The 60,948-nt window shown below is 45.0% G+C and overlaps 2 protein-coding genes across 2 annotated transcripts; one reads left to right on the top strand and one right to left on the bottom strand.

Moving 5' to 3' along the window:
• Positions 1–420: 420 nt before the first annotated feature.
• On the bottom strand, positions 421–3,163 carry LOC124040993 (growth arrest and DNA damage-inducible protein GADD45 alpha-like). The gene is made up of 4 exons (XM_046358142.1): positions 2,998–3,163; positions 2,215–2,316; positions 1,689–1,905; positions 421–1,304 (listed from the first exon to the last, which is right to left on the bottom strand). Exons 1-4 carry the CDS (start codon positions 3,045–3,047, stop codon positions 1,191–1,193), a joined length of 483 nt encoding a protein of 160 aa, XP_046214098.1. The 5' UTR covers positions 3,048–3,163; the 3' UTR covers positions 421–1,190.
• Positions 3,164–19,489: 16,326 nt separating this feature from the next.
• Positions 19,490–31,606, top strand: LOC124040683 (extensin-1-like). The gene is made up of 2 exons (XM_046357759.1): positions 19,490–19,568; positions 30,516–31,606. The coding sequence occupies exons 1-2, from the start codon at positions 19,490–19,492 to the stop codon at positions 31,604–31,606; spliced, it is 1,170 nt and encodes a 389-aa protein (XP_046213715.1).
• The last annotated feature ends 29,342 nt before the right edge of the window (positions 31,607–60,948 follow it).

Raw genomic sequence — 60,948 nt, 5'->3', positions numbered from 1 at the left:
CTGCATGCAAGTAGACAATCAACGCGTGTGTGTACTACGCAGAAACCTGGATTGTCAAATGTGCACGTGAGCATTGTGGGTGCACTTTGCACACGTGCAGTACTTTTCCTAGCGAGGCAGCAGGTAGGTGTGAGGCATTCAAAGAGGTATGCAGGAAGGGCTCTCAGCTTACCCGTGGGCTGAATTCAGGACGATGAAAAGGGGAAGGCATACGGATGAATGAGCACGATCATGCTGACAAAGCGTGGTGGGGGTGGGGCTATTGTCACCTGGCAAGAGGATGTCACTGAGTGCATAGAGCCCAGTGTGACCTCCATGATCGCATGTGATTCCCTATACAAATGTTGTGGGGTCAAAGTTCAACTAGCTTTGTTACATTTCCAGAAATTTTGAAAAAAATGAATGAGAAGGACCATCGAGTTCTAGCTCCAAAAATGTTTTATTTACCACAATAATACATTTGTGCTTTTGCAGAGAATTTCATATAGATAATGGTAAAAAAATTGCTAATATAAATACATTTAAATATCATAAGAAATAACTTAACTGTAAAAAAAAGAACTTTTCACTTGAGTAAAAAACATTTGGCTTTGGAAACACTGACTGAATGCATAGTATCTTGAATATTCATTAGATATTTAGCCCTTCCCTTTTTAAATAATTACAAAACAAAAGTAACGACAACATCAACAGTGTGAATAAAAAATGAAATTGCAAAAGTCCAGTGTTTCTACAAGTGCTCTGTTTCTGCAGAGAGATGCCAAGGCCATGGTCCTCTTAACAACAGTGCCTATTTTTGTTGCTATTCCCTCTTTAAAGTCCCCACAAGGTGAAGTGCTCTGCCATACAGGCTTTTATCCTTCTGTACAGTGTGTCCATCTTCTGTTAAAAAGCACATACGTCGGTTTCGGTCTCGTGACCGAACATAAACTGTGCCTCATCTCGCCTCGACTGCCATAGCCGAGAGTTTAACTCCACCAGCCGAGTGGAAACCATCCTCTTTTGTATCCCATCTAGATGGCAGGGTCTGATCTTTTTTTTCTTCTCGAAATGCCTTATTTTTTGGTCGTTTATCTTCTTTTTCCTCCATCAGGAATTTCCCCAGGGTAGTGTGTCCATCAGGGATTACACTACTCCTGTTCAGAGAGAGTACTTCGCAGGCCTTGCTGTTGGGGGGTGGGGGGGACCCTTCAGCGCTCTGGGAGGTTGATGATGGGCACCCACTGGTCCATGCAGCGGCTCTCCCTGCAGAAGCGGTTCACTTTGCTCAGGGCTGGGTCTTTCCAGGACGAGGAGTGTGGGCTCTGCACAGACAAGAGAAAAAGAGAGAATGAGTCAATAGTGGCACAAGGATCCAAATGCCTGTTTTATGACATGTAGGCCTAACATGACAATGGCATAGATAGAAACCTGGGGGTTTCAAGACTATGAGCAATTAAGTTATTTGCCTAAATGAAAATCCCACAAGCGGCAAGTCTAGATATCAAGACTGAGTGGTGCGCTACAGGACTCAAGGAGTGAGTAATTACTGGGTGTGTTCTGACAAGTTCAGAGCATGAGTGTCTCAAGTGCATCAGTAAAATAAAATAAACGTTGGAGACATTTTTAGCACCCTGGTCTGTTTGAAAGTCACTTTGAAGTCTACATTTAACATATGTTAATGTATATTAGTGGAAATTGATACTTACAGTGACCAGGACACAGTGCAGGTCCATGGGCTCTCCCCCTTGTTTCCCTCCCCCTCCAAGGATCTCTGCCAGACGCCTGGTGTTGTTCACTCGCAGGATGTTGATGTCATTCTCACAGCAGAATGCCTGGATCAGGGTGAAGTGGATCTGAAGGGCCACGTCCTTTACATCCTCGTCATCTGTAGCCAGGATGCACAGAACCACATTATCTGGATCTCTGTTGAAGAAAGTAACAGACAAATGTTTAGTAACGCAGTAATAGCGCATGAATTTAAAACATTTTTTTAACTAGGCAAGTCAGTTAAGAACAAATTCTTATTTACAATGATGGCCTACCGGGGCAGAATGGCATATTTTTACCTTGTCAGCTCAGGGATTCAATCCAGCAACCTTTTGGTTACTGGCCCAATGCTCTAACCACTAGACTACCTGCCCCCAAATTGCAGACATTCTAAAACAGGCATGCATAGACAAAAACTACATCATTGCAACTTTAATTGATTTTAATGAAGCGAAGCCTACTTACACATTCAATGATTTAGCTGCTTCATAGACCCCTACTGTTATGCATCCTTGGGGTAATGCTGATGAGAGAACCTCTTCCAAGGCTTTTGTCACTGTATCCATCCTACAACAGCGAAAGGAACGAATTGTTAGAACTAACATCACATTCACGTCAACTTTCACATATTCATGGCCAAAACTCAACTTCTTGAAAAGGAGGCCATGCCAGGGCTAATCTATCTGCCTAGTAAATTACAGCCAAAAGCAGGCGCCGGCTTTGGTATACTAGTATTAGCTAGGTAGCTACTGTAGGTAGCGAGTAAAAATGACTGATTTGCAAGTTGAAACTCTGAAATCGCGTTTGATTTTCGGTGCATGTCACTCCATAATTGACTTAATATTATTGTATGATGAGTACATTGATAGTCGAATACACTGAAGCTTTTAGTTCATGTCAAAAGTGTGCTACCCTAAAGTGACCTGACACCGGCATTTACAGTAGGCTAAACTGTAAGTGAGCTGAACAGAAAAGCTGGCGTTAGCTAGCTACATATTCAAATATTGCATAAACCTCAACCAAGCCAAGCTACTGTTACCTAGCTAGTTAACAAAGTAAACAATATCAGTTTAGGTCAAGTTAACTGTAGTTCAATATCTGAATAAAATTACATTGAAGTTTTGCGCATTCTTTTTCGTAAATTGAATGCATGCATGGCTTGATGGCCAAGTTAAGTGACAGAACAGTCACTCACAAATTGTACTGACAACATTGGCAAATGCAAAAGCGCTTAAAAGTATAGTTTACCTTTCTGTAGAATATTCCCCACTTAGTTCCTCAAATGTCATCTTGCACATAAAATCCAAATAGAAACAAAGATATTGCTTGCTGATATATCCCTTTTTGTGCTAGCGATTTTTTGTCACTATACACCGTTTATCGTTCGCTGTTGAAAATGAAGCAACTCATCTGCTGTACACGCAGATATTATTGGCGATTTGGGGTCATGTCGAACATTTGCATACTTTAAGATCATTGGCCACATGCTAATTTCCCAAGACCGTTCTAAATAGGGAATGGCTGTAAAATGAGTAGCAACCACCGGTAGCAACAGTAATGAGATATTCTGATTGGAACACGATTTTAGAGAGGCGTGGTCTGCCTCAGCAGTTGCATGACCTGTATCTGAGGTGGTGTAAGCATGTTATGAAGCCAGTCAAAATGTGAAGGGTTATTTAGTTATTCAAGATAAACGAAAGAGGTCTTGAAAACGTTAGCTTGATGCAAATGCTTTATTGCATTCCTAACTGTCCGTGTTTATTTGTGCATTTGGAAACAGAACACAAGACAGCATGTAGCAGCCTACTTGTGCCATATCTGGTCTGTGAACATTTGCTTCAGTAACCTACAGATGGTATGCCCACACACACAAACACGTATAGTAAGTATTATCCAAAGGGTGTGAAGAACATGACACACGATGAAAAGTAAAAGAGTAGTATCAAGAGGTATGTTAAATATCATCGGAGGACGTGTGTTATGAAGTCAAGTTCATCAACCAGAAGAAACAAACATTTTAGAGCAATTGTGTTATTGAAAATTGAAATGGTCTACATGCGAGGATATGTTGGCCTGTATTTTGCTAGAAAAATTCTGCAAACTCACCTATCATGAGAAAGAGACGGGTGTGAAGATATAGTAACGAGACGCAAACCGTTTCTGATTGGACATTCGGCAGAGCTTGCGAAACCGCGACATCTGGAGGAGAGAGTAGCCTACAAAACATTTGCGAGAGACGGGTGAGAATCGCCTGAGGTATATGCTGCTACTACAATGCATGTAATCTATTATTCCAATTTGATCTGTTTCAAACCCCTTCTTCTATATAGTCATCTTTACACATTTTATATTTTTGTCATCTGAATTTGACAGCCTATTTGATGTCAATGCATACCTGGGTGAATGAGTTCAGGTGGTATCAAATTTCATGTCATTGCCCCCAAGGAAGCTTCAATGGTTGAACATCACTTGAGGCCAGGAGAGTTAAACCTTTCATGGTTTTCTATGGGACTTTAGTATCAACTGGTGTAGAAAAGTAATATAATGAAAACAGGGCTGCCAAAGTTTGAAGAAAGCTTGGAGGGAGATTTGCTATGTTTAAAAGCTAATTTATTGCAATTCGAGTTATTTTGAAATGACTTCAAAATTCAACAACTTACCATTAGATTTTTGGGTGGTTTGACACTTTATTCAAACAGTAGTGAAATGAGATATGGCAAATGACAGAAACAGTGGAAAGGTTGGAAGCAGGGATGAAGCCCTGTTCTCAGGTGGAAAGTTGTATGCAGCACATGCAGGCGAGGGTTACCACTACAACAAGGCCATTTTTAGATTAATGCTTGATGGCAGTGGGCAATCAAATCATAGATTGCAGTCTGCTTGTTCATAGACTGCTTTCAAGGTAATGACACAAACATTTTGTCATTTGGGTGAACTCTCTCTTTAAAATAGGGCTGAAAGAAAATCCTGCTTGTACTCCAGGAAGGTTGACCGCCCCTGATCTATGTTTCCCAAGTGCTGGGTGTTTGAAAATGTTCTTGTTGTTATAACAATACATTTCTCATAATCACCAGAACATCAAGAAAAATAGAATGAATATCAATATTCAGGTGGTTTATGCCTACTAGTTGAAGATCCTTGCCATCATTTTACACTACATAGACAAAATATGACGTGTTTATGAGCTGTGAGTCCCCCTACCATCTCTGCCTAGCATGTGCACAATACTAAAATGTCAACAATTATATTTGATTCCTGGAGCATTTAATATCCAATGCTTATTTGTATGGCTTATTCAAAACTGTCCATGAATGGCTGCAAAAATACATAACCTCAAATAATGCATTTCCGGACACAGGTAGGCATATCAGATTTCAAATATGCAGATTACACCGGCAAAATTGGGATGAAGTGGAATAATACAAGAAGTGTGGGGAATATCAGTAGTGTTCTTGCTGACGAGCACCGTAATCACCCTATATTTTAATCCATTGTTACAAATAAGAATTGTTCCACTGATCAGACTAAGTCAAGTAAATAGATTATAAAATGTCCCGTCAACAAGATGACAGAAATCTGCTCGTACACCCTAACCAAATGATTTATATAGTTATTGTCCCCCATCTAGATTCAAATGTACACTTTTGGGTTCACAATCTGTTTGACAAAATTATTGTCATAGTTACAAATCAGATCACCCTACCTAACTTCCTTGCTAAAACATAATGTAGGTCTTTCTGCCTGCTGCCTTTGCGTTGTCACAACCTAAATGACAATCAACAAACGGTCTAAATGCTAAATGTGGATTAAATCGACTTCAAAGGGCTACATTCTGCAATAGGGACAGGAGTAACAGCAACCCCATTTTGTTGACAACATTGTGCATGAAACAGCACTACGGGGCTGCTCTTCTTACATGCTGACCACACCACTCGTTGCTGCTCTTCTTACATGCTGACCACACCACTCGCGTTGCTGCTCTTCTTACATGCTGACCACACCGCTCTCGTTGCTGCTCTTCTTACATGCTGACCACACCGCTCTCGTTGCTGCTCTTCTTACATGCTGACCACACCGCTCGCGTTGCTGCTCTTCTTACATGCTGACCACACCGCTCACGTTGCTGCTCTTCTTACATGCTGACCACACCGCTCACGTTGCTGCTCTTCTTACATGCTGACCACACCGCTCACGTTGCTGCTCTTCTTACATGCTGACCACACCGCTCGCGTTGCTGCTCTTCTTACATGCTGACCACACCGCTCGTTGCTGCTCTTCTTACATGCTGACCACACCGCTCGCGTTGCTGCTCTTCTTACATGCTGACCACACCGCTCTCGTTGCTGCTCTTCTTACATGCTGACCACACCGCTCCCGTTGCTGCTCTTCTTACATGCTGACCACACCGCTCGTTGCTGCTCTTCTTACATGCTGACCACACCGCTCCCGTTGCTGCTCTTCTTACATGCTGACCACACCGCTCCCGTTGCTGCTCTTCTTACATGCTGACCACACCGCTCACGTTGCTGCTCTTCTTACATGCTGACCACACCGCTCGCGTTGCGCGCAAAATAAATGTACACATAGATGTTATTCAATCATTTCATCTGAACTGCCAGAGCGGGTCAACGAGAGTCTGCGTAGCTAGGAGCTCAAATAGAACTTGATTCTATTTTTGATGCTTGATGCACTGCAAGTCCCATCTCTTCATTGGTTTTTAGGAGCATATACCCACATGGGTGATTGAAAGATGAACTGAGGTCCACACTCCAGTCCAGTCGGTGGTGGTAATGCACCTTAAAGTTGGTTGCCAATCACCATGTCAAATCCACAAAAGACTTCTACCTTTTTAAAACTATGCAAATCAGTTAAGAACACATTGTTGTTGTTTTTCACAACAACATCCTACTGGTGAACAGTGGGTTAACTGCCTTGTTCAGGGGCAGAATTACAGATTTTTACTTTGTCAGCTCAGGGATTTGATCCAGCAACCTTTCAGTTACCAGCCCAACACTAGGCTGCTGCTGGCAGCTTCTGGCTGCTAAAGGAGAAATAAAATAGGGTTCCCCTTTTATCTGTGGATTAAATGTCAGAGTAGAGAACACACGATTTTGTGTGACTCAAAATGGGTCAAAATTCTACAAAGATTTAGAAAAAACGGACCTTGTGCATTTCAGGTAAAATAACATCCCAATGTTTGTATCTCAGGACAAATTAGCTAGCAACGTGTCCATGAATGTTTCATGTGTTTCTATCTGTCCCCAAATTAATATAGTTTGTTCAGAGTTCGTTTTGATATTTCAACCTGCTGTCTTGGATCGCCTGGTGTGGATGGACAAAATCAACATGCGCGCAATGGCGCACGAGGACGGACCCGGGCTAGACAGCAGATTACTAAACTCCAGAGAACGTTTTCTATTCACCTCCACTCTAGTCTTGAGGGGCGTTTCTTTAAAACACGCATCCAATCCCCTTGATCCTTTACATAACTAGACCAATTATATGCTTTAATGTGCCACGGTTCACAGTGCTGTGGCAATACAGGACAATGATGGAGGTTCGTGATGTTCAATATCAGGCGAAAATGCTCCGATTTCAAAACTATTTGGAGCACAGTTGAAAAGTTAACGCGCTGACTATACAATGGACTAATTAGAAAATCAAAAGCAGTACTTTTCAATGTGGGAGGTATAAGACGTGTTCCTTGAGAGCGTGAGAAGTGGGCGAAAAGCGTGTGTCTCACGGACAATGCATGAGTTGGCAGCTCTGATAGTTTGAGTTTTTTATTTAGTATTTAAATGTCTTGTCTTGTAGCGTCCTTTTTTATACACTAGAGGAAGCTAGAGCTTCATTGACCAGAGAGCAGCAGCATTAACTCAGTCCCTGAAAACAACGTTGATCAAATCCAATTGTATTTTGAACATGTGCCGAATACAACAGGTGTAGGTAGACCTTACAGCGAAATGCTTACTTTACAACCCATAACCAACAATGCAGTAAGAAAAAAGAATAAGAATAAGAAATAAAATTAACACATTTTTGAAGAGCAGCAGTAAAAAAGCAATCGCGAGGCTATATACAGGGTATACCGGTACAGAGTCAATGTGCGTTAGTCGAGGTAATTCAGGTAATATGCAGGTGTATATTGTAGGTAGAATTATTAAAGTTTCTTGGACCTAGGCTTTGGGGCTCTGGTACAGCTTGCGATGCGGTAGCAGAGAGAACAGTCTATTTTATTTATTTTTATTTTTTATTTCACCTTTATTTAACCAGGTAGGCTAGTTGAGAACAAGTTCTCATTTGCAACTGCGACCTGGCCAAGATAAAGCATAGCAGTGTGAACAGACAACACAGAGTTACACATGGAATAAACAATTAACAAGTCAATAACACAGTAGAAAAAAATGGGCAGTCTATATACAATGTGTGCAAAAGGCATGAGGAGGTAGGCGAATAATACAGTTTTGCAGATTAACACTGGAGTGATAAATGATCAGATGGTCATGTACAGGTAGAGATATTGGTGTGCAAAAGAGCAGAAAAATAAATAAATAAAAACAGTATGGGAATGAGGTAGGTGAAAATGGGTGGGCTATTTTCCTATAGACTATGTACAGCTGCAGCGATCGGTTAGCTGCTCGGATAGCTGATGTTTGAAGTTGGTGAGGGAGATAAAAGTCTCCAACTTCAGCGATTTTTGCAATTCGTTCCAGTCACAGGCAGCAGAGTACTGGAACGAAAGGAGGCCAAATGATGTGTTGGCTTTAGGATGATCAGTGAGATACACCTGCTGCAGCGCGTGCTACGGATGGGTGTTGCCATCGTGACCAGTGAACTGAGATAAGGCGGAGCTTTACCTAGCATGGACTTGTAGATGACCTGGAGCCAGTGGGTCTGGCGACGAATATGTAGTGAGGGCCAGCCGACTAGAGCATACAAGTCGCAGTGGTGGGTGGTATAAGGTGCTTTAGTGACAAAACGGATGGCACTGTGATAGACTGCATCCAGTTTGCTGAGTAGAGTGTTGGAAGCCATTTTGTAGATGACATCGCCGAAGTCGAGGATCGGTAGGATAGTCAGTTTTACTAGGGTAAGCTTGGCAGCGTGAGTGAAGGAGGCTTTGTTGCGGAATAGAAAGCCGACTCTTGATTTGATTTTCGATTGGAGATGTTTGATGTGGGTCTGGAAGGAGAGTTTGCAGTCTAGCCAGACACCTAGGTACTTATAGATGTCCACATATTCAAGGTCGGAACCATCCAGGGTGGTGATGCTAGTCGGGCATGCGGGTGCAGGCAGCGATCGGTTGAAAAGCATGCATTTGGTTTTACTCGCGTTTAAGAGCAGTTGGAAGCCACGGAAGGAGTGCTGTATGGCATTGAAGCTCGTTTGGAGGTTAGATAGCACAGTGTCCAATGACGGACCGAAAGTATATAGAATGGTGTCGTCTGCGTAGAGGTGGATCAGGGAATCGCCCGCAGCAAGAGCAACATCATTGATATACACAGAGAAAAGAGTCGGCCCGAGAATTGAACCCTGTGGCACCCCCATAGAGACTGCCAGAGGACCGGACAGCATGCCCTCCGATTTGACACACTGAACTCTGTCTGCAAAGTAATTGGTGAACCAGGCAAGGCAGTCATCCGAAAAACCGAGGCTGTTGAGTCTGCCGATAAGATTATGGTGATTGACAGAGTCGAAAGCCTTGGCGAGGTCGATGAAGACGGCTTCACAGTACTGTCTTTTATCGATGGCGGTTATGATATCGTTTAGTACCTTGAGTGTGGCTGAGGTGCACCCGTGACCGGCTCGGAAACCAGATTGCACAGCGGAGAAGGTACGGTGGGATTCGAGATGGTCAGTGACCTGTTTGTTGACTTGGCTTTCGAAGACCTTAGATAGGCAGGGCAGGATGGATATAGGTCTGTAACAGTTTGGGTCCAGGGTGTCTCCCCCTTTGAAGAGGGGGATGACTGCGGCAGCTTTCCAATCCTTGGGGATCTCAGACGATATGAAAGAGAGGTTGAACAGGCTGGTAATAGGGGTTGCGACAATGGCGGCAGATAGTTTCAGAAATAGCGGGTCCAGATTGTCAAGCCCAGCTGATTTGTACGGGTCCAGGTTTTGCAGCTCTTTCAGAACATCTGCTATCTGGATTTGGGTAAAGGAGAACCTGGAGAGGCTTGGGTGAGGAGCTACGGGGGGCGGAGCTGTTGGCCGAGGTTGGAGTAGCCAGGCGGAAGGCATGGCCAGCCGTTGAGAAGTGCTTATTGAAGTTTTCGATAATCATGGATTTATCGGTGGAGACCGTGTTTCCTAGCCTCAGTGCAGTGGGCAGCTGGGAGGAGGTGCTCTTGTTCTCCATGGACTTCACAGTGTCCCAGAACTTTTTGGAGTTGGAGCTACAGGATGCAAACTTCTGCCTGAAGAAGCTGGCCTTAGCTTTCCTGACTGACTGCGTGTATTGGTTACTGACTTCCCTGAACAGTTGCATATCACGGGGGCTATTCGATGCTATTGCAGTCCGCCACAGGATGTTTTTGTGCTGGTCGAGGGCAGTCAGGTCTGGAGTGAACCAAGGGCTGTATCTGTTCTTGGTTCTGCATTTTTTGAACGGAGCATGCTTATCTAGAATGGTGAGGAAGTTACTTTTAAAGAATGACCATGCATCCTCAACTGACGGGATGAGGTCAGTGTCCTTCCAGGATACCCGGGCCAGGTCGATTAGAAAGGCCTGCTCACAGAAGTGTTTTAGGGAGCGTTTGACAGTGATGAGGGGTGGTCGTTTGACTGCGGCTCCGTGGCGGATACAGGCGATGAGGCAGTGATCGCTGAGATCCTGGTTGAAGACAGCAGAGGTATATTTGGAGGGCCAGTTGGTCAGGATGACGTCTATGAGGGTGCCCTTGTTTACAGAGTTAGGGTTGTACCTGGTGGGTTCCTTGATGATTTGAGTGAGATTGAGGGCATCTAGCTTAGATTGTAGGACTGCCGGGGTGTTAAGCATATCCCAGTTTAGGTCACCTAACAGAACGAACTCTGAAGCTAGATGGGGGCGATCAATTCACAAATGGTGTCCAGGGCACAGCTGGGAGCTGAGGGGGTCGGTAGCAGGCGGCAACAGTGAGAGACTTGTTTCTGGAGAGAGTAATTTTCAAAATTAGTAGTTCAAACTGTTTGGGTATGGACCTGGAAAGTATGACATTACTTTGCAGGCTATCTCTGCAGTAGACTGCGACTCCGCCCCTTTGGCAGTTCTATCTTGACGGAAGATGTTATAGTTGGGTATGGAAATCTCTGAATTTTTGGTGGCCTTCCTGAGCCAGGATTCAGACACGGCAAGGACATCAGGGTTAGCAGAGTGTGCTAAAGCAGTGAGTAAAACAAACTTAGGGAGGAGGCTTCTGATGTTGACATGCATAAAACCAAGACTTTTCGATCACAGAAGTCAACAAATGAGGGTACCTCGGGACATGCGGGGCCTGGGTTTACCTCCACATCACCCGCGGAACAGAGAAGGAGTAGTATGAGGGTACGGCTAAAGGCTATCAAAACTGGTCGCCTAGAGCGTTGGGGGCAGAGGATAAGAGGAGCAGGTTTCTGGGCATGGTAGAATATATTCAGGGCATAATGCGCAGACAGGGGTATGGTGGGGTGCGGGTACAGCGGAGATAAGCCCAGGCACTGGGTGATGATGAGAGAGGTTGTATCTCTGGACATGCTGGTAGTAATGGGTGATGTCACCGCATGTGTGGGGGGTGGGACAAGGGAGGTAACAGGGGTATGCAGAGTGGATCTAGGGGCTCCATTGTGAACTAAAACAATGATAACTAACCTGAACAACAGTATACAAGGCATATTGACATTTGAGAGAGACATACAGCGAGGCATACAGTAGTCACAGGTGTTGAATTGAGAAAGCTAGCTAAAAACAGTGGGCGAGGCTAATCAGCTAGCACACAAACAGCAGGTAAAATGGCGTTGACTAGGCAGCTGGGCCGACAGATAAAACAAACAAGCAGAGTGGAGTACCGTGATTAATGGGCAGTCCAGTGTGCGTCAGCTATGTAGCCAAGAGATCAGTGTCCAGGGGGCAGCGGTGGATGGGGCAGGGGGCTGGGCTGGCGAGTGTTATCCAGGTTTTTTTTTTTTTTTTTTTTAACTAACAATGACTAAATAGCTTGAAGCTAGTTAGCTGGTTAGCGTCTGGAGGTTCTTGAGTGTGTCATAAAAATAAAAATTAAAAGTAACAGCGATTCCGTACCACAGTGGGTGAGGCAAGTTTCCGGAAGGTATAAACAAAATAAAAATCAAAAAGAGATAGAAAGTAAATGGGTTCAGAGTGTTTGGGATGCAGTGATTCAGATGGTTAGCAGGCCTGTGCTAACAAGCTAACAGTTCGTAGGCCCGGGCTAGACAAGCTAGCCGTTAGCAGGCCGAATTAGCAAGCAGGGAGATAGCGAGGGCTAGAGAGTTAACCTTTGGGGGGACGTCGCGATGGGGTGAGTCTGTTTATTCCTCTTCATGCGGTGACATCGACAGACCGGTCGTGGGCCCGAGTAATTGTAGCCCAGGAGTATGCTACAGGTGCTCTAGTACGCTAGGTGAGCTGGAGACACAGCGTTTCAGAAAGCTCGCGGGCCTTGGCCGGCAGATGGATCTTTGGCGATGTCGCAACGAAAAAGCCTGTTGAAACCACCTCGGACGATTATGTCGGCGGACCAGTCGTGATGGATCGGCGCGGCTCCGTGTCGGCAGTAAAGGGTCCAGGCCAATTGGCAAAAGAGGTATTGTTGGGCCTCTTCGGCTAGTCGGGAGATGGGCTTAGCTCGAGGCTAGCTCAAGGCTAATTGGTGCTTGTTTTGGGACAGAGACGTTAGCCAGGAGTAGCCACTCGGATTGCAGCTAGCTAGTTGCGATGATCCGGTGTAAAGGTTCAGAGCTTGCGGTAGGAATCCGGAGAAAAAGCAGTCTGATGTGCTCTGGGTTGATGTCGCGCTGGTGTCCTAGTTAGCTTTGAAGACCGCTAGCAATGGCTAACTGAGTACTGGCTAGTAGCTATGACTAGGGTGGCTGGAGTCTTTGACAATTTTTAGGGCCTTCCTCTGACAACCACCTGGTATAGAGGTCCTGGATGGCAGGAAGCTTGGCCCAGGTAATGTAATGGGACATACGCATTACCCTCTGTAGTGACTTGCGGTTGGAGGTCGAACCGTTGCCATACCAGGCAGTAATGCAGTCAGGATACTGAGGACCCATGCCAAATCTTTTCAGTCTCCTGATTGGGAATAGGTTTTGTCGTTCCCTCTTCACGACTGTCTTGGTGTGCTAGGACCATGTTATTTTGTTGTTGATGTAGACTACAGCCCCGTCGATGAGAATGGGGGCGTGCTCGGACCATGTTATTTTGTTGTTGATGTAGACTACAGCCCCGTCGATGAGAATGGGGGCGTGCTCGAACCATGTTATTTTGTTGTTGATGTAGACTACAGCCCCGTCGATGAGAATGGGGGCGTGCTCGTACCATGTTATTTTGTTGTTGATGTAGACTACAGCCCCGTCGATGAGAATGGGAGCGTGCTCGGACCATGTTATTTTGTTGTTGATGTAGACTACAGCCCCGTCGATGAGAATGGGGGCGTGCTCGGACCATGTTATTTTGTTGTTGATGTAGACTACAGCCCCGTCGATGAGAATGGGGGCGTGCTCGAACCATGTTATTTTGTTGTTGATGTAGACTACAGCCCCGTCGATGAGAATGGGGGCGTGCTCGGACCATGTTATTTTGTTGTTGATGTAGACTACAGCCCCGTCGATGAGAATGGGGGCGTGCTCGGACCATGTTATTTTGTTGTTGATGTAGACTACAGCCCCGTCGATGAGAATGGGGGCGTGCTCGGACCATGTTATTTTGTTGTTGATGTAGACTACAGCCCCGTCGATGAGAATGGGGGCGTGCTCGAACCATGTTATTTTGTTGTTGATGTAGACTACAGCCCCGTCGATGAGAATGGGGGCGTGCTCGGACCATGTTATTTTGTTGTTGATGTAGACTACAGCCCCGTCGATGAGAATGGGGGCGTGCTCGGTCCTTCTTTTCCTCTAGTCTCGGTCTTTTGAAGCCATTCCTTTTTCTCAGAGAATATTCAGCTTTACCGCTTCTTGCCTACCTATACCTTCATTTCCGTGGTCATTTGGTTACACATTTACACATGACTATTGTCATGTTTTATTATCAAAACAAATACATTATTTGGAAATGATGAAATCATTACCAGTAGACTGTGTAGGTGAATCGTACTATACCTAAAAATAACATTTTCTTATACCGTCACAATGGAAATGTGATATTTTCTATTGTTAAAATGAAAACCCTAGAGTCATGTGTATACAGTATATTATGTATACTATTGTGGGATATTGAGCAGCCCTTACTTGACATGGTAAATGCATACAATAAAAATATGAGAGTATGTCATATGAATGTAATTACTGAAGGGAACCCTTGCGTGCTATATCAAACTAAAAGCTATTATGAGTCTAATGAACCTCAGGGAGTTTTTGTAATGGGCAAAAGCTCCAAGCTCCGCTCTAAGCAGGGAGCTGTAGTAGCTACAGTACCCTTGAGGTGCCAGTGGCCCCATTCTTACTTTAGTCTCTCCTCCAGCCCGCAGACTGGAACAAGGGCAAGGTAAAAACTGGGGCCTGGAGCCTACACCTCTTTACACCAGAGAGGGGAGAATAATATGCTTCCACACAGGACCATCAGATGATAAATCACGCCATTGTACTGCACGACCACCACCACTTCTACCTTAACTTGCGTTATATTAGTGGTAGCAGATGTAGGAGCGTCATTTTAGCCAGTTTGCTACAGCAGGAAAATAATCCTGCAGCAATAGGAAATGTGAATTATTATGTGGATTATAATTAATGGACATTTTTGTAGGGGTTGATATATTTTTCATAAGGGAAAATCAAGTCTGAAATGTCAAAGTGTAAATTAAAAACTTCAGAAGCCTTTTTAAACCTCAAATACATGACACGTTTTACAAGTCCTGTATTGCATTTAAGTTCGCCTGTCTCATGTTGATCAAAGTAAGATGCTACATCTGTAGGTCCTGTATTGCAAGTAAGTTTGCCTGTCTCATGGTGATCAAATTAAGATACTGCATCTGTAGAGGCTAACACTACTGAAAATGTTACGTAAGGGATATCATAGAAATAGAGACAAGGATTTAACTAAATAAAAATAGACACTATTAGCTGAGGAATTGCATAGAAAGAAATGTAAAGGCAGATACAAAATACAAAACAAATATTTTTCAAATCTACAGTAGCCTGCACAATACAAATGAAAGGTGACATGCTAAATGTATACTTTATGAGCACATTAATAAATATACCTACAAAAAGATGAACAAATATAATAACTATTCATTATTTTATTTATTCATTATTTTACCAGGTAAGTTGACTGAGAACACGTTCTCATTTACAGCAACGACCTGGGGAATAGTTACAGGGGAGAGGAGGGGGATGAATGAGCCAATTGTAAACTGGGGATTATTAGGTGACCGTGATCGTTTGAGGGCCAGATGGGGAATTTAGCCAAGACACCAGGGTTAACACCCCTACTCTTACAATAAGTGCCAGGGGATCTTTAATGACCTCAGAGAGTCAGGACACCCGTTTAACGTCCCATCCGAAAGACGGATCAATAAAAATATAAGTTTATATACAGTGCCTTGCGAAAGTATTCGGCCCCCTTGAACTTTGCGACCTTTTGCCACATTTCAGGCTTCAAACATAAAGATATAAAACTGTATTTTTTTGTGAAGAATCAACAACAAGTGGGACACTATCATGAAGTGGAACGACATTTATTATTTCAAACTTTTTTAACAAATCAAAAACTGAAAAATTGGGCGTGCAAAATTATTCAGCCCCCTTAAGTTAATACTTTGTAGCACCACCTTTTGCTGTGATTACAGCTGTAAGTCGCAGTTTTGCAGATCGAGAGACTGAAATTTTTTCCCATTCCTTCTTGCAAAACAGCTCGAGCTCAGTGAGGTTGGATGGAGAGCATTTGTGAACAGCAGTTTTCAGTTCTTTCCACAGATTCTCGATTGGATTCAGGTCTGGACTTTTGACTTGGCCATTCTAACACCTGGATATGTTTATTTTTGAACCATTCCATTGTAGATTTTGCTTTATGTTTTGGATCATTGTCTTGTTGGAAGACAAATCTCTGTCCCAGTCTCAGGTCTTTTGCAGACCCCATCAGGTTTTCTTCCAGAATGGTCCTGTATTTGGCTCCATCCATCTTACCATCAATTTTAACCATCTTCCCTGTCCCTGCTGAAGAAAAGCAGGCCCAAACCATGATGCTGCCACCACCATGTTTGACAGTGGAGATGGTGTGTTCAGGGTGATGAGCTGTGTTGCTTTTACGCCAAACATAACATTTTGCATTGTTGCCAAAAAGTTACATTTTGGTTTCATCTGACCAGAGCACCTTCTTCCACATGTTTGGTGTGTCTCCCAGGTGGCTTGTGGCAAACTTTAAACAACACTTTTTGTGGATATCTTTAAGAAATGGCTTTCTTCTTGCCACTCTTCCATAAAGGCCAGATTTGTGCAATATACGACTGATTGTTGTCCTATGGACAGAGTCTCCCACCTCAGCTGTAGATCTCTGCAGTTCATCCAGAGTGATCATGGGCCTATTGGCTACATCTCTGATCAGTCTTCTCCTTGTATGAGCTGAAAGTTTAGAGGGACGGCCAGGTCTTGGTAGATTTGCAGTGGTCTGATACTCACTCCTTCCATTTCAATATTATCGCTTGCACAGTGCTCCTTGGGATGTTTAAAGCTTGGGAAATCTTTTTGTACCCAAATCCAGCTTTAAACTTCTTCACAACAGTATCTCGGACCTGCCTGGTGTGTTCCTTGTTCTTCATGATGCTCTCTGCGCTTTTAACGGACCTCTGAGACTATCACAGTGCAGGTGCATTTATACACAGACTTGATTACACACAGGTGGATTGTATTTATCATCATTAGTCATTTAGGTCAACATTGGATCATTCAGAGATCCTCACTGAACTTCTGGAGAGAGTTTGCTGCACTGAAAGTAAAGGGGCTGAATAATTTTGCACGCCCAATTTTTCAGTTTTTGATTTGTTAAAAAAGTTTGTAATATCCAATAAATGTCGTTCCACTTCATGATTGTGTCCCACTTGTTGTTGATTCTTCACCAAAAAATACAGTTTTATATCTTTATGTTTGAAGCCTGAAATGTGGAAAAAGGTTGCAAAGTTCAAGGGGGCCGAATACTTTCGCAAGGCACTGTGTATATATATATATATATATATGTGTGTGTCTAAAAACTACCTCAATATAAGTTTATCAAGTATGGCATTAACAATAATCAATGACTTTAAACACTGTAACTCCATTCCCTCCGTTGAGCATGATGTGAAAGTTGAAGAGAAAAGGTCTCAGGGAAACACATGATAAATACATCAGGTACTGACACCGCTATTGAAAACACATAAAATACCTTTGTTTTGTCGCAATAATCCTAATCTGTTTGGTGATGGGGGTACATTAAAACAGTAAGTGAGAGGAGGGGGGTAAACATAAAAGAATGGGACCGCCAGCTCAGCGATGATAAATGTGGTCTTGGCAATAGAGAGGCCATGTACAACATTTCTTTCCAATGTCCTGATTGCTCAATTAATTCTACAGCTGGTTCTTTTGCAGTCCCGTTTAATGTGTAAACAGTCATATTTCCTCCCAGATTAGTATAGATACAGGTTTACACTCTGCTCTGCTTAAAGGTATTTGGGAGTCATTATGCCACAATGGGCCCATGTATCATCTCAGGTTTTTCCTCCACCACTTCAAACCCTCTTCTCATTCCCAGCTCCTGGCTATTTGGTAAGGGGGGGGGGGTCTGGACCCTCTGTGTGTGTGTGTGTGTGTGTGTGTGTGTGTGTGTGTGTGTGTGTGTGTGTGTGTGTGTGTGTGTGTGTGTGTGTGTGTGTGTGTGTGTGTGTGTGAGGTTAGAGTGTGTGTGTGTGAGGTTAGAGTGTGTGTGTGTGAGGTTAGAGTGTGTGTGTGTGAGGTTAGTGTGTGTGTGTGTGTGTGAGGTTAGTGTGTGTGTGTGTGAGGTTAGTGTGTGTGTGTGTGAGGTTAGTGTGTGTGTGTGTGAGGTTAGTGTGTGTGTGTGTGGGCTTCTCTCCCACTGATGTATTAGCTGGCATATGCAGGCGACAAATTACCAGGCGAAGGTAGTCAATTATCCACTTTGAAAAAACGAGTGACTGGGCGCCCCGGTGGCCCCAGGGCCCCTTTTCCAATTCAGGGAATGATTTCCCGAAGAGTGGGAGAGGAGAGGAAGGAGCCTATGTGGAGGAGGAAGAGGAGGAAGGAGACTGTGAGGAAGAGGAGGATGGAGGGAAAAGAAATTACCCGTGTCCTCTACCCCACTTTCTTCACCCCTCTTTCTCTCCACTCAAATCCAGACGACAGGAAGCTGTGTGAAAAAGCTAAATGCTATTATCGCCCCTTCAGAGTACATAAAGCTTCACTTATGATGGATGTGTATGGGATTTAGAATGGCCTCTTGTCAAACAGCAGGCATTTCTCCCTCTTATCTGGCTCTCTCTTTTTCCCACCTTTTCGTTTTACCAAAATCAGGCCCCTAGTTGATCTGGCCTAGCTATTAAAGTGGAATATTTGAGCAGTCACACATGCACGCACGTACACACATACACTATCCCTTGCCACCCTGTCGTGTAATTTTTGGTAGGCCACTGATTTCTCTAACCTCTTTTTGGAGGAGAGAGGGATGGATGGAGGGGAGGGGTATAGATGGAGGCGAGGGTTATGGATGGAGGGGAGGGGTATGGATGGAGGGGAGGGGTATAGATGGAGGTGAGGGGTATGGATGGAGGAGAGAGGGATAGTTAGAGGGTAGGCGTATAGATGGAGGAGATAGGGATGGTGGAGGGAGGGGTATGGATGGAGGAGAGAGGGATGGATGGAGGAGAGAGGGATGGAGGGAGGGGTATGGATGGAGGAGAGAGGGGTGGATAGAGGGGAGGGGTATGGGTGGAGGGGTATGGGTGGAGGGGTATGGGTGGAGGGGAGGGGTATGGTTGGAGGGGAGGGGTATGGGTGGAGGGGGTATGGGTGGAGGGGAGGGGTATGGGTGGAGGGGGGTATGGGTGGAGGGGTATGGGTATGGGTGGAGGGGGGTATGGGTGGAGGGGGGGTATGGGTGGAGGGGAGGGGTATGGGTGGAGGGGGGGGGGTATGGGTGGAGGGGAGGGGTATGGGTGGAGGGGTATGGGTGGAGGGGAGGGGTATGGGTGGAGGGGGGTATGGGTGGAGGGGAGGGGTGGAGGGGTATGGGTGGAGGGGTATGGGTATGGGTGGAGGGGAGGGGTATGGGTGGAGGGGGGTATGGGTGGAGGGGTATGGGTATGGGTGGAGGGGAGGGGTATGGTTGGAGGGGGGTATGGGTGGGAGGGAGGGGTGGAGGGGGGGTATGGGTGGAGGGGGTATGGGTGGAGGGGTATGGGTATGGGTGGAGGGGAGGGGTATGGGTGGAGGGGGTATGGGTGGAGGGGTATGGGTATGGGTGGAGGGGAGGGGTATGGTTGGAGGTGGGGGGTATGGGTGGAGGGGAGGGGTATGGTTGGAGGGGGGGTATGGGTGGAGGGGTATGGGTATGGGTGGAGGGGAGGGGTATGGTACTCTGACCAGACCCCTTTGGACGTTTGCCGGCGCCCTGCTGCTGACTGACACGGGTGACACTTAGAGAAATTAGATCATTAGCTAGAATTACAAGGAGGTTTTGATAGCTGGGTAATGGGTTTTAATGATGGAATTTAGCATAGAGCGCCACAAGGGACAGATAGTATACACAGGCAGACAGGACATTTAATGACGTGAGAGAAGGGCCGAGTGTGGAGGAGGAGAGAGGGGACAGAGGTCAGGATAGAAAGAAGAGAGAAGGAGAGTAAGATCTGGGACTGTGTTTGTGAGAGTTTAAGGAAGGGGAGAAATAATCGTCAGTACTGAGCTCCGTATCAGAAGAAGAGGAAATGTGAGGGACTTTCCAAGATGGATAACTGCGCTCATTTTCAGATCCCCCGTCTGTAAAATACATTTAGTTTGTATGTGTTACGGTCAAATGTGTACACCACGGGAAATAGGCATATTCAGACACACAGCAAACTGTTTGTAGTTTTACAAGTAGCTAACTACAGTACAGAATACTATTGAGGTCCTATTGTCTGATTTTCACCAAAAGTATATCACTTTTTTGACAACTTCCCTTATGAATTGCATTATAATGGAATGAGACAGATGGACAATTTGAATTAGTAGGACTTTCAAAGAAACTAAACTACTTTAAGAGAAAATAACTTTAGCCCAGAGTTGGCCAACACAGCCAAGTCTTAGAGTGTTATGTCTTCAAATGTAAGATTTCCAAATGAAAACAGATAATAACAAAATATTCTTCAATTATCAGAGAAGATGCAGCCATAAGCCTGGCCAGAATTGCAAAGGAGTCTAAAAGAGTGGCAGAAAAATACTAAAAGAAAAGAGTATTTAAGATGCATACAGACTGTCAGTTAGTATGGGTATTAGTCGGGTAACACTTCATTTCAACTACAGTCAAATAAACAACAGTTGTATAATGCACAACCATATAACTAGCCATGAAACTTACAATCAAACTTACTTTAAATGTCATTAAGTATGTTTACTATTGAACAGAAAACTTTGTCCAAGTTGAGTAATCACAAAGTTGTCCAATATACAATTGCAATAGATTTGTAAAAGAGGTTATGTATCTATGCACTTTTCATTAACATTACTGTATAAAGATACTCTATACACTAACCCCCCCCCCCCCTCTCTCCGCTAACCCCCCAGATTCACAGCAGTGCAGAACAATCCACATCCCGTCTTGGAGACCGAGAGCTACAGCCATGCAGCCTACCGACCATCAAGTGCTAGCTCTCTCTCTCACCGCAAGGCAAGTTGAAAAACACCTAAGAGGATAGGTGGAGAGATGAAGCCAGTTTGTCCTGGACTCCTACTGAAAGAGTCTCTCTCTTTCACCGCAAGGCGAGTTGAAAAACACCCAAGAGGATAGGTGGAGAGATGAAGCCAGTTTGTCCTGGACTCCTACTGAAAGAGTCTCTCTCTTTCACCGCAAGGCGAGTTGAAAAACACCTAAGAGGATAGGTGGAGAGATGAAGCCAGTTTGTCCTGGACTCCTACTGAAAGAGTCTCTCTCTTTCACCACAAGGCGAGTTGAAAAACACCCAAGAGGATAGGTGGAGAGATGAAGCCAGTTTGTCCTGGACTCCTACTGAAAGAGTCTCTCTCTTTCACCGCAAGGCGAGTTGAAAAACACCCAAGAGGATAGGTGGAGAGATGAAGCCAGTTTGTCCTGGACTCCTACTGAAAGAGTCTCTCTCTTTCACCGCAAGGCGAGTTGAAAAACACCCAAGAGGATAGGTGGAGAGATGAAGCCAGTTTGTCCTGGACTCCTACTGAAAGAGTCTCTCTCTTTCACCACAAGGCGAGTTGAAAAACACCCAAGAGGATAGCTGGAGAGATGAAGCCAGTTTGTCCTGGACTCCTACTGAAAGAGTCTCTCTCTTTCACTGCAAGGCGAGTTGAAAAACACCCAAGAGGATAGGTTTATTTATTTTATTTATTTCACCTTTATTTAACCAGGTAGGCTAGTTGAGAACAAGTTCTCATTTGCAACTGCGACCTGGCCAAGATAAAGCATAGCAGTGTGAACAGACAACACAGAGTTACACATGGAATAAACAATTAAACAAGTCAATAACACAGTAGAAAAAAATGGGCAGTCTATATACAATGTGTGCAAAAGGCATGAGGAGGTAGGCGAATAATACAATTTTGCAGATTAACACTGGAGTGATAAATGATCAGATGGTCATGTACAGGTAGAGATATTGGTGTGCAAAAGAGCAGAAAAATAAATAAATAAAAACAGTATAAAAACAGTATGGGAATGAGGTAGGTGAAAATGGGTGGGCTATTTTCCTATAGACTATGTACAGCTGCAGCGATCGGTTAGCTGCTCGGATAGCTGATGTTTGAAGTTGGTGAGGGAGATAAAAGTCTCCAACTTCAGCGATTTTTGCAATTCGTTCCAGTCACGGGCAGCAGAGTACTGGAACGAAAGGCGGCCAAATGATGTGTTGGCTTTAGGGATGATCAGTGAGATACACCTGCTGGAGCGCGTGCTACGGATGGGTGTTGCCATCGTGACCAGTGAACTGAGATAAGGCGGAGCTTTACCTAGCATGGACTTGTAGATGACCTGGAGCCAGTGGGTCTGGCGACGAATATGTAGTGAGGGCCAGCCGACTAGAGCATACAAGTCGCAGTGGTGGGTGGTATAAGGTGCTTTAGTGACAAAACGGATGGCACTGTGATAGACTGCATCCAGTTTGCTGAGTAGAGTGTTGGAAGCCATTTTGTAGATGACATCGCCGAAGTCGAGGATCGGTAGGATAGTCAGTTTTACTAGGGTAAGCTTGGCAGCGTGAGTGAAGGAGGCTTTGTTGCGGAATAGAAAGCCGACTCTTGATTTGATTTTCGATTGGAGATGTTTGATGTGGGTCTGGAAGGAGAGTTTGCAGTCTAGCCAGACACCTAGGTACTTATAGATGTCCACATATTCAAGGTCGGAACCATCCAGGGTGGTGATGCTAGTCGGGCATGCGGGTGCAGGCAGCGATCGGTTGAAAAGCATGCATTTGGTTTTACTCGCGTTTAAGAGCAGTTGGAGGCTACGGAAGGAGTGCTGTATGGCATTGAAGCTCGTTTGGAGGTTAGATAGCACAGTGTCCAATGCCGGGCCGAAAGTATATAGAATGGTGTCGTCTGCGTAGAGGTGGATCAGGGAATCGCCCGCAGCAAGAGCAACATCATTGATATACACAGAGAAAAGAGTCGGCCCGAGAATTGAACCCTGTGGCACCCCCATAGAGACTGCCAGAGGACCGGACAGCATGCCCTCCGATTTGACACACTGAACTCTGTCTGCAAAGTAATTGGTGAACCAGGCAAGGCAGTCATCCGAAAAACCGAGGCTGTTGAGTCTGCCGATAAGAATATGGTGATTGACAGAGTCGAAAGCCTTGGCGAGGTCGATGAAGACGGCTGCACAGTACTGTCTTTTATCGATGGCGGTTATGATATCGTTTAGTACCTTGAGTGTGGCTGAGGTGCACCCGTGACCGGCTCGGAAACCAGATTGCACAGCGGAGAAGGTACGGTGGGATTCGAGATGGTCAGTGACCTGTTTGTTGACTTGGCTTTCGAAGACCTTAGATAGGCAGGGCAGGATGGATATAGGTCTGTAACAGTTTGGGTCCAGGGTGTCTCCCCCTTTGAAGAGGGGGATGACTGCGACAGCTTTCCAATCCTTGGGGATCTCAGACGATATGAAAGAGAGGTTGAACAGGCTGGTAATAGGGGTTGCGACAATGGCGGCAGATAGTTTCAGAAATAGCGGGTCCAGATTGTCAAGCCCAGCTGATTTGTACGGGTCCAGGTTTTGCAGCTCTTTCAGAACATCTGCTATCTGGATTTGGGTAAAGGAGAACCTGGAGAGGCTTGGGTGAGGAGCTACGGGGGGGGCGGAGCTGTTGGCCGAGGTTGGAGTAGCCAGGCGGAAGGCATGGCCAGCCGTTGAGAAGTGCTTATTGAAGTTTTCGATAATCATGGATTTATCGGTGGAGACCGTGTTTCCTAGCCTCAGTGCAGTGGGCAGCTGGGAGGAGGTGCTCTTGTTCTCCATGGACTTCACAGTGTCCCAGAACTGGTGGAGAGATGAAGCCAGTTTGTCCTGGACTCCTACTAAAAGAGGCTCTCTTTGTCAGCGAGAGGACGAGGACTGACCCTGGTCCACAGTGGATCTGTTCCTAAACAGCCATTGCACTAATGGCTTTTGAAAGTGTTACAAACAGCTTCAAGTCAAATTTAGGCACTGAAAAATGGACATAATACTTGTATACCACCTACTCTACACAGCAGGACATTACCTGGCTTCCCTTCTCTACCTCTCTTATTCCTGTAAAGTAAATACCTGCATTACAGATCTGAGCAATCCAGTCCCTGTCCACATTCCCGAAAACATCTGAAACCCTCATCAAAGAGTATCTTAAATAATCCCACAGTACCCATATTTGTGCATAATGGCATTTCCACCAACATTTCCCACATAATACATTTTACAGACACAAACAGATCCTACCATATAGAATGAACGAATGATCTGTTGGCATTTATAAAATTACACTGAAACTTCCTGTTTCCATCACAGCTGTTGTGATTTTTTATAATACGATATGACTTCCCTCACATAAAAACTGTGGTTGGAAATGTGGTTTATGACTGAGATATGTGATGGTCCCACCTATCTATCTTAAGATGAATGCACTAACTGTAAGTCGCTCTGGATAGCCTAAATTACTCAAATGCAAAATACACACACCCATGGTTGGTACACTGTTTTCCTACCAGACCAGGGGAGGCAGTAATTTTTATTTATTTATTTTTATTTCACCTTTACTTAACCAGGTAGGCTAGGTGAGAACAAGTTCTCATTTACAACTGCGACCTGGCCAAGATAAAGCAAAGCAGTGCGACAAAAACAACAACACAGAGTTACAAATGGGATAAACAAACATACAGTCAATAACACAATAGAAAAATATATGTACAGTGTGTGCAAATGTAGTAAGATTAGTGAGGTAAGACAATAAATAGGCCATAGTGGCAAAATAATTACAATTTAGCATTAACAATGGAGTGACAGATGTGCAGATCATGATGTGCAAGTAGAGATACTGGGGTGTAAAAGAGCAAGAAAAATAAATAACAATATGGGGATGAGGTCGTTGGGTGGTCTATTTACAGATGGCCTGTGTACAGGTGCAGTAATTGGTAAGCTGCTCTGACAGCTAATGCTTAAAGTTAGTGAGGGAGATATGAGTCTCCAGCTTCAGTGATTTTTGCAATTAATTCCAGTCATTGGCAGCAGAGAACTAGAAGGAAAGGCAGCCAAAGGAGGTGTTGGCTTTGGGGATGACACGTGAAATATACCTACTGGAGTGGGTGTTGCTATGGTGATGTCTTTTTTAAATTTATTTTTTATTTTTTATGGTGATGTTTTGTTGAGCTGCTATAAGGCTAGGCCTGGGGGCCTGCAGTAGCCAGATCTCAGAGATAATCGACCAGCTCAGTGGTCCTCTCCCCAGCCCTCCCTCCCCCTGTCCCTGATCCTGTAAAGTAATAACTGTACTCATGTCAGGGAGGTAATCTGCTGCAAAAGGTGACAAATTTCACTGTTGCTCCGCTAAGTGATTCATGCTCGGTTGTGGTCCGCTGCCCTGTTGTTACTGTGGCACCCAGGTGGATCTGGGTTCTCCTGCAGATATACTTCCTTCCCAGCTTTAACTTGACCTTTAACCAATGGGAGAGAGGGAGGATTCTGATGGGGCATTTGGACTAGATAGTCTACCCTAAGACAAAGCTCTTGGGTTTGTGGCCATGATTATGTCCACATTAAATTGACAAATGCTAGATAATATATGTTCCCAATACATGGTCTGTCATGCAGTATGTTTCCAACCTATCTCAGTTGTAGCCTAATAGTCTATTATGCAACGGGTGGTTTGGAATTCCCATTGTTCATCTGTCCTGCCCATACTACACAACACACACATTGCCAGTACATTCATGAAGAATACCATTGTTACTGAGCAATGTGCTACTACTACTACTACTACTACTACTACTACTACTACTACTACTACTACTACTACTACTACTACTACAACAACAGCTATGTAGACAGATCCACTGCCCAGCCATGCAATTTATAAACTTTAGATCTCTACGGTGTTCCTTAGTAATGAAGGTGTCGGGAGTCGGGACAAGACAGACAGGCAGCTTTTCTCAGTCAGTCGAAATCATGAATAAGCATCATTTTTATTGATATTTTTCAAAGAAATGTCAATAGAAAAACAGGTTAAACGAAACAAAATTCAGCTAGTTTTCTATCTTTCCAGCTTCAGTCTGAAATGATTCTGTTAGCTGTGTAATAGGCAAGCTAGCAAGGTGGGTAGAGCTTCCATAGCAACCTGAAATGTTGTGGAACTATCAACCAGCACTTTACATGGCAGTCAATAGTCAATACTAATAGAACTAACAACCAGAGAACGCCTAAAATTGCACTTGACAACCATTGTTAGTGAATGTAGCATCACGTTTTGATAAGAATTGGGAAAGATTCTTGCTTTTTAATGCTGGTAACCCTTTCTATAAAAGCAATAATACACTTTAGTCCATGTGTTACGACATTTTTATCATGGCTGTGGTGGTCAATGAACATGTTACAGCCATGATAAAAATGTCATAACACATGGCCTCTCATGTATTATTGCTTAAGTATGTGCATCTATGACTTTGTTTCAGCAATTTCCTCTTTAACTCAAACTATTGTAGACTCAAACTGGAATGAAATCCTGTTGAGTATGTAGCCTACTATTCTACTGCAAAACATAAATCTGGTGTCTTTCGGACACCAGAACTAAACAAATCAAAACAAATACATATTTTGTCAGCCTCGTGGTCTTTTTGGAGTTCTCATCCCACTTAGCTGCTGGACCTACCATCAACAAGTCGACCAAGCCTCCACTGTGTCACATCATAACAAATTAGGCAGACAGGGCAACAGGGGGGAGATTGCTACATTCATCATGGAATAAATAGATAATGTCATCAAAGCTATGAAGCCCTCTCTGCTCATGTGGGTCTATGGATGGAACAGCTATATGCTAACACATCTATTACAGCTACGCTAAATTGTGTATCAAGCCAATATAGAAAACTACAGGTAACTGGTTGGCAAGGTAATTTTGCTGGGTTATGATATATTTTATTTTGATATAGCAGAGGTATGCTACTTTGAATCGTCACACTTATTTTGAGTGGACTGGTTCAATCAGGTCACTTTTGGGGTTATTTAATTTCTGAATTAATGTTCTACTGTGGCATTGCTTAATTTACCATTCATCTTTAACTATGATTAAGTTGGTGTACCTTTTGTACAACCGATGCAAATCTCTCAGTATCTCTCATCAGAGTTTTACAATCGAGAACTGTGGAATGGTTCGGTCCTTTTCCTCTGAACCTGTTGCATCAGCCATTATAAATGTTCTATGTTCCGACCTACCTGAACAAGGTTAGCTGTATTTTTCTTCTCTGCTAATTTTGTGATTAGAAGTGTGTAAATATCGCTCTATATCCACAAAAAACTAAGGTAATATGTTCCTTGTCATCTTCATGTATGCATGGACTCGAATTCTGCTTGTTTAGAATGTTATTTTTGTACGGGAATGTTCACCATAATCTTGAGCATGAGCTGCTAGCTCGGTCGGTGTAGTTGTTAGCATTCGCTCGCAACACCACATACACCATCTAAACACCCGCCCGCACAAAAATACACAAACCCTTCTCCACACAACCCTTCAGCAGCATACCAAACCTTTTATGCCGCACATATCATTCATTACACCAAACACCGATATCCACCCAACACACACATACACACACTCCCCACTCCCAGTGCAGAGCAGATTGACTGATTGCTGCGGTGAGAAGGAAGATTTATTAGTGTTTATCCAGCACTCGATGGTCACCTGCGGCATAGAGACCTGGGCCCAGATTCACAAACCTTATATGTATTTTATATATTTTTTACTCGTTTTTCTCCCTAATTTTGTGATATCCAATTTGTAGTTACAGTCTTGTCCCATCGCTGCAACTCCCGTACGGACTCGGGAGAGGTGAAGGTCGAGAGCCGTGCGTCCTCCGAAACACAACCCAGCCAAGCCGCCTGCTTAACTCGGAAGCCAGCCGCACCAATGTGTAGGAGGAAACACCTTGCACCTGGCACAGGAGTCGCTAGTGCACGATGGGACAAGAGCATCTCTGCCGGCCAAACCCTCCCCTAACCCGGACGACGCTGGGCCAATTTTGCGCTGCCCCATGGGTCACCCGGTCGCGGACGGCTGTGACAGTGCCTGGACTCGAACCAGGATCTATGGTGGCCCAGCTAGCACTGCGATGCAGTGGCTTAGACCACTGCACAAACCCTTAAGAAGAAATGTCTTTCTTTTCTTTATTTGTATAAGAAGTGTTTTGTGAATCTGGGCTGGTATGTGTGTTTTTATGTGTGAGGTTGGTAATACAATACATATGTATATGTACTTCACTGAAATATACATAGGCTATACTGTATGATTGATTGATGGATGGATTTATGTGCATTTTCATAATGCCCTGCCGCCTTATAAGACACAGATAGATACAGTTCCAGTCAAAAGCATTTGAGGTGAAGCTGGTTGAGAGAATGCCAAGAGTGTGCAAAGCTGTACTGCAGCGCCAGCTGTGCCACCAGAGACCCTGGGTTCGCGCCCAGGCTCTGTCGTAACCGGCCATGACCGGGAGGTCCGTGGGGCGATGTACAATTGGCCTAGCCTCCTTGTCTCATCGCGCACCAGTGACTCCTGTGGCGGGCCGGGCGCAGTGCACGCCAACCAAGGTTGCCAGGTGCACACATTGGTGCTCTGACACACTGGCTTCCGGGATAGATGCGCACTGTGTTAAGAAGCATAAGTGTTATTTCATAATTTAAATAGTAAAAATAATGAGTAGGTGCGTCCAAACTTTTGACTGGTACTTTACGTACATATTTGCATTCTTACTGAAATGAAAACATTTGAAACACAACAAAAATCTTCCAGTTTTCAACTTATTTCGTTGCGTTTTCCAAGCTTTGGAAATAAACTTTGCAACCAGAAGCACTTAGTTTCTGAATAGCCATCCAATTTTTTCTTCATCACTACTCCATAATAGTTCTGGTATCTATCAAATAAAGGTTACTCCTAAATCATCATGTAAAGTACAGTAAAATAAAATAAAATGCAGTTAATTCTCCATGCCCCTAAATCACAGACTGTACATTCAGTATACCAAACATTAGGAACACCTTGCTAATAACATGGGAAACATATGTCCATATCAGACTGGGTATTTTGTAATCAAGCGTCATAACAATGACAAACATTTTAGAAAATACAATAAATGCAAGTACCAGAAGATAGACACAAGGAAGCACATCAGATGTGCAGGACAACAGTATATTGATGGCTGTACATTCCTGATTTGTCTGTTGTCATGGAAATAAGTAAATTAGCAGGAAGCTACTGTGACCGTTACAATTAGAGCATGCTAGCTAACTCATCTCTTACAGAAATAACATACACTAAACACATCCCAGGATGCCCCCAATATCTAACAGGTACCGTACATATACAGTATCCATATCAGGACATGTACAGTACATAGTGAACCTGTATACGGGCGGCAGACAGCCTAGTCGTTCGAGCGTTGGGCGTTGGACCAGTAACCGAAAGGTTGCTAGATCGAATCCCCAAGCTGACAAGGTAATAATCTGCCGTTCTGCCCCTGAACAAGGCAGTTAACCCACTGTTCCTAGGCTGTCATTGTAAATAATAGTTTGTTCGCAACTGACTTGCTTAGTTAAATAAATAAATAAATCATTGTAAATATGAAATTAGAAACGGGGTGTGTTGAACCCTGAATGATGATTGGTTGACAGCTGTGGTATATCAGACCATATACCACGGGTATGACAAAACATTTATTTTTACTGCTCTTATTACACTGGAAACCAGTTTATAATAGCAATAAGGCAAAATCGGGGGTTTGTGGTATATAGCCAATATACCACGGCTAAGGGCTGGATCCAGGCACGCTGCGTTGCGTCATGCATAGTAACAGGCCTTAGTCATGGTTTATATGCCATATACCACACCCCCGTGCCTTATTGCTGAATTATACAACTGGTGGTTTGGAATTCCCCATTGTTAGAGCCTATCCTGCCAATGATATACGAGACAACGCACTACCACTACTTTTACAACTACTAGCCTTAGCACCTGTAACTTGTCATGTATGGATGATTTTAAAGTTACTTTTGATTTGTTTTATCCACTAACATTTGAAGAACTCTGCCAACAATAAGAGGAGGAGGAGGACATGAAAGAAATGAAACAAGATGAAGAGCAAGTGGACCAGTCTAGTGTTAACATTAGACATGCAGAAATCAGTGACCATGTCGCAACCATGATAAAAATGTCATAACACATGGCCTCTTGTCTATTATCGCTTAAATAGAACACAGTATTTTAGAACATGACCTGCCGCTTGCATGTCAATACAGACTGGTACGTCGCAATCTCCCTAATCTGCAAGCATGACCAATGACCTTATTGATTTGTAAATTCAACGAACCAATAGGAATACATAAACATTGAATACATATTTCTGTAAGGTCTATGTGTGTGTGTGTGCTCTTGTGTTTCCCTCTCCTTTTGTAGAATGCCACAGATACTCCCTTTTGGTAACCTTCCCATGGTTCAGTCGCTGTGCTCAGTGAGAGAGAGAGAGAGAGTGCTAGGGAGAAAAGAAAGAGAGAGGGACGAGAGGGTGAAAACAAGAGGGACAGGCAATCATTTATTTTTTTGCAGGCAGCTGGGAGGCGTACAGATGAAACCCCATTTTCCTCTGATTAAGTCCTCCGAAAATATTCAATTTGTCAGTGCCATTGCCGTGGCGGCAGGCCCCGCCCTGCGCACCCAGCCGACTGTGTCTGTTAGTGCTGCGATTTACATCGGTCACTGACAACATCATCTCACCCGCTCATGGCCTTCTTCACCCCTACCAGGCTACCCCCAACCCCGTCTACCAGGCTATCCCCACCCCCGTCTACCAGGCTACCCCCACCCCCGTCTACCAGGCTATCCCCACCCCCGTCTACCAGGCTATCCCCACCCCCGTCTACCAGGCTACCCCCTCACCCCCGTCTACAAGGCAATCCCCACCCCCGTCTACCAGGCTACCCCCTCACCCCCGTCTACCAGGCTACCCCCACCCCCGTCTACCAGGCTATCCCCACCCCCGTCTACCAGGCTATCCCCACCCCCGTCTACCAGGCTATCCCCACCCCCGTCTACCAGGCTACCCCCACCCCCGTCTACCAGGCTATCCCCACCCCCGTCTACCAGGCTACCCCCTCACCCCCGTCTACAAGGCAATCCCCACCCCCGTCTACCAGGCTACCCCCTCACCCCCGTCTACAAGGCAATCCCCACCCCCGTCTACCAGGCTACCCATCCCCATCTACCAGGCTATCCCCACCCCCGTCTACCAGGCTACCCCCTCACCCCCGTCTACCAGGCTATCCCCACCCCCATCTACCAGGCTATCCCCACCCCCGTCTACCAGGCTATCCCCACCCCTGTCTACCAGGCTACCCACCCCCATCTACCAGGCTATCCCCACCCCCATCTACCAGGCTACCCCCACCCCCATCTACCAGGCTACCCCCACCCCCGTCTACCAGGCTATCCCCACCCCCATCTACCAGGCTATCCCCACCCCCGTCTACCAGGCTACCCCCACCCCCATCTACCAGGCTATCCCCACCCCCATCTACCAGGCTACCCCCACCCTTGTCTACCAGGCTACCCCCACCCCTGTCTACCAGGCTACCCCCACCCCCATCTACCAGGCTACCCCCTCACCCCCGTCTACCAAGCTACCCCACCCCTGTCTACAAGGCTACCCCACCCCCGTCTACCAGGCTACCCCCACCCCTGTCTACCAGGCTGCCCACCTTACCCCCATCTAGCAGGCTACCCCCACCCCTCACCCCTCACCCCTCACCCCACCTTACCTAAGCATCCATACCTCTTCCACTCCCCTCATTTCATCCGGTCTGCGGCGCTCAGCACCCCCCAACAGCATATTTCTGTGTGATCTGCCCTCATTGCAAGGTTGACTGCTACCAAAGAGAGGAGAGAGTAAAGGGACCTGTCCCGACTCTGTCATAGTCATTTTCAATGTCATAAATTTATATTTCCAATCTCTCCATTTTCTTCTCTCCCCCGCTCCAACCTTATCCACTCTCCCCTGCTCTCTACCCCCACCCCATCAGGGTATTTGGCGTTTCTCCCTCCCTCTCTCGTTTCTTTTCCTAGGCTACACACCTATTGCCCATTATCCAGTCTCGCTCTGGCTTTCTTTCACCAGTATAGAATGCAATTTCCCCCGGCAGCCTTTCTGATGAGAACCAAATGAAAGATCATTAATATTTTGCATTAAAAAAATAGAATTGCGTTCGTCGCCCGATTTTTTTATATCGTTTTTTTCTCATTCCCGTGCTTATCTCGAGGTAAAGTGTTCCATCACACGTTATGGCGCGCGGAGGTCGCATATGTGCAGTCTTGTTCAATAAAGATCTGCTACCCCACCCGCACCACCTAAAAAAACAGATTGTGATATGGTCTCCCCATTCAGTCCCTTAAAATGTATTTAAAGTCCAAATGGAGACAGCGGTTGAATGGGCCTCTCCGGTTTTGTCAGGGAAGATCGAGTGGAAGACGTTGGCGCTTTGCCAGACCCGGACAGACTTTCTGTGTGTTTGATAAAGAAGAATGGAATGTATGAGATGACATGGTTCCAAAGGAGTGTCACACTCTGTCTTGCTCAATCTGTCTGACTAAAGAAGAGATGGTAAGTCCCAACTCCCATAGACACTGTCATTCATGGCAAATACTCTGTTCTGGTTTAGGTAGGCCAAGAACACATATATAGGCAGGTAGAATGACTGAGATTCCAACACTTGGTAGCCAAGACTTGTTTTTGGATGCTAGGCCATTGTCATCAAATGAGTGGCATTTATCATGTTTAGTGCATGGATGACAGGTTTGTTCATACACTGTAAAAAAAAAAGAAATGTTGTTTTTATGGAAACTTATTGGCAACAAGATACTGTAAAAAATTTTTTTTTTAAGTACAATATGTTACCGTAAATAACCCCCAAGAATTGGTTTTAACAGTACCTACACTATAATGGACTATTAAGCCAAAGTTTATTTGGAATGTATGGTAACATACTGTACCTTTATTTAAAGTATTTACAGGTAGCTGGCTGCCAGTTAGTTATCGCCAAACTACAGGATTCTTTTACTGTGTAACTTACCATAATGGGATGCCAGGTTATCGAGTTGTCAGACACATTTTCCCCAAAGAGATAATAAACTCAATTTAGGGGTGCAAGTCAGTAACTTCTTGATTCCTAAAATAGTCTGAACATTTGAACTGTTTGAAATCAATTCCGATTTCATTTGGGAGGAAAAAATGTAATTAAAAAGTTTGATTGCTTCTGTGCGGAAGCCAATATTGTCACACAGGGTTAAACTTGATTTCTAGTCCGAGTCAAAGGGCTCTCCAGAGGGTGGTGCTGCGATCAGCCCAACGCATCACTGGGGGTAATATGTAAACTTGATTTCTCATCTGAGTCAAAGGGCTCTCCAGAGGGTGGTGCTGCGATCAGCCCAACGCATCACTGGGGGTAAACTTGATTTCTCGTCTGAGTCAAAGGGCTCTCCAGAGGGTGGTCCTGCGATCAGCCCAACGCATCACTGGGGGTAAACTTGATTTCTCGTCTGAGTCAAAGGGCTCTCCAGAGGGTGGTCCTGCGATCAGCCCAACGCATCACTGGGGGTAAACTTTGATTTCTCGTCTGAGTCAAAGGGCTCTCCAGAGGGTGGTCCTGCGATCAGCCCAACGCATCACTGGGGGTAAACTTGATTTCTCGTCTGAGTCAAAGGGCTCTCCAGAGGGTGGTCCTGCGATCAGCCCAACGCATCACTGGGGGTAAACTTGATTTCTCGTCTGAGTCAAAGGGCTCTCCAGAGATTTTATTTGAGGTACTGCCTGTTATTTCGACTTTGCTCATTAAGCTTGTGTCTACAGGATCTATAAAGACTGCAAAGTGCAAGTTACTGAGAAACAAATACAACAAAACAAAGGTGGGAAAAGAGAGGGAGTGTGTGTGTAATGGTGAGAGAAAAGAGAGGGAGTGTGTGTGGAATGGTGAGAGAAAAGAACAGGAGTGTAGTTGTGAAATGTAATTTGGGAATCAATCAGCATCCATTAACCTGTGGGGCCATCTCTCTTGTCTTTTCTCTATTTCTCTCCTTCAATCTTGATTTTTCTCTCTCTCTCCTTTGCTAAATGTTCTCTCTCTCAGCATGGCAATGTGTGTACTCACTGCTCGCCCAAGCAGCGCCCATATGCCCGCTGTTTCGCCAGCCCACTCCCTAACTAAACTGTACCCCCCCTCACCCCAGCCTGCAACCCTCCCTCACCCTGCTCATTAGCATATCATGATCATGTAATTTGCATGCCTTCAATCTCTGCTCTAATTCTCACATCCTCTTCTGTTCTTTTTCTGTTAGAACTTCCCCCGTCTGGTTAAATTATTCCCTGGCACCTGAAGGAAAGGAGGGAAGACGTGCTACAGTCCATATTAATATGTGTGTTTATGTATGAGTGCTTGTGTGTGGGGGGGTTGTGCTAGGTATGCCAGGGATATTTTTGGGCGGTCATTCACTCCACGTTATAGTCCACACTAAGACACTAAGAAACTGTAAAAAACAAACTGAGAGCATAGTAAGTACAATAATCCAATCAACACACATTCAAGACCTCTCAGCAAACAGATTGCCAGTCCTCTACCCTAATCCAAAATACTGAAGGAAAACTCCTGTAGAAATAGAGAGTGAGTCATAATTCACTTTTGACAATGTAATTCCCCTCAGTTTCCATGCCAATAAAGCTATAATTGTATTAAACTGAACTGAATTGGAGAGCCCTAAAGAAAGACTAATTAGCCGGTGAATGGAGGGGGGTGGGGTCACAGCCAGGCAATTAGAACAGTGACAGCTAAGCCCGGGAGAGGAGAGAAGAGCAGTCATACTGGAGGCTGGGTGGCCAACCTCTGACTGCACAGCATGGGTCAGATACCTGACTGACTGGTTAATGCAACTGGAACGCATTGATTCTCTCTTTCACTTCTTCACTCTCTTCATCCAGGAAACAATGTGAGCCTTTTTAAGTAAGCAGATGACATGGCTCTGGTGGGACAATTTACTACGTCAGATGGGGACACCTATTTTAAACAGGCCAACAACCTTCCAGAATGGTCCCGGACCGGTCAAGTGCTCCCACATCAATGTGGACAAGACAAAGGAGCTAATCATCAATGGCAACAACCTGCCGATGTCCCAACCACTCTCTCTGAATGACCAACCAGTGGAGGTGGTTGAGTGTTTCAAAGACCTAGGGACACAAATTGATGACAAGCTGAGCTTTACAAAGATTGCAGACTGTATTTAAAAAATAACAACAATAATAATTTGCCAGTGCCTGTTTCTAATTAGGAAATTGAAGGGGTCAGGGGTCAGCCAGGATGTTCTGGAGAGGGTGTACAGCAGTCTGATGGAGAGCATCCTCACATTCAATATGACAGTCTGGTATGGTAATCTGAGTATGAGGAGCAGAAGAAAACTGAACAGAATAGTAAACACAGCCAGCAAAAAAAATTGGTCGACCACAGACACAATTGAGCAGTCTGTCCCACAAGGCAACCAAAAGGAAGACACTGGCTGTTGTTGGTGACCCCTCCCACCCTCCACACCCTCAGTTCGAGAGGCTTCCTTCTGGCCAGCACTTCAGAATACCCATGGCCAAGAAGAATATTAATTTGTTACTTGAGCTGTTTAATTACTGAATGCAGCTTAAATTGTATGGTTGCCGTGAAAATGCGTCTGTCCCCGTTCAAATGTTCTCTATTTTTGCATATTTTGGATACTGAATGTTATCAGATCTTCAACCAAAATCTCATATTAGATAAAGGAAACCTGAGTGAACTAATAACACAACAATTACATACTTATTTCATTTATTTCATAAATAAAGTTATGCAACACCCAAATGCCCCTGTATGAAAAAGTAATTGCCCCCTTTCACTCAATAACTGGTTGTGCATCCTTCAGCAGAAATGACTGCAACCAAATGCTTCCTGTAGTTGTTGATCAAGTCTTTCACGTTGCTGTGGAGGAATTGTGGCCCACTCTTCCATGCAGAGCTGCTGTAACTCAGCGACGTTTGCGGGTTCTCAAGCATGAACTTGTCACGCCCTGGTCGAAGTATTTTCTGTTTATCTTCATGTTTGGTTCAGGCCAGGGTGTGGCATGGGGTTTTTGTATTGTGGTGTGTTTTGTCTTGGGGTTTTGGTATGTATTGGGATTGTAGCTAGTGGGGTGATCTAGCAAAGTCTATGGCTGTCTGGAGTGGTTCTCAATCAGAGGCAGGTGTTTATCGTTGTCTCTGATTGGGAACCATATTTAGGCAGCCATATTCTTTGGTTGTTTTGTGGGTGATTGTCCTTAGTGTCCTTGTTCCTGTCTGTGTTAGTTTTCACTAGTATAGGCTGTTTCAGTTTTCGTTACGTTTTGTAGTGTTTGTGTTTTAGATTTGTGTTACGTTTTTGTTCATTAAACATGGATCGCAATCTACACGCTGCAGTTTGGTCCGACTCTCCTTCACCACACCTAGAAAACCGTTACAGAACTGCTCGTTTCAAGTCCTGCCACAACACCTCAATTGAGATTAAGACTGGAGTTTGACTAGGTCATTCCAAATCTTAAAATGTGTTGCTTTTTAGACATTTTCATGTAGACTTGATTGTGTGTTCTGGATCATTGTCTTGTTGCACGACCCAGGTCCGCTTCAGCTCACAGATGGATGGCCTGACACTCTCCTGTAGAATTCTCTGATACAGAGCAGAATTCATGGATCCTTACTATTAAGGCAAGTTGTCCAGGTCCTCAGGCAGCAAAGCATCACACTACCATTACACTACCATCACACAACCATCATACAACCATCACACTACCATCACCATGCTGACCTTTGGTCTGCGGTTCTTACTGTGGAATGCAGTGTTTGGTTTTCACCAGACATAATGGGACCCATGTCGTTGAAAAAGTGATACTATTGAATCATCTGTCTATAGAACATTCTTCCAAGAGCCTTTCTTTTTTTTAACCTTTATTTAACCAGGAAGGGCTCATTGAGATGTGAAATCTCTTTTTCAAGAGCGTCCTGGCTAAGATAGGCAGCACCAAGTCATTACACAATCACAGACAGACAACAAGAAAAACTACAGGGAATCTAGTAAAAAAAAACAGAATTAACAAGTGTATAAGAAAATCATAAAAGAGCAAATTATCATAAAAGAGAAAATCATAAAAGAGCAAATTAAAGTATTGATGATCATCCAGGTGCTTCCAGGTGCTTTTTGGCAACATTGAGTTAACCTTTTGAAGGCACTGGATGTGTATGTGATTGTTTTAATGTAAGGTGATGCCAAAGAAAATGTCCATCCTGGGCAGTTTTATTCTATTCTCCATTGTCACTTTCCCTGAGGTTTCAAAGGCATCAATGAATACTTAGTTTGAGGAAAACAATGTCAAATTGTACCGAGAGCATGATGCCACATTAGAATAGTTCCTACTCTCTTCTTACTGTATATCTATCAAATTCTTTCTTTTGAGAAAAATCAACAATTGAAAAAGTCAATGCTTTGTATGTTTAGTGGTACGGTAAATATGGTTGACTTCTTTCAGGTTTCGTTGCTAACATTTCAGGAATATCATTAGTCCACTCCATTTTCCATGCTCTCATGCCGATCCCCTGTGTGTGTGAGAGAGAGAAAGAGGGAGTGCAAAAAGAAGAGGTGAGTGAGAGAGGGAGCGAGACAGAGAGGCTTCAGAAGAGGGGAAGTGATCCATCTCTCTCTGACTGAGGGCTGAGCAGCATGAGTGATGACATCGCTGTGTTGATATGATATCTGTGTTCTGTTATCAATTCAAATCACCTCCTCATTCTACACACACGCATCCTTAGCCTCCCCCCACACACACGCATCCTCAGCCTCCCCCCACACACACGCATCCTCAGCCTCCCCACACACACGCATCCTCAGCCTCCCCACACACCCACACACACCATGGTGTCATCTGTGTGACAGACAGAAGAGCAGGCACGGGCGGGCTCACTCGATGGCTCAACTCGATCGTCTGTGACAGTTATGATTTGATGTTACCCTTGTGGCATGTTTGTGCAGCGCCTGTCAGAGTGGTTAAAAGGTAATTGTGTGACATTAGCCAGGAGAGGAATGCTCTTGCTCTGTCTCGCGTCTCAACTCCGCCACCAATTCGCCAAACCAGTGGGGGGGGGGGGGGGGGTGCTGATAGTTATAAATGGCCCCCATTTCCCCAACAACTCTGTTCTCCATTGTGGATCGTTTGTCGCCCCAGGGTGGGGAGGGGGAGTATTGTTGGGATATAGGTATGGGGGCGTTGGGGGGGACGCAAAGCGAGCTGTTAGTCCCAGAGGACAGCTAGCTAGCCATATGATGACACGGAGAGACGACATGGAGACAAGACAAGAGACGCACTTCTAGATGGTCTGGCTATCTGTCCTACTCACCATCAGAGAACACTGTCCTCATCCATGTAATACTGTGTGGGAGTGTTTCAGTAGCGAGAGAGTGGTTGTACATGGAGAGTTTGTTGAGAAGTTGAGAACACAGTATAGGTTGAGAACAGTACAGTATAGATGGGGTGGCTGACAATGTCACGAAAAGGATGCGAGCACATCGATGTGGCCAGAAGGTTGTTATGATTCTGAACAGTCAGATAACTTAGCAACAATGACAAGATGCTGCCTTGTGGGGAATTGTAGGTGGTTCGTTTCAGCTGGTTGTATCTTGATAGCATGTCTTGTTTTGAGGTGTTTTGACTGTTGTCAGGTCTATGCTAATATGGCTAAAATCCTCTAGACAGCTACAGGAAAAACTGTGACGATGTATTTGAGAGACAACAAGTGCTCAATGTGCAAAAGTATTTATGTTATCAATAAACATTGGAGACTAAATATAGTTTACACTTTGTCAACAGTCTATGCCAACCCAGTCTGTTCTGCCCTATAGTTGCGCACGCCACGGTTTTGTTTTTCGTCTATAGGTTGAGCTGCAGGCTGTTGAGGTCTTTTCTACTGAAGTTTACACTTTTTAGTTGAAGAACTTTAACATGCACTTTAGCAGTCAGTCCGTGTATCTGTTTTATACCTCCAAAAGTGGAGGTTGAACCCACCAATAACCTTCCTCGCCACTTACATCGACCGGCTGCTCTTCTTTAAGTTGTGGCGCTCCGTTAGAGTGCATATCCCCTCCCAGCCCCCCACTCTAATTCTAAATATGAATGATTGTCAATAGGCTGTGTCTCGTCTCCCCTCTCCCTGTGGGCAGCCTGGCTGGTGATCTAGCCCAGTCATTAAGCACAGCACAGCGTGTAAACAAACATCCCTAATCACAGCCTCTTAAAGACTCCTAATGAGTCTGAGCTAATTAGCCTGCCCAAAGTCAATCTTTTCTCTCCCCAATCTGTTTGCCTAATTTGTCTGATATAGATTAGTGGATGAAGGGGGAAGCACAGGCAGGGGGTGTTTGTTTATGTGTGTTTGCCACTTCATTGGTAATTTGTCTGCCATTGACGCGAATGGAAAACAGACTGAGCTTTCCTTGTGTCACTTGCCTTAAACCTGTGGTCTCTGGGTTATAACACCTTCCAGAATGATCACAGAATGATCTACTGTAGTACCGTTCCTCAGAATAATGTGCAAATCTAGTATGTACGTATCTAACCTCTGCCTCTGTAAGCGATAAAACGGCATTCTGAGCCATGATGCATCACAACGAAATATCCCTCTTTTGGCCATCCAGTCGATCAGAGGCCTTCTCAGCATGTCCTCGCCACTGGCTAAAACCCATTTCTATAATCACTGTATCCCCCCCTCTGTCTCAAAGTTTACCCCCGAGACAGCTCAGGCTCAGGCTCTAAACCACAAACCCTTCACTTAAATCTGATAAGAGTCCTGGTGCTATTGTGAGGCGATTTTCCCCTCGGAAGTCCGTCCATGGTCCTTCCACTGTACTTCCCGACCAGTGTGGATTGTCTGCAATAAACTCCAATCCTCCTTAAAACGAGAGTAAAGAAGAAAAAAAGAAAAAGCCAAGAGGATCATGGGACGAGTAGGCCAGAGGGAGGGAAGGGGATCCATTCGATGGATGGGAAAGTGGACTTAGCAACTTAGCCCCCCCCCCTTTCCTCCTCTTTTAAATGAATGTCAGACTGCACTTCCTCCCCTGGCCACCGGGCAGTGCTGCAGCAGTGCGGTGCTGAGGTACTTAGGGGCTAGCGTTGCCGTGAACGACGGGCTGATCCATTTGTTTGTTATCTCAATCTGGGATTTGGAGAGATACAAAGCTGATTAGGCAACAAAAGCATATGGGGAGTTAAAGGACACTTAGGTAATGGGTTTTGACAGCCTCTTTGGCACGGCAGAAATCTCATCCTCTCTCTCTCTCTCTCTCTGCTCTAAATATGGTTGTTATTCTTTTTCTCCGCCAGCCACGGCAAGGAAGGCAGGGTTAGGACTAGGAGGATTGAGAGATATTTAGGGGGAGTTGTTCTGGAGAAGTATATAAAACAATTGCAATAAAAATTAGCACATCTCTGCCTGAAGACTGCCCTGCAGTTTGAGCCTGCATTCAAACTTACTTCTGTCTTACTTCTGTCCAGGTTGTATGTATTTTGTATTTGTATTTATTAGGGATCCCCATTAGCTGTTGCTAATGCAGCAGTACTCTTCCTGGGGTCCAAACACAATAAGGCACTTACATCACACACAAATAGTTGGGCTCTCGAGTGGCACAGCGGTCTACGGCACTGTATCTCAATGCAAAAGGTGTCACTACAGTCCCTGGTTTGAATCCAGGATGAATCACATCTGGCCATGATTGGGAGTCCCATAAGGCAATGTAGAATTGGCCCAGCGTCTTCCAGGTTTGACCGGGGTAGGCCGTCATTGTAAATAAGAATTTATTCTTAACTGACTTGCCTAGTAAGTTAAAACAGTAGATAACATTATAGCACCACTACATATGTACAATTCAAAATGTATAATACAAAAATATTACAATGAACGTGTGTGTGTCTCTTCACAGTCTGCTTGTCCATAAGGTGTAGTTTTATCCATTTTTTAAAATGTGATTTTACTGCTTGCATGAGTTACTTGATGTGGAATAGAGTTCCATGTAGTCATGGCTCTGTGTGGTACTGCGCGTTCCGGAATCTGTTCTGGACTTGTGGATTGTGAAGATGCAAGATGACACCGACAGAGATGGTCGCCTCGCTTCATCCTTAGGAAACTGCAGTATTTTAAAATTGTTTTATGTATTATTTCTTACATTGTTACGCCAGGAAGTCTTAAGTATTATTACATACAGCCGGGAAGAACTATTGGATATAAGAGCAACGTCAACTTACCAACATTACGACCAGTAATACGACTTTCCTGAAGTGGATCCTCTGTTTGGACCACCGCCCAGGACAATGGATCTAATCCCAGAAGCCGTCCCAAGACAACGTCACCGCAGAAGGGGCAGACGGAGCGGCCTCCTGGTCAGACTTCGTAGACGTGCACATCGCTCACTGCTCCTGAGTATACTACTCACCAATGTCCAGTCTCTTGACAACAAGGTAGATGAAACTCGAGCAAGGGTTGCCTTCCAAAGAGACATCAGAGATTGTAACATTCTCTGTTTCACGGAAACATGGCTATGTTTCCGTGAAATATGTTGATATGTTGTCGGAATCGGTTCAGCCACCAGGCTTCTCCATGCTTCTCCTTCTGGTCACCCGACCTAGAATTCCTCACAATCAAATGACGGCCATATTACCTTCCAAGAGAATTCTTGTGAGTTACGGTCACAGCTGTGTATATTCTCGCTCAAGCAGACACCAAGATGGCCCTTAAGGAACTTCTCTGGACCCTATGTAAACTGGAAACCATATATCCTGAGGCTGCATTTATTGTAGCTGGGGATTTTAACAAAGCAAGTTTGAGAACAAGGCTACCTAAATTCTATCAGTATATTGATTGCACTACGCGCAGGTGTAATACACTCGATCACTGCTACTCTGACTTCCGTGATGCATACAAAGCCCTCCCCCACCCCCCTTCAGCACGACTCCATCTTGCTCCTACAGTCTTTTATAGCAGAAACTCAAACAGGATGTACCAGTGAGTAGAACCATTCAATGCTGGTCTGACCAATCGGAATCCACGCTTCAAGATTGTTTTGATTACACGGACTGGGATATGTTCCGGTCAACCTCAGACAATACATTGACCTATACGCTGACTCGTTGAGGGAATTTATAAGGAAGTACATTGGAGATTTTGCACCGACTGAGACTGAAAACCTACCCTAACCAGAAACCGTGAATGGATGGCGGAATTCGCGCAAAACTGAAAGCGCGAATCACCGCATTTAACCACGGAAAGAGGTCTGAGAATATGTGTCACGACTTCCGCCAAATATGGTTGAATATAAACAGTGTAGTTATTCCCTCCGCAATGCAATCAAACAAGCGAAATCCCAGTACAGAGACAAAGTGGAGTCGCAATTCAACGGCTCAGACACGAGACGTATGTGGCAGAGCCTACAGAAAATCACGGACTACAAAAAGAAAACCAGCCACGTCACGGACACCGATGTCACGCTTCCAGACAAACTCAACACATTCTTTGCCCGCTTTGAGGACAATACAGTGCCACTGTTGCGGCCCGCTATCAAGAACTGCCCCCCCCCTCTCCTTGTCCGTGGCTGCCTTTAGTAAAACATTTAAACGTGTTAACCCTCGCAAGGCTGCTGGCCCAGAGGGCACCCAAAGCCACGTCCTCAGAGCATGCGCAGACCAGCTGGCTGGTGTGTTTACGGACATATTCAATCGCTCCCTATCCCAGTCTGCTGTCCCCACATGCTTCAAGATGGCCACAATTGATCCTGTACCCAAGAAGGCAAAGAAAACTGAACTAAATGACTACCACCACGTAGCACTCACTTCTGTCATCATGAAGTGCTCTGAAAGACTAGCCAAGGATCATATCACCTCCACCTTACTGGCCACCCTAGAACCACTTCAGTTTGCATACCACCCTAACAGGTCCACAGACGATGCAATCGCCTGCACACTGGAAGAATGCTGTTCATTGACGACAGCTCAGTATTCAACACCATAGTACCATCCAAGCTCATCATCAAGCTGGAGGCCCTGGGCCTCAAACCCACCCTCTGCAATTGGGTCCTGGACTTCCTGACCGCAGGTGGTGAAGGTAGGAAACAACATCTCCACCTCGCTGACCCTCAACACTGTGGCCCCACAAGGGTGCGTGCTCAGCCCCCTCCTGTACTCCCTGTTCAACCACGACTGCGTAGCCATGCACGCGTCCAACTCAATCATCAAGTTTGCAGATGACACAACAGTAGTGGGCTTGATTACCAACAACAACAAGACAGCCTACAGGGAGAAGGTGAGGGCACTCGCAGTGTGTTGTCAGGAAAACAACCTCTTACTCAACATCAAAAAAATAAAGGAGATGATTGTGGACAGTAAAGGGTGCTTTGCTATTCTTGAGTAGTGGAATGACTTTTGCTTCTCTCCAGGCCTGAGGGCACACACTTTCCTGTAGGCTTAGATTGAAGAGATGGCAATGAATCTACTTCTAAAAAAGGAAATACAATGCATAGTAAATTACCAGATAGAACAGCTGTTTTTAATTAATTAATGACATTACCCTTTGTCACTTCTAACCTCTCCCGGGAAATCATTCTTACAGTGTGATAACAATATTCAAGCTACACACTGGTTGAATGAATATTGTTTCCATGTCATTTCAATGAAATTACGTTGAACCAATGTGGAGTAGATGTTGAATTGACGTCTTTGCCCAGCAGGTATGCTCTATCCCTTCATGTACTAAATTGAAAACAAAGAGTGTTAAACATTTCCCTGGGTGGCCAAATGAAGAGCTTATTGGTGATTCCTGCAATAATAAAGCTCCACACACTGTAAATGGCTTCGCAAGGCAAAGTGTGGAAAAACACATGTATTTGCCTTCTTACAGCTTTGTGTGTGTGTGTGTGTGTGTGTGTGTGTGTGTGTGTGTGTGTGCGTGCGTGCGTGCGTGCGTGCGTGCGTGCGTGCGTGCGTGCGTGCGTGTGTGCTTGAACTATCCTAGGTGTGGTGGATGAATGTATAGATGGATGGAGGGGTGGATGAATGGATGGAGGGATGGATGAATAGATTAATAGATGTAGAGTATCATTAATACAAGTTTACTGTTAGGAGGGAGGCCTTGGTCAAACGGCTCGACCGGGCCTGGGCTTAGGCCTCAGAGAAAGGCCTAAATATTGACTTTTAGCTCCCGCCTTTCTTTCTTCAGCTGAACTCATAAGCTATTTTTCCTAAGGATTGCACAAACAAACAAAGCCCCCCCACCTGTCACCAACACATACAAAAACACTTAATTTGAGAAAATACAGACTTCCATTCCATGCTAAATCACTACCATGTGGACACATTTACATTTACATTTACGTCATTTAGCAGACGCTCTTATCCAGAGCGACTTACAAATTGGTGCATTCACCTTATGACATCCAGTAGAACAGTCACTTTACAATAGTGCATCTAAATCTTAAAGGGGGGGGTGAGAAGGATTACTTATCCTATCCTAGGTATTCCTTAAAGAGGTGGGGTTTCAGGTGTCTCCGGAAGGTGGTGATTGACTCCGCTGTCCTGGCGTCGTGAGGGAGTTTGTTCCACCATTGGGGGGCCAGAGCAGCGAACAGTTTTGACTGGGCTGAGCGGGAACTGTACTTCCTCAGTGGTAGGGAGGCGAGCAGGCCAGAGGTGGATGAACGCAGTGCCCTTGTTTGGGTGTAGGGCCTGATCAGAGCCTGGAGGTACTGAGGTGCCGTTCCCCTCACAGCTCCGTAGGCAAGCACCATGGTCTTGTAGCGGATGCGAGCTTCAACTGGAAGCCAGTGGAGAGAGCGGAGGACCGGGGTGACGTGAGAGAACTTGGGAAGGTTGAACACCAGACGGGCTGCGGCGTTCTGGATGAGTTGTAGGGGTTTAATGGCACAGGCAGGGAGCCCAGCCAACAGCGAGTTGCAGTAATCCAGACGGGAGATGACAAGTGCCTGGATTAGGACCTGCGCCGCTTCCTGTGTGAGGCAGGGTCATACTCTGAGGATGTTGTAGAGCATGAACCTACAGGAACGGGCCATCGCCTTGATGTTAGTTGAGAACGACAGGGTGTTGTCCAAGATCACGCCAAGGTTCTTAGCGCTCTGGGAGGAGGACACAATGGAGTTGTCAACCGTGATGGCGAGATCATGGAACGGGCAGTCCTTCCCCGGGAGGAAGAGCAGCTCCGTCTTGCCGAGGTTCAGCTTGAGGTGGTGATCCGTCGTCCACACTGATATGTCTGCCAGACATGCAGAGATGCGATTCGCCACCTGGTCATCAGAAGGGGGAAAGGAGAAGATTAATTGTGTGTCGTCTGTATAGCAATGATAGGAGAGACCATGTGAGGTTATGACAGAGCCAAGTGACTTGGTGTATAGCGAGAATAGGAGAGGGCCTAGAACAGAGCCCTGGGGGACACCAGTGGTGAGAGCGCGTGGTGAGGAGACAGATTCTCGCCACGCCACCTGGTAGGAGCGACCTGTCAGGTAGGACGCAATCCAAGCGTGGGCCGCGCCGGAGATGCCCATGCCCACACCCCTTCAAATGTGTGGATTTGGCTATGTCAGCCACACCCATTGCTGCCAGGTGTATAAAATCCAGCACACCGCCATGCAATCTCCATAGACAAACATTGGCAGTAGAACAGCCCATACTGAAGAGCTCAATGACTTTCAACGTGGCACCGTCATGGGATACCACATTTCCAATAAGTCAGTTTGTCAAATTTCTGCCCTGCTAGAGCTGCCCCGGTCAACTGTAAGTTCTGTTATTGTGAAGTGGAAACCTCTAGGAGCAACAACGGCTCAACCACGAAGTGGTAGGCCACAAAAGCGCACAGAGTGTAAGGCGTAAAAGTGTGTAGCGTCTGTCCGTCTGTCCTCAGTTGCAACACTCACTACTGAATTCCAAACTGTTCGTCGGGAGCTTCATGAAATGGGTTTCCACGGCCGAGCAGCTGCACACAAGCCTAAAATCACAATGCGTAATGCCAAGCGTTGGTTGGGGTGGTGTAAAGCTCACCGCCATTGGACTCTGGAGAAGTGGAAACACGCAGTCCGACGGACGATTCTGAGTTTGGCAGATGCCAGGAGAACGTTACCTGCCCCAATGCATAGTCCCGACTGTAAAGTTTGGTGGAGGAGGAATAATGGTCTGGGGCTGTTTTTCCTGCTTTGAGCAATCCCCTTAGTTCCAGTGAAGGGAAATCTTAACACTGCAGCATACAATGACATTCTAGACTATTCTGTGCTTCCAACTTTGTGGTAACAGTTTGGGTAAGGCCCTTTCCTCTTCCAGCATGACAATGCCGCTATGCACAAAGCGAGGTCCATACAGAAATAGTTTATCAAGATCGGTGTGGAACAACTTGACTGGCCTGCACAGAGCCCCGACCTCAACCCTATCGAACATCTTTGGAATGAATTGGAACGCCGACTGCGAGCCAGGCCTAATCACCCAACATCAGTGCCCGACCTCCCTAATGCTCTTGTGGCTGAATGGAAGCAAGACCCCAAAGAAATGTTCCGACATCTAGTGGAATGCCTTTCCGGAAGAATGGAGGCTGTTATAGCAGCAAAAGGGGGACCAACTCCACATTAATGCCCATTATTTTGGAATGAGATGTTCGACGAGCAAGTGTCCACATACTATATTACATTCTATTAATGATAACATTAACTCAAGTATTTGTTTACTGTTTAGTGTGATTGAGTTTAGAACTGAGTTGAAATAATGCTTTGGAAATAATCACCATTAATAGATTTCAGACAGAATACATTATTTCATCAGACTGTGGTACACACTTAGGCCTTGTAAATAACAAGTGAAATTGCAACAGCTTCAATAACCAACTACTCAGAACGATCGGCCCTGTTTATGAATACAAATAGAATTTCCATGGCGCCCTTGTAGCAGTCATGGCTGGTATGATTTATTCCTTAATGAATATTTTTCCCGTTCAACTCGGAAGATGGGAAACCATTTTCCTGCTAAATGAGACCCAGCTTTACAGCCAAGTAGTTCTGTTACCATGTTTGCCACACCAGCATTCTTAGGAACATTATATTTCATTGTTGTTTTGGATTCAACAGAGCTGTCCACATTGCAAGTGAATGACAATTTGACATACTCAAAAGGAGGGTAGAACAAACTACTTGAACTGTATGCCAACATGAATTTCCAAACATAGCAAACCTTTGACTAAAGTCTATCTAAACAGCCGACTGTAAGTGCAACCCACATTATCTAACTTGTTTATAGCACAACTTTCAGTATGACTCTTTTCCTCTGCTGTTATTCGTAAATATCAGGTTGTACAGGACGAGAAACAGGAAGAGATACAGGAAGATAGATAGGGGGAGATAGAAGGAGAGATAGGAGGAGAGACAGGGGAGACAGGAAGAGAGAGAGAGGAGGATAGATAGATAGGGGAAAGACAGGAGTAGAGACAGGAAGAGAGACAGGAGGAGAGACAGGAAGAGAGACAGGGGAGAGACAGGAGTAGAGAACAGGAAGAGACAGGAGGATACAGGAAGAGAGACAGGAGTAGAGAACAGGAAGAGAGACAGGAAGAGAGACAGGAGGAGAGACAGGAAGAGAGACAGGAGGAGAGACAGGAGTAGAGAACAGGAAGAGAGACAGGAAGAGAGACAGGAGGAGAGACAGGAAGAGAGACAGGAGTAGAGAACAGGAAGAGAGACGGGAAGAGAGACAGGAGGAGAGAGAGGAGGAGAGACAGGAGGAGAGACAGGAAGAGAGACAGGAGGAGAGACAGGAGTAGAGAACAGGAAGAGAGACAGGAAGAGAGACAGGAGGAGAGAACAGGAAGAGAGACGGGAGGAGAGACAGGAGTAGAGAACAGGAAGAGAGACAGGAGGATAGACAGGAGTAGAGAACAGGAAGAGAGACAGGAGGAGAGAGAGGAGGAGAGACAGGAGGAGAGACAGGAGTAGAGAACAGGAAGAGAGACAGGAGGATAGACAGGAGTAGAGAACAGGAAGAGAGACAGGAGGAGAGACAGGAGTAGAGAACAGGAAGAGAGACAGGAGGAGAGACAGGAGTAGAGAACAGGAAGAGAGACAGGAGGATAGACAGGAGTAGAGAACAGGAAGAGAGACGGGAGGAGAGAGAAGGATAGACAGGAGTTGAGAACAGGGGGAGAGACAGGAGTTGAGAACAGGGGGAGATAGCTGAAGAGGTCTGAGGCAACTAAGCTACATCACTGACTGGCTAATAGAGATACCAAGGCTAGATAATTTACCAGCTAATGTTATACAGATACCAAAGCTAGATAATTTACAGGCTAATGTTATACAGATAATGTGCAATTGATCAGAGGCCTGCTAAATAATGCAGACCCAGGCTTGGGTCACGAAGAGTATTTAAATGGTATTGATAAACTAATCTGCCAAGGTGTATAATGTATTCAGTCACAAAGCTTCCTGCTACTGATCAAACAGTAGGCTTGAACTGGAAGAGCTCAGAGTTTGAAACAAAATAAAACACACAACGAGACAGGAAAATGGTTGGATGAGACAGGAGGAGAGGGAGTGACTGGTGAGGGGTTTGAGGGAAAGAAAGGAGAGAGCGAGGGTTAGACGAAGGGCTGAGCTGTCCATCCCTCCCCTGCATCGCCAGGGGACAACCGAAGGTGTAAAGTTGTTAACAAGCTCATCCACAGTGATGTCATACGGAGAGGAGGTCCATCAGGTGAATGAGACGTGTGGTTCTGTTGCCCACATCCTAAGGTGCATTGTGGGAGGACACAGAAACTGTGGGGAGATAGATGATGCACGGGCACATCCTTATTCACTCACAGGTGGCTGGGAAATGGAGAGGCATAGTTAAGAAGAATTAAAGATCTCTCTCTCTCTCTCTCTCTCTCTCTCTCTCTCTCTCTCTCTCTCTCTCTCTCTCTCTCTCTCTCTCTCTCTCTCTCTCTCTCTCTCTCTCTGTCTGACATGTCTGACATGTTAGTCTTACTGAGGAGTGATAACAATGTGTAGACACAATGTGTTATCAACACTAACACTACCATGTCAGTGCTATCTCCTGTATGTACCATTTGGTCTGCATTTCTGTCTTTTGTGTATAATAACTACTTATCTACAATGCAATAACTGGAATTAGAAACTGGGTGGTTAAAGCCCAGAACGCTGATTGGCTGACAACCATGGTATATCAGACCGTATACCACGGGTATGACAAAACGTTTATTTTTACTGCTCTATTTACATTGGTAACCAGTTTATAATAGCAATAAGGCACCTTGGGGGTTTGTGGTACATAGCCAATGTTCCATGGCTACGGGCTGTGTCCAGGCACTTCGCGTACATTAGAACAGCCCTTAGCTGTGGTATATTGACCATATACCACACATCCTCAGGCCTTATTGGTTAAATAGCCCTTTTCATATAGGTTCCATAGGAATGCCATGACAATGGAATCTCTAAGCGAAATGTTCATAGAATATGAATGGTTTGTGATTTGCATAGTTCATACCTTCCTTCTGTGGAGATGAATTGTGATAAGGATTGATGAGATAAACATATTTATTTCAAAGTAGAGATTAGAAAAAGAGCAATGAAATAACATGTTACATCATGAAATGTTTCTGGTCCACATCAAATAACAACAATTATGTTGTTGAGGACATAATCAGGAATGATCAGGTTTGAAGCAGTCTGAATAACAAGTCCACCAAAACAACTTGAAAGATACCCATCTTATTGTTATTATGAAGAAACTTAGGAGTAAATCTGTTATGATCACGATGATGATCCGTGTCAAATAAAGAAGAAAAACATGTTTCTCTGACCAGTGATATGGTTGTAGCCAGTCCAAGGCCGTAGATGTTTAGTCCGGATTGTGGAGGGAGGGTTTAGAGGGATTATAAAGTAGCAGGAGAACAACACTGTCTAATGCTGAAATGGAGATCCTGGCATATGCACAACAACTTCAGAATAATATCATACATGTCCTATAACAGAATGATACAAGAATAATACACGACAAGACTATCAATATTATTGTCGCTCTAAAATACTTCCAAATACTGTTTGTATAATCAGATGCCTAAACAAAACGAAAAAATGACATGTACTTGAACAAAGCTACTTTAAACAGTACTATTAGTACTTATCCAAGTGATTTGGATACATTTAAAGTGTCATGCTCCAGCTTTCATCTAGAATATACCGATGGATAATGGGTTTGTTTATATTTCATTTTCCAATATTCTAATATCCATTTTAAAGCTACTGCCTATTTGAGCCCTCCCATCTTAGCCTGTGATGTTCCCTCTTTGCACGATAAAGAGATTTCCAGTGCAAATATCAGCCTTGAGAATATTTATGTGGACCATATTTATGTGCAATATATGAGAGCAGAAAATTCTACATTAAGGTCTGGTGGAAAAATAAATAAACAAAGTCAAAAATAAATAGCTACAGTATTAAAGTTAAAGTGAACTATTTTAACTATTTTGGCTTTTGATATTGATACAGTACTTGTGGGAGGGCTGGTATGGCCTCCAAATGAATAACAGTAGACCTAATGCCATTTGGGTGCTTAGGAGTGTGTCCAATAGTTTAAGTAATAGCGTTAATGGCGAATTTGAATGAGATTGATTTTAACATCAAACAGGACCTTAAAGGGAGCACTTCCTTCATGGCCGTGGGTTTTAGAAGTTCTGAATTCACTTCCTCTCTGAGGGAAGGAAATCATCTTTTGGCTGCTCGGCTCAGCTCCAACCAGAAAAGCCTATACTGGGAATGGGGGAGGAGGATTGTTAGGGTAAGGCCCAGAAGAGAGAGAGTGCCCAGTAAGTAAGGTTATTGGAAAATAATTAGCCTAGCCCTGAAATCAGCAGGGATATTAAGCCCACTGGACCCAAATGCTCGCCCCGGCCTCTTTTCTACAGCTAATTAAATCTGAGAAGAACCAATTAATAAGGTTTCTTCATACAGAGACTGGTGCAAATGCAATAGATGCCTTTTATTGAATTGCAGAAACGACCTATTTTTTTGGAGTGCACGGTAAAAACAGAGTGTATGTAGTCATGAGAAGAAAGATACACACTCAGGTGTCACTATAGGGGAGAAGCTCTTTGGTGACGTGAGTGATATTGAACACGTAGGTTATCTTAGTGATCTGAAAGGAATTGGGTTCCCTTAAATGATCTGTTTGTTTCAGAGGTTGTCAGTGATTCTTTAGTTCCTTTAACTAACACATTCTTGACAAAATAGGGGAGGTTGTGGTTCCTCAGCAGGCTGACCATGAGGTTGTTTGTATGTCAGGGGTTGATTTATCTGACACGTTTCTCACTCAGCAATGGAAGGGAGGATATTCTTCCCAGTCATGTTGTGACACGGCAGTGTCTTGTGATGAGAATCAAGAGCTTGAAGAAGTGAGTTTGGTGGAAATGGCAGATCCACTGTTTTGTCAGGTCCGGTTGTTGAGGGGCGGTTGACAGATCCTGCAGGATGTAGACCTACAGTGTCTCCGGAAATGGAGGAGGATACTGGTTGAATCAACATCATACTGACTCAAATCTCTAGACACTTTAATAAATGGACCTAATAAAGGTATCACTAGTCACTTTAAATAACGCAACTTTAATCATGTTTACAGATTATATTACTCATCTCATATTTATATACTGTATTCTATACCATCTACTGCATCTTTCCTATGCCTCATGCCATCACTCATCCATATATTTATATGAACATTACATTTACATTTACATTTAAGTCATTTAGCAGACGCTCTTATCCAGAGCGACTTACAAATTGGTGCATTCACCTTATGACATCCAGTGGAACAGTCACTTTACAATAGTGCATCTAAATCTTAAAGGGGGGGGGTGAGAGGGATTACTTATCCTATCCTAGGTATTCCTTAAAGAGGTGGGGTTTCAGGTGTCTCCGGAAGGTGGTGATTGACTCCGCTGTCCTGGCGTCGTGAGGGAGTTTGTTCCACCATTGGGGGGCCAGAGCAGCGAACAGTTTTGACTGGGCTGAGCGGGAGCTGTACTTCCTCAGTGGTAGGGAGGCGAGCAGGCCAGAGGTGGATGAACGCAGTGCCCTTGTTTGGGTGTAGGGCCTGATCAGAGCCTGGAGGTACTGAGGTGCCGTTCCCCTCACAGCTCCGCAGGCAAGCACCATGGTCTTGTAGCGGATGCGAGCTTCAACTGGAAGCCAGTGGAGAGAACGGAGGAGCGGGGTGACGTGAGAGAACTTGGGAAGGTTGAACACCAGACGGGCTGCGGCGTTCTGGATGAGTTGAAGGGGTTTAATGGCACAGGCAGAGAGCCCAGCCAACAGCGAGTTGCAGTAATCCAGACGGGAGATGACAAGTGCCTGGATTAGGACCTGCGCCGCTTCCTGTGTGAGGCAGGGTCGTACTCTGCGGATGTTGTAGTGCATGAACCTACAGGAACGGGCCACCGCCTTGATGTTAGTTGAGAACGACAGGGTGTTGTCCAGGATCACGCCAAGGTTCTTAGCGCTCTGGGAGGAGGACACAATGGAGTTGTCAACCGTGATGGCGAGATCATGGAACGGGCAGTCCTTCCCCGGGAGGAAGAGCAGCTCCGTCTTGCCGAGGTTCAGCTTGAGGTGGTGATCCGTCATCCACACTGATATGTCTGCCAGACATGCAGAGATGCGATTCGCCACCTGGTCATCAGAAGGGGGAAAGGAGAAGATTAATTGTGTGTCGTCTGCATAGCAATGATAGGAGAGACCATGTGAGGTTATGACAGAGCCAAGTGACTTGGTGTATAGCGAGAATAGGAGAGGGCCTAGAACAGAGCCCTGGGGGACACCAGTGGTGAGAGCGCATGGTGAGGAGACAGATTCTCGCCACGCCACCTGGTAGGAGCGACCTGTCAGGTAGGACACAATCCAAGCGTGGGCCGCGCCGGAGATGCCCAACTCGGAGAGGGTGGAGAGGAGGATCTGATGGTTCACAGTATCGAAGGCAGCCGATAGATCTAGAAGGATGAGAGCAGAGGAGAGAGAGTTAGCTTTAGCAGTGCGGAGCGCCTCCGTGATACCAGAGGAGAGCAGTCTCAGTTGAATGACTAGTCTTGAAACCTGACTGATTTGGATCAAGAAGGTCATTCAGAGAGAGATAGCGGGAGAGCTGGCCAAGGATGGCACGTTCAAGAGTTTTGGAGAGAAAAGAAAGAAGGGATACTGGTCTGTAATTGTTGACATCGGAGGGATCGAGTGTAGGTTTTTTCAGAAGGGGTGCAACTCTCGCTCTCTTGAAGATGGAAGGGACGTAGCCAGCGGTCAGGGATGAGTTGATGAGCGAGGTGAGGTAAGGAAGAAGGTCTCCGGAAATGGTCTGGAGAAGAGAGGAGGGGATAGGGTCAAGCGGGCAGGTTGTTGGGCGGCCGGCCGTCACAAGACGCGAGATTTCATCTGGAGAGAGAGGGGAGAAAGAGGTCAGAGCACAGGGTAGGGCAGTGTGAGCAGAACCAGCGGTGTCGTTTGACTTAGCAAACGAGGATTGGATGTCGTCGACCTTCTTTTCAAAATGGTTGACGAAGTCATCTGCAGAGAGGGAGGAGGGGGGAGGGGGAGGAGGATTCAGGAGGGAGGAGAAGGTGGCAAAGAGCTTCCTAGGGTTAGAGGCAGATGCTTGGAATTTAGAGTGGTAGAAAGTGGCTTTAGCAGCAGAGACAGAGGAGGAAAATGTAGAGAGGAGGGAGTGAAAGGATGCCAGGTCCGCAGGGAGGCGAGTTTTCCTCCATTTCCACTCGGCTGCCCGGAGCCCTGTTCTGTGAGCTCGCAGTGAGTCATCGAGCCACGGAGCGGGAGGGGAGGACCGAGCCGCCCTGGAGGATAGGGGACATAGAGAGTCAAAGGATGCAGAGAGGGAGGAGAGGAGGGTTGAGGAGGCAGAATCAGGAGATAGGTTGGAGAAGGTTTGAGCAGAGGGAAGAGATGATAGGATGGAAGAGGAGAGAGTAGCGGGGGAGAGAGAGCGAAGGTTGGGACGGCGCGATACCATCCGAGTAGGGGCAGTGTGGGAGGTGTTGGATGAGAGCGAGAGGGAAAAGGATACAAGGTAGTGGTCGGAGACTTGGAGGGGAGTTGCAATGAGGTTAGTGGAAGTACAGCATCTAGTAAAGATGAGGTCGAGCGTATTGCACATATTCTTATTCATGCCTTTACATTTGTGTGTATAAGGTAGTTGTTGAATTTGATTTGATTTGATTGTTTCCATGTAATTTCAATAAAATTACGTTGGACCGACATGGAATATACATTGAATTGACGTCTGTGCCCAGTGGGGTGAGAGCTTAGGGCTGGAGAAAAGAGGCATTTGGGAGCATGGATGGTGTTCCTAGTGAGTTGGCTAAAGTTGTGGTTGATGCTTACTTGTCCCTGGTGATTGGTTGCTCCAAGTCCCTTATCGATGGAGCTTGGTGCTTGTGACCATGGGCCTAGTGAATGGAGTCGGTGTCTCAGTGTAGAATCAGAGGGGCTCCAGGTTGTCCCTTGGTTTGTTCAAGTCACATACTTCCCTCGGGAGAAAATGACCTGAGTGCAGAGCAGTGAATTGGATGGTTTTAGTTTTTTACTGTTTTCTCAGAGTTGAGGATTTCTGGAGTTGGGGAGGTTTTCTGGAAAATAAATAGAAAAAAGTATAAAAGTTAGGAACATGCCGGAAAATAGATAGTCACTAGTATGTGAGTTTTCAATGTTATTTTCAAGTTGGGAGAGGTTTTATGAGATGGGGGTTACGTTTCTGTCTCCTGTCAACATGTGCATCCAATACAGTCCTCAAATGCTGGTTTCTCACTTAAACACACACATTGATTCAGATTATAGACCCTGTAACGAGGCCTAGGGCATGTACACAAAGAGAGTGCAACAATATCCATAGGCTAGTTCTGGGTTTCGTAACATCTCTCCCCTTCCTTCGTTCTCGTTCTCCGTCTCCTTCTCCGTCTCCTTCTCCTTCTCCTTCTCCATCTCCTTCTCCGTCTCCTTCTTCGTCTCCTTCTTCGTCTCCTTCTCCTTCTCCTTCTCCTTGTCCTTGTCTTTGTCCTTGTCTTTGTCCTTCTCCGTCTCCGTCTCCGTCTCCTCCTTGTCCTTGTCTTTGTCCTTGTCTTTGTCCTTCTCCTTCTCCTTGTCCTTCTCCGTCTCCGTCCTTCTCCTTCTCCGTCTCCTTCTCCGTCTCCTTCTCCTTCTGTCTCCTTCTTCGTCTCCTTCTCCTTGTCCTTGTCCTTGTCTTTGTCCTTCTCCTTCTCCGTCTCCGTCTCCTTGTCCTTCTCCATCTCCTTCTCCTTCTCCTTCTCCGTCTCCGTCTCCGTCTCCTTCTCCTTCTCCTTCTCCAGAATTCTGTACTGTTCAAATCCCCCTCAATACCATTGAGTTGTTCTATACTGTTCAAATCCCCCTCAATACCATTGAGTTGTTCTATACTGTTCAAATCCCCCTCAATACCATTGAGTTGTTCTGCACTATTCAAATCCCCCTCAATACCATTGAGTTGTTCTATACTGTTCAAATCCCCCTCAATACCATTGAGTTGTTCTATACTATTCAAATCCCCCTCAATACCATTGAGTTGTTCTATACTGTTCAAATCCCCTCAATACCATTGAGTTGTTCTATACTGTTCAAATCCCCTCAATACCATATTCAAATCCCCCTCAATACCATTGAGTTGTTCTATACTGTTCAAATCCCCTCAATACCATTGAGTTGTTCTATACTGTTCAAATCCCCTCAATACCATTGAGTTGTTCTATACTGTTCAAATCCCCTCAATACCATTGAGTTGTTCTATACTGTTCAAATCCCCTCAATACCATTGAGTTGTTCTATACTGTTCAAATCCCCCTCAATACCATTGAGTTGTTCTGTTCTACCATTGAGTTGTTCTATACTGTTCAAATCCCCCTCAATACCATTGAGTTGTTCTATACTGTTCAAATCCCCCTCAATACCATTGAGTTGTTTGTTCTCAATACCATTGAGTTGTTCTATACTGTTCAAATCCCCTCAATACCATTGAGTTGTTCTATACTGTTCAAATCCCCTCAATACCATTGAGTTGTTCTGCACTATTCAAATCCCCCTCAATACCATTGAGTTGTTCTATACTGTTCAAATCCCCCTCAATACCATTGAGTTGTTCTATACTGTTCAAATCCCCCTCAATACCATTGAGTTGTTCTGCACTATTCAAATCCCCCTCAATACCATTGAGTTGTTCTATACTGTTCAAATCCCCCTCAATACCATTGAGTTGTTCTATACTGTTCAAATCCCCCCAATACCATTGAGTTGTTCTGCACTATTCAAATCCCCCTCAATACCATTGAGTTGTTCTATACTGTTCAAATCCCCCTCAATACCATTGAGTTGTTCTATACTGTTCAAATCCCCCTCAATACCATTGAGTTGTTCAACTATTCAAATCCCCTCAATACCATTGAGTTGTTCTATACTGTTCAAATCCCCCTCAATACCATTGAGTTGTTCTATACTGTTCAAATCCCCCTCAATACCATTGAGTTGTTCTATACTGTTCAAATCTCCCTCAATACCATTGAGTTGTTCTATACTGTTCAAATCCCCCTCAATACCATTGAGTTGTTCTATACTGTTCAAATCCCCCTCAATACCATTGAGTTGTTCTATACTGTTCAAATCCCCCTCAATACCATTGAGTTGTTCTATACTGTTCAAATCTCCCTCAATACCATTGAGTTGTTCTATACTGTTCAAATCCCCTCAATACCATTGAGTTGTTCCCATCCCCATAGAGATTAATATAGAACCTGGTCCCCACTCTCCCACTCAGTGAACGCCATCCCCAGGGTAACCAAACGTCCTCTTGCTTGTCAGCCCGGCAGCAGCTGCTACTTATACCCAGGTCTGGGGCTGCTCAGGAAATCTAGCCCCAGGCTGAGAGGGAGCTGCGCAGGCCTCAGCTTCTAATCACCCCCTCCCAAGACAGCACTCATCAAGACAGCAGCTCCAACAAATCAATCTTCCTCTGACAGTTCATTTAGACTGAATTAATTTGGAATTAGAGGCCATTACGGCATGGATATTCCCTTAACATGGGCTGTTTTCCCTTCTTCTCTGAGAAGGAAAAGGAGAGAGAGAGAAACCTTCGACTGGATAAGGTGTTTTCTAGCGCTGCTCAGGGAGGCTGAGGTCGGGATTGGAAATCAGTTGAACAAAGTCATCACTGCTCTCAATCAACATAGCAGCCAGGTGTTTTTCAGTGTTTATTTCTGTCCTCATGCAAAAAGGGTTGTCAAGAGACAAAGGGGTTGAATGAGAGTTGTATGAGGGTTGTATACGAGTTGTATGAAGGTTGTATTGGAGTTGTATGAGGGTTGTATGAGAGTTGTATGAGGGTTGTATATGAGTTGTATGAAGGTTGTATTAGAGTTGTATGAGGGTTGTATGAGAGTTGTATGAGGGTTGTATGAGAGTTGTATGAGGGTTGTATGAGAGTTGTATAAGAGTTGTATGAGGGTTTTATAAGAGTTGTATAAGAGTTGTATGAGGGTTGTATTAAAGTTGTATGAGGGTTGTGTTAGAGTTGTATGAGGGTTGTATGAGAGTTGTATGAGGGTTGTATTAGAGTTGTATGAGGGTTGTATTAGAGTTGTATGAGAGTTGTATGAGAGTTGCATGAGGGTTGTATTAGAGTTGTATGAGGGTTGTATTAGAGTTGTATGAGAGTTGTATGAGAGTTGCATGAGGGTTGTATTAGAGTTGTATGAGGGTTGTATTAGAGTTGTATGAGGGTTGTATTAGAGTTGTATGAGGGTTGTATTAGAGTTGTATGAGGGTTGTATGAGAGTTGTATGAGGGTTATATAAGAGCTGAAGTCTGTACTTGATGTTGTATACATAATTCAATAAGACTTGATGTGAACGTATAAAGTTTTCATGTTCAAAATAAGCATTTAACATAAGAACCAATACAAGGTTCAAAACAAATGCAAAAATAGAAGTATAGTGTTTGTTTTTTACTGCTCCTCGCCCAAGCCTCTCCAGGTTCTCCTTTACCCAAATCCAGATAGCAGATGTTCTGAAAGAGCTGCAAAACCTGGACCCGTATAAATCAGCTGGGCTTGACAATCTGGACCCTCTATTTCTGAAACTATCCGCCTCCATTGTCGCAACCCCTATTACCAGCCTGTTCAACCTCTCTTTCATATCGTCTGAGATCCCCAAGGATTGGAAAGCTGCCGCAGTCATCCCCCTCTTCAAAGGGGGAGACACCCTGGACCCAAACTGTTACAGACCTATATCCATTCTGCCCTGCCTATCTAAGGTCTTCGAAAGCCAAGTCAACAAACAGGTCACTGACCATCTCGAATCCCACCGTACCTTCTCCGCTATGCAATCTGGTTTCCGAGCCGGTCACGGGTGCACCTCAGCCACACTCAAGGTACTAAACGACATCATAACCGCCATCGATAAAAGACAGTACTGTGCAGCCGTCTTCATCGACCTTGCCAAGGCTTTCGATTCTGTCAATCACCATATTCTTATCGGCAGACTCAGTAGCCTCGGTTTTTCGGATGACTGCCTTGCCTGGTTCACCAATTACTTTGCAGACAGAGTTCAGTGTGTCAAATCGGAGGGCATGTTGTCCGGTCCTCTGGCAGTCTCTATGGGGGTGCCACAGGGTTCAATTCTCGGGCCGACTATTTTCTCTGTGTATATCAATGATGTTGCTCTTGCTGCGGGCGATTCCCTGATCCACCTCTACGCAGACGACACCATTCTATACACTTTCGGCCCGTCATTGGACACTGTGCTATCTAACCTCCAATCGAGCTTCAATGCCATACAACACTCCTTCCGTGGCCTCCAACTGCTCTTAAACGCTAGTAAAACCAAATGCATGCTTTTCAACCGATTGCTGCCTGCACCCGCATGCCCGACTAGCATCACCACACTGGATGATTCCGACCTTGAATATGTGGACACCTATAAGTACTTAGGTTTCTGGCTAGACTGCAAACTCTCCTTCCAGACCCATATCAAACATCTCCAATCGAAAATAAAATCAAGAGTCGGCTTTCTATTCCGCAACAAAGCCTCCTTCACTCACGCTGCCAAGCTTACCCTAGTAAAACTGACTATCCTACCGATCCTCGACTTCGGCGATGTCATCTACAAAACTGCTTCCAACACTCTTCTCAGCAAACTGGATGCAGTTTATCACAGTGCCATCCGTTTTGTCACTAAAGCACCTTATACTACCCACCACTGCGACTTATATGCTCTAGTCGGCTGGCCCTCGCTAGATATTCGTCGCCAGACCCACTGGCTCCAGGTCATCTACAAGGCCATGCTAGGCAAAGCTCCGCCTTATCTCAGCTCACTGGTCACGATGGCAACACCCATCCGTAGCTCGCGCTCCAGCAGGTGTATCTCATTGATCATCCCTAAAGCCAACACCTCATTCGGCCGCCTTTCGTTCCAGTACTCTGCTGCCTGTGACTGGAACGAATTGCAAAAATCGCTGAAGTTGGAGACTTTTATCTCCCTCACCAACTTCAAACATCAACTATCTGAGCAGCTAACCGATCGCTGCAGCTGTACATAATCTATTGGTAAATAGCCCACCCATTTTACCTACCTCATCCCCACAGTTTTTATTTATTTACTTTTCTGCTCTTTTGCACACCAATATATCTACCTGTACATGATCATCTGATCATTTATCACTCCAGTGTTAATCTGCAATATTGTAATTATTCACCTACCTCCTCATGCCTTTTTCACACATTGTATATAGACTCCCTTTTTTTCTCTGCTGTGTTATTGACTTGTTAATTGTTTACTCCATGTGTAACTCTGTGTTGTCTGTTCACACTGCTATGCTTTATCTTGGCCAGGTCGCAGTTGCAAATGAGAACCTGTTCTCAACTAGCCTACCTGGTTAAATAAAGGTGAAATAAAATAAAATAAAATAGACTAAATCAGACTTTAAACTGGGCCTTTAGTGAAGGAATAGGTGTTCTCCTGCTGGGGCAAATGACCCCAGAGTTTGCTTGGGGTTCACGACCTGTGACCTGCTGGTTTGATCCTTTATTGCCCGAGACAACTAAACTCCATGGAGACACCACTCTGAAAAGATAAACATCAGCTTCCCACTCAGGCTTTCAAACCACTACACACGCTTACACAAACGCTCACACACACACACACACACACACACACACACACACACACACACACACACACACACACACACACACACACACACACACACACACACACACACACACACACACACACACACACACACACACACACACACACACACACACACACACACACACACACACACACACACACACACACACACACACACACACACACACACACACACACACACACACACACACACACACAGCTTAATCTTTCAGCAAGGCCGGTCCAGGGACTCCCCCATACCTGTGAATGGAATGGGGTGGGTGGGGTGGGGTGGGGAGTGTCTGAATATCTCACCCACCATATTTCATTCTGGGACAAAAAGAAAAAGCCCTTGATATCTGAGCAGTTAGGCTGCTGTGGATATTAGGGATCAGGCTGGCTGTTCCTCATTAATGCAGCCTCTCCTCTTCTCCCACCATGGAGTCTGCTGCTCCTCCCCCTTCTCAGGTGAGCAACCTTTTCCAGGTCGGTAAAGAGGGAATGGGACCATACTTAGACTGATTATAAATATTTCTCAAAAAGGGTAAAGGATTAGAAGATAAAATCCACAAAATATGAAGGAAAAATGTATTTATGATGCATTATGTCCACACTTTTTTCAGAAAAGAGTCAAATTACAAATGTTTATTATTTTCTCAGAATCAGGAACATAACGCGCTGCTTCTAGTGACTGGCAACATTCCTGACTAGGTGAATGAGAGTACGGGAGAATTTCAATTGGATACTCCTTGC

Source organism: Oncorhynchus gorbuscha, linkage group LG08 (genome assembly GCF_021184085.1).
Source record: "Oncorhynchus gorbuscha isolate QuinsamMale2020 ecotype Even-year linkage group LG08, OgorEven_v1.0, whole genome shotgun sequence".
Taxonomy (NCBI): Eukaryota; Metazoa; Chordata; class Actinopteri; order Salmoniformes; family Salmonidae; genus Oncorhynchus; species Oncorhynchus gorbuscha.
This window is presented reverse-complemented; position numbering and strand designations above follow the sequence as displayed.

Excerpts from the sequence above, each read along its gene's own strand:
- LOC124040993 (XM_046358142.1), bottom strand. The coding sequence starts at position 3,047 with ATGTGCAAGATGACATTTGAGGAACTAAGTGGGGAATATTCTACAGAA. Across the intron at positions 1,906-2,214 it reads GCAGCTAAATCATTGAATGT|AGATCCAGATAATGTGGTTC; the intron begins GTAAGTAGGCTT and ends TTTCTTCAACAG. Across the intron at positions 1,305-1,688 it reads TGCACTGTGTCCTGGTCACT|AGCCCACACTCCTCGTCCTG; the intron begins GTAAGTATCAAT and ends TTGTCTGTGCAG.
- LOC124040683 (XM_046357759.1), top strand. The coding sequence starts at position 19,490 with ATGGGTGGAGGGGAGGGGTATGGTACTCTGACCAGACCCCTTTGGACG. Across the intron at positions 19,569-30,515 it reads CCTGCTGCTGACTGACACGG|TGCCATTGCCGTGGCGGCAG; the intron begins GTGACACTTAGA and ends TCAATTTGTCAG.